General features: G+C 44.1%; 2 long non-coding RNA genes across 3 annotated transcripts; both read right to left on the bottom strand.

Annotated features, from left to right (window-relative positions):
• Positions 1-24,478: 24,478 nt before the first annotated feature.
• LOC105495013 (uncharacterized) lies at positions 24,479-53,338 on the bottom strand. Of its 2 annotated transcripts, none has more exons than XR_011608779.1 (3): positions 52,289-53,338; positions 50,757-50,860; positions 24,479-24,870 (listed from the first exon to the last, which is right to left on the bottom strand). It is a non-coding gene; the product is annotated as an uncharacterized lncRNA (long non-coding RNA). The 2 variants fall into 2 exon arrangements; XR_003021139.2 differs by having other exon boundaries at positions 50,757-50,856.
• A 4,211-nt stretch (positions 53,339-57,549) lies between these two features.
• Positions 57,550-64,091, bottom strand: LOC105495018 (uncharacterized). Its single transcript, XR_011608778.1, has 3 exons — positions 63,979-64,091; positions 61,341-61,425; positions 57,550-58,987 (listed from the first exon to the last, which is right to left on the bottom strand). It is a non-coding gene; the product is annotated as an uncharacterized lncRNA (long non-coding RNA).
• Positions 64,092-72,089: the final 7,998 nt, after the last annotated feature.

The raw sequence follows: 72,089 nt of genomic DNA, 5'->3' as shown, positions 1-72,089 counted from the left end.
TGGCACTCTTTAAACCCCCATGTTAAGTAGAACAGTCCTTGGAAATGGTTATTTGTCAGTACCAGGCCTTAGGGGCCTTTACTGGGGTCTAAATCAAATGCAGAAGCTGAAGAGTCAGCCCTGAGTTTAGTGTGGATTTTACAAGTCAGTGAGGCTGAACAGTGGCTCCCAGGCTGGTGATAAATGTGTTGGAATCTCTCGCTGGATCTTCCAAGGCCACTGTCAACTCAGTGTCTTCATTTCCCTAGACTGTTAAGGAGAGGATGGAAATAGTCATCCAGATTGGAATCCCACCCTCTAGCAGGGGTCTTCAGGAGAACTTTCTTGGGGGGATTAAGCACCTGCACTTGGTCTGTGTCCTGGGTGATCTGGAGCATCCTCCACCCTAGAAGGTGGATAAAGATGGAAGGAGATGAGGGCGAGCTCCTAAAAGCGGGGACCACGTATCACCATCCCCATATCCCTGTGCCAAGAATTGTGCCTGGCACAAATAAAAACTTGTGGAGTGATTGAGTTAGCAAAAGAAAGGCACCTTACATAAGAAGCAGTCAGAATTTATGAATGTATTCCTATCTGCGACATTTTGCCTACTTCTCATTCTCTTGCGATGATTTCTGGCATTGGCCATTTAGCGTCATTTCTATTCTTGCTTACCCCAGGCTCAAATGCAGAAAATGCTAATCAGTGGATGAGGAACCAGGGAAGGGAAGGTGGGATTTTCTTCTGAAACATCATAGACTGGCTTGTCAGGGAGAAAAAGAGAGAGAGAGATTGTGTGAGACACTCATGAGTAGGGGGATTTGGAGGTTTGGAGGGAGAGTTGGGAGTGAGGAATGTGCTGAAGAGGTGTGGGGGGAGTTTGTGAAAGAAAGGGGTCCTTGAAATAAGTGTTTCTGTAGATCATGAATTTGATCCCCTTTTAATGCTGACCAAGCGATGCAAAAGACTGGACTAGCATACTTTTGGCTGCTGGGTTGAGTTTCTTTAAACCCTATTTAATGTTCATGACAATATTTTAAGGTATATATTATTATTATTTCCATTTTACAGAGGAAGAAACTCATGAAAGAGAAGTCAAGCAACTTGCCCAAGGTCGTACAGCTAGCAGTTGGTAGAAGTGGGATGCGCACTCATATTTTTTTAATCATAGAAAAGGTTCAAAAGTATGTCAATGGTGATTATTTCTGGACTTTTTTACTTGCCCATTAAAATTTTTAAAAAATGGGCATTTATTGTCAAGAAGAAAGAATAAGAAATCACTTCTATATTGGCTTGGATTGCTTTTGGCTGCAAATAAGAGAAAATCTAACAGTGACTTAGACAAAAAATGGAAATGGGGGTTGTTTTTATCTCTTAGCAAGATGTCTAGAAGTGCATGGCTGCTGTCATTAGTTCAGTCATCAGGGACCCAGGGACATTTGCCATTCTAGATTCTACATTGATTCTAGAACCTGTGCTCTCAACCTCTTTTCTAAGCAGCTGTCCAGGCTTTCAATTCTCACAGTGCCATGGTAGGTCAGTATTGTGTTGTGAAGTGGGAAAATACGTTGTCCGTCCTTATTACATTTAATTTGAGGAGGTCTCATCTCAATATTTATTAGAACCCCTTTTCTCCCCAGGACACAAATACTCACACACACATAGCCCATCGTTTGGCTTATGTCAAGATCCAGCTGTTGCATCTTACCTAGACCTCCCACTTCCCTCTTCCACGCAGATTCTGTAGTTGGGTCTCCCCAGTGCCCGTCTCCTTTTCATTTTATGATGAAATTTCCCTTAGGACCTGAGCCATCCCTCCATGCAACTGGGTTTCCACTGCCTGCTCCATCTCCTCTTAGAAGATGTTCAAATGTGTATACATCCCAACTGTGGCTAGGATTCAAGGTTTTTCCTCTGTCTTATGTTTCACTGGGATGTACATAAATACTTGGAGGAAGAACCATTACTCATCTCCACAGGTGGAAGTCTGTCAATCCCAGTTCTGACCCTGCTGGTTCCCCATGAGATTTCAAATAGGTGATCTTGTCAGACTGAAAACAGTTTATAAGTGGAGTTATTAATAAGGCCTAACTTGTTGTAGATAATAACTGGAATAAATGGTAGATGCTTGGGATGGAGATTTAGGCTCCATAATTGGAAGCTGTGTGTACCCAGTATCTAAACCCCCTTGTTGCTTGACGGCAGAACCCTGTTTTTGGTTATGGGCAGTGGTTTACCCAATCCTAGGCTATGAGTCCTGACTAGTCAAAGTCAGTGATGACAAACCTGTTCCTCACATTGCCAGCCTCTCTTGCAGCTAGAAATGACCCAAATCAGGTCAATGGGAACTAAATGAAGTCTGCTGTGAGTGCTTCTGAGAAAATGGTGTTTCCCAAGAAAAGGGAAAAGACAGCTGACATTATCTTTCCTCTCTTTTTCTGCTCGAAAAGTGTGTCTGCAGATGAAGTGATCATCTTGAAGCCATGAAGTGACAAGGATGAGGAAGAACATCCATATGCTAAGAATGACAAATGTCCCTGGGTTCCTGATGACTGAACTAATGACCACAGCCACCTACTTCTGGACATCTTTCTAAGAAATATAAACAACCCCCTCAACTTTCCTTTTTTTTTTGTCTAGACCATTGCTAGTTAGGTTTTTCTGTGATTTGCAGCCAAATGCAATCCAAGCTAATATAGAAGTGATTTCTTATTCTTTCTGCTTGAAAATTAATGCTAAATTTAGAAAAAAAGTTAAATTTAAAATTTATGCAAGTAAAAAATCCATAATAACCATTGACATCTTTTTGAAACTTTTCTACAATTAAAAAAATTTAGTTAACATTTATTGAGCATTTAGTGTAACATGAGAAGTCCATGTTAAATATTTTACTTGCTTTATTTCATCTCACCCTTGCAACGACTTAGGAGGTATGTATCACTACAATTTAGAAAAATATGCACTTAATTCCTCTGAATTTCCCTCTTCCTAGTAAAGTTGACCATTGCTATTGATTCATGATTGCAGATTTTTTCCTATGCAATTACATATGCATTTAGAAGGTTTGCATACTAATTAGATCATACTAGGCATGTAGTCCATCAACTTGCTTTTTGCCCTTAAGAATGCATCTTGGAGATTTTTCTGTGTCAGTTCAAATAGATCTATCTCAAAATTCTCAACAGCCATGTAGTAAGGAAGAAAACCCTTTTAAAGAGTCAGGGCAGTTCAAAGATGTCATGGGCTGCTTAAGAGCTAATGTTTTCCTTGTCCCTGGAGGAACCAAGTAGAAGGAAGATAACAATTTGGAGTGGGAGGTTAGCATCAGATGATAGGTTGGACTGTGGTGGCCTTGAAGGACCATATTTACCCTGGGATCCTATCATTATCTGGCTTGACAAGAAGTTATCTACTTTTCTTATCCTTGGAATACGGTTGCTTGAGTACCTGACGGTGGTCGACTAAGTTGTGTTAAACATCATGACTTGGCCAATAATGCCACATGGATGATGAAATATGGAAAATTAGGTCCATGGCTGAGCACGATGGCTCACACCTGTAATCCCAGCACTTTGGGAGGTCAAGGTGGGCGGATCACCTAAGGTCAGGAGTTTGAGACCAGCCTGGCCAACACGGTGAAACCCCGTCTCTACTAAAAATACAAAAATTAGCCGGGCATGGTGGCACATGCCTGTAATCCCAGCTACTCGGGAGGCTGAGGAGGAGAATTGTTTAAACTCAGGAGGTGGAGTTTGTAGTGACCGAAACTGTGCCACTGCACTTCAGCCTGGGTGACAGCCAGACTCCGTTTCAAAAAAAAAAAAAGAGAGCGAGAGGAAGAAAATTAGATCCATGTGATGCCAAACAATTTTGTAAATTGTCACCCTACTTAATGGGCTAATGGGCTGTTCCCTTGAATGCTTACAGTCAAAGCAAGACACATTGCTCCTGTGGACTGGGGTTGCCTGATTCCTCGGCTGTGAGTGAAAGAGCCGTGTGGCAGGCAGAATAATGGCCTCCCAAAGATTTCCACATCCTAATTTCCAGAACCCATGAATGTGTTATTTTACAAGGCAAAGAGGAATTAAGGTAGCAGTTAGAATTACGTTTGCTAATTAGCTGACATTAAGACTGGAATTGCCAGGTGGGCCCAGTATAATCACAGGGTCCTTAAATGTGGAAGAAAGAGGAAGAAGGGCCAGTGTCAGAGTGATGCAGCATGAGAAACACTTGACTCCATTGCTGGCTTTGAAGACAGAGGACGGGGCCATGAGCCAAGGAAAACAGACAGCCTCTGGAAGCAGGAAAAGGCAAGAAAATGGATTCTCCCCTAGAGTCTCCAGAATGGAATGCAGCTCTGCAAGACACCTTGAGTTTAACCCACTGAGACCATTTAGCACAAACGACCTTCACAACGGTAAGATAATAAACGTGTGTTTTTAAGCCACTAAGTTTGTAATTGTTACAGCAGCAACAGAACCTCCATCAGGTAAAGAACTTGGAGGATCTAGCAGCAACCTGCATTTAGTGGAAGAGAAAGCCGTTTTCCAGTTTTCATATCTTAAAATAGTGGTTAAAGGCACAGTTTACTAGATATGTGACCCTCTATTTCTCATAGAGCCATAGAACTGACACTCTATGAGCCTCAGTTACCTCATAAGCAAAATAGGACATTGCTTATACCTGGCTCAGTGGTTTGCAAACTTGGCTGCATATTAGAATCGCTGGGGAGGCTTTTAAATCTGCATCAATGAATAGGCCCCTTCCTACACCAGCTGAAAATAAATCTTTTGGGTAGGGTCTGGGCATCTGTAACCAGAAAAAAAATGCCTCCAGGTGCTTCCAGCACATTGTTGGAGTCGAGAACCATTGACCTGGCCCAGGTAGTTGAAGGTGTAGGGAGAGAGAGGTATTAGGCCAGTGATTAGAATCACCTGGAGGAACTTTTACAACTCCTGGTACTTAGGTCATATCTCAGACCAAGCAAATGAGACTTTCTGGGAGTGAACCCAGGCATCAAGATGGTCTAATCACCCAGGTGATCCTAATGAGTAATCAAGGTTGACAATCTCTGGTGCAGACACAGTAAAAAAAGCACTTGTTATAGAAGAGGTTTGCTCACTATTATTATTGCTTTTTTTTTTTTTTCTCTTGAAGGGCAATATAGCAATTGTGGTTGATCATATGAGTGTTGGGATCAGCCAGACCTGGCCGGGATGACTGAGGTCACTCTGGCACTTTCTGGCTGCAAGACCTGAGCAAGTGCTTCTCTCTGAGCTTCACCTTCATATCTAGGAAGTGGGGAGAAAAATATGTGCCTCAAAACATGGTGATTGTAAATGATTGGACAAGAGAATTTTTGTAATGTACTGTGCATCGGGCCAGGCCAACCATGGGCACTAAAATGTGTTTTGGGGGGCAGTAATTACTGTGATTAATAATAAGACGCTAGAGTTGGTTGACAACCTTGGCTTCACTTGCTAAGCTAAGTGGCTTCACCTTTCCAAGCCTCAGTTTTCCCATCTGTGACACTGACGCTACTTATCTTAAAGCAGGATAAGGGGTATATGCACGTCCTATGAAAGCAGGATAATGGGTATAAACTCCACAATGTACTGTATACACTTAATAAATGGCAACTTGAATGATCACACACACACTAAAGAGAGGTTGCACACCTTCCCTAGTTGCTCTGTCAAACACACCTAGTTTTAGAGCTGACATCACAGTCTGGCTACATCTATCCAAAATATGTAATTATTTGGTCAGAATCATGTTAGATATATTTTGAAACTAGTCTCCATTTCTTTAAAAATCAAAAGCTTTTATATACATATATGGATGCTCGGTTTCTCTTGAAATGTGGAGAGTTTTGGCAGCTGTTCCCAAGTTCACGGGTCATACTTTACTTTTTAGAGCTCAATAGTAGCATTTAGATGACATCAGTCCTTAGTCAGACTCAATGCCTCTTTTTATAATAGAAAAACTTTGCAATACCCTCTTTACTATCCGGAAATGAATTTCACAGATAATATAATCTCTATATACATATAACTTTTAAAAATCAGTATTACGTCCTTTCAGTATTATAACAGAGAATAAAGTGAAAACATTTACAATAAGATAGTACTTATATACAGTATTTCAATATGTCAGTGTTGCATAGGACTCTACCATAAAGCATAATGATAAAGCCAGATAATTGCTTCTATATATAATCACGGAGACAGCGACAACTACAAACACAAACTTGTACAGATGTGTTATGTCACCTACAAAAAAGTACCATGCACAGGACTGCTATCCGTGACCTGATTTTCTGAAGCAGCGTGCAGCTTTTATTAAAGCTCTTAACAAAACAAAGATTAACCCTTGATCAATTGACCTCATAGTTGTATCCTTTTAAAACTCAATGTCTACTTAAACCATGCAGAAATTTTTAAGAGGGTTTATATGTACAAGGGAGTTAGAGTTAGGCTCAGACGATTAGGATGAATTTGTTTTATACAGATGTACATGTTTGGGAGGATAGTTATGTGAATGCATTGCATATCCCCAGACCTGGTGACAAAGGAAACAAGCTCCACAATGTTCCAGATCTCCCCCAGCGGGCAACGCCATTCCCATTGAGAGTTTTTGCTTTAGGACAAGAAACTTGTGGACACTGTTGGGCTCAAGGGCTTTTATGGAACTTGATTGTGGAAACGATTTAGCCACATCTCATATTTCCACTTATCAAGTGCTTGCAGCAGGAGGGTTGTTTTTGTTTTGCTTTCGCTTTTGTTTTTCGTGGTGAAAGGCATTTCTCTGGGTGAGAAGAATCTCTTATTGTCATTATTGAGTCAAGCGAGGAACTACAGATTTATTATCCCAAGCCAGGAAAGCCATAAAAATATGAGATCTGTCAAAAAGAGCAATTATTTCCTCAAAATGTAATAATTATGATAACAGCAATGACTGTCTTTACTGAGCACCTACCAGAAACTATGCTGAGTGCTTTCTAAGGGCATTCTTATTTATAATCAAGACGCACTTTTATTTAGATCAGATACATGTTATCAAGATCAAGATTAGTCTCTCTCTCTCCCTCCTTCCCTCCCTCCCTCCCTCTCTCTCTTTCTGTTTCTCTCTCACGCACAGATGTGGTCCCTGGATATAGCCACACAGGGAGACCCATGTGGAGGACCAAGGGAGAACAATGCAACATTTGTTGAGCACTTACTATGTGCTGGCTCTCAGGTATTTTGTATTTTATCTCCCTTTAAATTGCTCAAGTCAAAAACCTTGGAGCTACCCTTGATGTTTCTCCTTTTTCAGACCTCTGCATCTAATCTGTGGGCAGTTCTGTTGGTGCTACCTGCAGAACATTTCCAGGGCTGGGTCGCATCCTCATACCCCCACTGCCAGCACCTTGGTCCTGCCGCCTGTTACTATGAACCCCGATTATTCCACCCATTTCCTAACTGCTTCTACCCTTCCTTGTCTTCCCTCTCCTCTCATTACAGTTGCCTAGTTCTATGCCAAGCTATATGGAAGCCTGAGGCAAAAGGAAAAATCAGAACACTCATCTTATATGTCATTTTAAAATATTGATATTTTGTTCATGATGGATTTTTTTGCATAAATTTTGAGATTTTAAAAAAGATTGTATTAAAATATTATTTATCTTGACGACTGGGGGGATTTTGAGCTCAAAGCAAGTGTCTCACTTGCCACACCCTAGTTTTTAAAACACAAGCCTGGTAGCATCACACCGTGGCTCAAAAGCAACAGCTGACTCAGGAAAATCCCAGGTCCTTACTGCAGGGCCACACAGCCACGCGTGGTCTGTTGCAGCCTTTCCTCTAATCTGCTTCCCTGCAACTCTCTGGCTTGATCACTTTATTCCAGCCACCCTGGCTTCCTTGCTGTTCCCTGGACACTGCAGATCAACTCCTGCCCAGGGCTTTGCTTCAGTTTTCTAGAATGTTCCTTCCCTACATATCTGCTTGGCACATTCCCTCACCTCCTTCAAGCCTTTGCTCAGAGCTCACCATTGCAAGAATAGACCATCCCAACCACCTTCATCACCCAACCTGCTGTAACCTCAGCCCACACCCCTCCCCCGCTCTGCCCTGGCACCCCTGGCCCTCTAGAACCTGATCTATGTTATTGGTTTTTGATAACATTTATCACTTTGTAAATCCTAGATAGTCTGCTCATTTATTAGAATTGTTATTTGTCTCCTTCCTAGTGTGTAAGCAACTCAGGAGGAGGAATCTTGAACTCTTGCTTGTTGATATATCCCACATGCCTAAAACAGTGCCTAGCACATGGTGGATGCTCCATAAATACTTATTGCATGAATAAATAAATTTCACATAGTTCTGATATTCTTCTCCTGGGACACTATTATTATTCCCATTATACACTTGAGCAAACTGAGGCTTAGACATAAATGGGTTTGCCTGAGTTACACAGTGACTGAGCAGGGTTTCAACCTGGCTTCTTGACTCCCAAGTCCTCTTTGTTTAATTGTGGCAGCATTGGGGGGTGAGGGGTTAAGAGCGTAAACACTCAGGTCAGACCACTAGAGTTCAAAGTCTGGGTCAGACTGGTCCTAGCTGTGTGATAATTTACTCTGCATGACTTACATGAGCTCTCTAGGTATCCTTCCACACTTGTAAAAATAAAGCAAAACAAAAAGACTAATGCAGTAAGGTCATAAATCCAGCAGTCACATGAAATAAATCCTTTCTTTCTCTCAGCTCAACATAAAATACAAGGTCAAGTCTTGATTGTTTTTTCTTCAGAGTATGTCTCTTAAATCTGTCCCCTTCTCTCCATCTTCACTCTACCACCCTAATCCAAACTGTGAGCATTTTTTGCTTGGAGCATTGCAGTAGCCTGCTAGCTGGTCTCCCTGCTTCCTCCCTTGCCTATACATCATCTTTTATATGCCAGCCAGAGTCATCTTTTATATAAATCAGATCATGTTCTCACATGCTTAAAACCCTTCATTACATTCTCATCAACCTTAGAACAAACCTGGCCTCCTTACCTACCCTGTCCAGCGCTGCATGACCTGGCCCCTGCCTCTCTCCTTTGCTATGCACCAGTCCCTCTGGCTTTCTGTCACTGCCTAGGACCCACCAGACTTTCTGCCACAGGAGCTTTAAACTTGCTGCTCCTTCTGCTTGGAAGGCTCTTTCCTTGTCATGCAAAGCTTAGCTCAAATGCAACCTCCTCAGAAGGTTAATGCAGAGCTCGGGGATGGTGATGGTGATGGTGATGGCGATGGTGATGGTGATGGCGATGGTGGTGGTGATGGCGATGGCGGTGGTGGCAGTGATGGTGGCAGCGGTGGCGGTGGCGGCGGTGGTGGTGGCGGTGGTGGTGGTGGCGGTGGTGATGGCGGTGGTGATGGCGGTGGTGGTGGTGATGGCGATGGCGGTGATGGCGATGGCGGTGGTGGTGGTGGTGGCGGTGATGGCGATGGCGGTGGTGGCGGCGATGGTGGCGGCGGTGGCGGCGGCGGTGGTGGTGGCGGTGGTGGTGGCGGTGGTGGTGATGGTGATAGTGGTGGTGGTGGTGGTGGCGGTGGTGATGGCGGTGGTGGTGGTGATGGCGATGGCGGTGATGGTGGTGGCGGTGGTGGCGGCGGTGATGGTGGTGGCGGCGGTGGCGGTGATGGTGGTGGTGGTGGTGGCGGTGGTGGTGGTGGCGGTGGTGGTGGCGGTGGCGATGGCGGTGGTGGTGGTGATGGCGGTGGTGGTGGCGATGGCGATGGCGGTGATGGCGGTGGCGGTGGCGGTGGCGGTGGCGGTGATGGTGATGGTGGTGGCGGTGGCGGTGGTGATGGCGGTGATGGCGGTGGCGGTGGCGGTGGCGGTGGCGGTGGTGGCGGTGGTGGTGGCGGTGGTGGTGGTGATGGCGATGGCGATGGCGGTGATGGCGATGGTGGTGGTGGTGGTGGTGGTGGTGATGGCGGCGATGGCGGTGGCGGTGGTGGTGGTGGTGGCGATGGCGGTGATGGCGATGGCGGTGGTGGTGGTGGTGGTGATGGTGGTGGTGATGGTGGTGGTGGTGGTGGTGGTGATGGTGGTGGTGGTGGTGGTGATGGTGATGGTGGTGGTGGTGATGGCGATGGCGATGGCGGCGGTGATGGTGATGGTGGTGGTGGTGGTGGTGGTGGTACTGGTGATGGTGGTGGTGGTACTGGTGATGGTGATGGTGGTGGTGGTGATGGTGATGGTGATGGTGATGGTGATGGTGGTGGTGATGGTGATGGTGGTGGTGGTGGTGGTGGTGGTGGTGGTGGTGATGGTGGTGGTGATGGTGGTGGTGGTGGTGATGGTGGTGGTGGTGGTGATGGTGATGGTGGTGGTGGTGGTGGTGGTGGTGGTGGTGATGGTGATGGTGATGGTGATGGTGATGGTGATGGTGGTACGCATTGCAGCAGGAGATAGGACTCACCTTCCTTTGCTCCTTTTTTCCTATGTCAGGTTTGTCCTGTTCTCCTCACCATGTGTACAGCCCCATTCATCTGGAGCCCCAACCTTGGGCAGGTGACGGTTTTAGCTCTACATGTGTCTACAGCTGGAACTTCTCCCCTCTTCCCCCAGAGACTTTATCTTGTTTTGCTGATGTTCTGCTATGCAGTTGTCATTTAGTACCTGTTTAAATGGAAGGCAACTGAGCATGGCACTTCCCTTCTCAGTGAGTCCAGTGTAGGGCAGGCAAGAAGAGCTTGGTGCTCCTTATAGTGGGGTCTGGTGCAGATTCAAGGGATGGGGGTCACCTGGAGTAAGGGATCACCAAGGAACTTATGAAGCCCCAATGAACCCCCTGGGACTCTCTGCCGTGGATCACATCTTCTAGACCACAGGAGCCTGCCGTGCTGCTTCATTTCCAGCTGCTCCCCTAGGTGTGTCCTGGGCCTTGGCTGTTTATTGTTCAATGCTGTTTATTTTGCCTAGAGGCTTCTCTTTCACCTGCCCACCTGAAAATTGTCATTGCAGCCTCCAAGACTCAACTTGAAAGTCAATTCCTCCTGGAAGCCTTCCCAGGTCTGCGATCACATTCCTACATGCACTTCTGTAGTTCTTTCCATGTGCCTTGGTAGGATGGCATTTAATCTCATTACATTATAGGTTGTTTCTTGTCAGAGACTCAGTCCATTCTATTTACTCATCAACTTTATACAAAGCTCTTGCATGCTTAGCAGTATTCTAGAACAGTGTTTCTTTTCTTTCTTTCTCTTCTTCTTCTTCTTCTTTTTTTTTTTTTTAATGAGATGGAATCTTACTCTGTCGCCCAGGCTGGAGTGCAGTGGTGCAGTCTCAGCTCACTGCAACCTCCACTTCCTGGGTCAAGTGATTCTCCTGCCTCAGCCTCCCGAGTAGCTGAAATTACAGGTGTGCACCACCATGCCCAGCTAATTTTTGTATTTTTAGTAGAGAAGGGGTTTCACCATGTTGGCCAGGCTGGTCTTGAATTCCTGACCTCAGGTGATCCACCTGACTCGACCTCCTACAGTGCTGGGATTACAGGCATGAGCCACTGCACCCGGCTAAAAACAGTGTTTCTTAAGAGTGTTTTTGGAGACCTTTCTGCTTCAGAATCAACATGAGCCCTTGTTAAAATGCAGTCCCAGGCCCCACACATGCGCTAGCAAGTTAAATTGTCTGAGACTAGGGCCCAGGGATCTGCACAATAAAGATGGAGAAGATCTTGCTATACTTGCCTTTAGGTCAAAAGATCTAAAGGTATACTTGCTCTTATAGAGCGTGCAGAGTTGACAAAGACATGGTCCCTATCACCGTTCTCTTAGTCTGGTGGGCTGTCCGTCTTCCTCACTAGCTGTGAATTACTCAAGGGCAGGGACCATCAGGACCTAGACCAGGGTTTTATATGAAGCAGTGCATGTTTGTGAATGAATAAATAACATGCTCATTCAAAAATGTTTGTAGAGTACCTACCGTGTTCTGTATTCCATTCTAGAGAGGATACAACAATATCTGTTTCTGCTTCCATATTTGATACTGCAAGAGCAGTATCATGTCTAAACCAAATAGACAACATCTCTGCTGTCTTAGTTCATTTATGTGTTGCTACAAAAGAATACCTGAGGCTGAGTAATTTATAAGGAAAAGAGATTTATTTGGCTCACAGTTCTGCAGGCTGTACAAGAAGCATGGTGCCAGCATTTGCTTGTGGTGAGGGCTTCAGGCTGCTTCCATTCATAGCAGAAGGCAAAGTGGAACCAGCACGTGAGAATTTCACATGGCAATAGAGGAGGGAGAGAGAGAGAGAGAGAGAGAGAGAGAGAGAGAGAGAGAGAGAGACAGTGAGCAAGAGAGAGAGAGAGAGCACCAGGCTCTTTTTAACAACCAGCTCTTGGAGAAAACTAACAGAGCAAGAACTCACTAATTACTTCAAGGATAGCACCAAGCCATTAGTGAAGGATCTGCCCCTATAAACCAAACACCTGCCATTAAGCCCCACCTCCAACACTGGGGATCAAACTTCAACATGAGGTTTTGGAGGACAAATATCCAACCTATAGCACCTGCCCTCACGGAACTCACAAAAATGAAGAAGTAAATAAAGGAAATCCTAGTTTTGCTTTGTGACATTGATCTGAGCTTTTTGCTCAAGTCCCAAGTCCCCTATGGTCTGATTCCTGGTGGTGTCTCCAGTTTCACCCCATAACATGCTCCTTTCTCTCTCTGCTGTACCCACTCAAGTCTCCTTTCAATCTCTCCTACTTCCATGCTCCTTCCTGCCACTGGCTTTGCCTATGCAGTTTCTTCTACTTGAAATGGCTTTCTCTCCCTTCTTCATGTGGATAATGACTTTAATCAGTCACACCCTATGTTGGCCATTGTCTTGGCAGAGAAGCCTTCTCCAACCCTCTTCTTGGGTCATTTCCTCCATTGTAGATCCTCTGAGCACCAACACCACTCTTTCTAGGCACAGCCACAATTACATGTTTGCATGATTTTTAGATGATTGTCTGCATCCCCTGCAAAACGGAGCTCCATGAGGTTCAGAGGCCAAATCTGTCTGGCCCATCACTTTGTTCCCCGCATCTATTTTAGTGCATGGCACCATAAATACGTAATGAGTGAAAAAATGCAGGTGGAAACCTTGAATCTTGACTTTTGTGTCAACAGCATGCAGTTATGTGTGCCTGTAACAAAAACAAGTCATTGGAAGAGCAACAGAGGGTATGCAGAGGACAGAAGGCTTGATCTTTTCTCCTTCCCAGGGTGAAGGCACAATGAAGAAGTACCCTATGATAATGGGATACTACAAATGGTAAAGGGCACAGCACTGGGATGTGAACAGCTGAGGTTCCAATCTTGTCTCTGCACTCATTAGCCATGTGGTATTGGGCAACTCACTGCACACATAAGGGCCTCAGTATTCTCATCTGCAAAATGGGTTGATGACCTACTTCACAGGGTCATTGGGAGAATCAACACTTGCTAACATTTATGGAACACTAACCATGTGCTCATCTCATGCTCACAATAACCCAATGGAGGCGGCAGCATTAGTAACATCATCCCATTTTAGAGATGGAAACATAGATGCCCAAGGTCACGTAGTGAGTGGTGGATCCAGGGTTTAAGGCAGTCTGATTCTAGAGCCTGTGTGTCTAATTGCTGTGCTATATTGTCAGATGACCTCCACTGTCTCAACGTGGTTCAGGAGAGCACCTAGCATGGTGCCTGGCACATACAAGCACTCACTAAACATGGTCTGACCTTCTTATTGTCCCCTTGGCTTGAGTTGGGGGTCAGAGAGGACTTCTCTGGCATCTATTTATGGCTTGGCACAGTCAGGGAGAGAAGGAAAAGGACTGAGGAGGGAACCTCACTCTTTGAGATGCTAAACATACTTCTGGAAGTCACTCAGCCCCACATGAAAAGGCTTTTTGACAAACATCTTTATTATCAACATGAAAGAGATCCTTTTGTGCTAGGGGAATGGTGGTGCTCAGACCCTGGCTTTCCAGCTATTTCCAAAGGTGACCTGAAGCAGGGAAATTTAACCCTTTTTCTTTTGGCACTTCTGAAATCCTTTCCATATTGTTCATCATCTCAGCAGATACTTATTCAGCAACTACTGCACACATAGCAAGTGCCAGGCATCATGGAGCATACGAAAGAAATAGGAGATGCAGCCCCTGCCCTCCAGGAGAGTGTAGTCTTACAGGGTAGGCTTGGAATTCAGACAAACTTGATTTGAATCCCAGTTCTACACGCAAAGTGACTTCAGATGAGTGACTTAACTTTGCAAAACCTGTTTCCTCACCTGTAAAATAGAGATGGTAACACCCCTTTCTTCAAAGGTGTGTTATGAGCTAATGAGCATAAAATACTCAATACGAAGACTATTTGAATAGAATTGTTAAGTAGATGTTATCCATTAGGATGGTGATGGTGATGATGGTGGTGGTGATTCTGGTGATGAGTAATGATTATGGGAATAACAGTGATGGAGGTGATGACAATGACACTGAGTTAAGCCCCAGTTTGTGATGGCCAGATTTATGAGATATACTTACATGGATTCAGATGGATCTGGGTTCAGATCTGAGCTCTGCCATATCTTCAGTTGTGTGACCTTGGGCCAGTTCCTCAACCTCTCTGAGTTTTAAGTTCACCGTGTTTAAAATGGTGATGAGTGTCCCAGTCTTGTACAGTTGTCTCACATTCAGGAGTGCACTCACAGGGGAGCTGCTACCCAATAAGGGCCCATTAAGTGGTATTTTTCCTCCCTTTCCTTTCCTCCCTCATAGAATCCCTTATTAAATCCCAAGGAATTGCATATTCTGAAGAAAAGGGCCTGGGCCCTGAAGTCTCTGCTTTGGTCTTAGCACTCTTCTTCAAGTAAGAGGAATATCCTTAGACTAGCTTAAGGAAAAAGTGGGGCTGGTTAAAAGCCCCTGGGTCTGTATCAGGAAGTGTATGGGGAACAGGTGCATCCAGGCCTTCCATGACCCTGGAACTGTGAGCTGGAAAAGGTCTACAACTAGGACAAATACCTAAATTCTTTCTTTCTCTCTCTCTCAGTGACCACAGACTCTTTCTCTTCTTTTATGGTTACATGGTGGGAAATGTCATCCTCCTGAGTCCTGAATTTCCAAGTCTTCAGTTTAAACAGCCAGCAGAGCCTGAATAGCCCCTTTAATTCCATCCCAGGATTCTTGGGAGGGAGAATCTGATTGGTCCAGTTCTAGGGAGGTGTCCTCCACTGTCCAACCACCATTGACTGGGAAGGTGAGATAAGGGGGTGGGGCTCAGAGAGCATAAATATAATTGCCAAGGGTTTTAGTGGAGTGTGGAGTGAGGGATATTCTTAGAGGAGGATGAACACCAAACTGCTTATTGTAGCTTGGCTAAGATTTGCTGCACATTTCCCATGAGCAAGGCACTGTGCTAAGACCTCTGTATGTATTATTATTGAATCCTCCCAATAGCCCTCTGAATGAGGTTCTGCTTTTATCCTCATTTCAAAACTGGGTAAACTGAGGCTCAGAGGAAGATAGCAATGTGCCCAAAGTCACACAGTTGGAAGTGGCAGAGCCTTCACCCAGCCTTCCCTCATGTTGCTGTCTCCTTGGGAAGCTGCTGCCAGATTGATGTGCTCTTGCTCTTTGAATCTTGGAGAACAAGAAGCTCCACGCTTTGGTGAAACTCCAGCTGCCTGATGACAATTGTTATAAAGTTAGAGCACCTCAGGTTTGATCACTTAGCATTAGCTATGCTGGTCATACCCTGTATTCCAGAACTGTGTTGAGAAATGCAATTTGTAGCATCCCAGGTGGAAAATTTCTGATTCTTTCTGACGGAGGATGCCAAGGAGAATTGGTCTCTATCCTGGTGGAAACATAAACATCAATTCTGAGAATGAAGGGAGGAAAATAAGGTCCTGGAAATTGATGGAAAGCTGTCTGTTTGGCATCTTGAAATTAACCAGGACTCCCCCTTTTGCTGCCTTCTTGGGCTCTGTCTATGGATTTCTGAGATACATTTTTAATCCTCCTGTTATTTCCCTTGACCTGGAAAATAATATAGATTGTTAGGTGCTTGGGCCATAGAATTTACACATAGGGAGAATTGACCTGATGGGGGATGATGAGGCTGTTCACTCACAAGCCACACAATTTCATGTGCAGATGATGGACGTGTCTAGGACATTGCCTGGCACACAGCGGGTGCTCAGCACATGTCTCTTTTCTTCCTTTCTGTTCTTTCAGAGCAAATGTCATGCTGAGTTTGGGCGGTTATTTGTTGTTATTGACAAATATCTGTTGGTAGCCAGCAGAGGGCGCTATGAATGCAACTGGTGGAAATTGAAGAGAGGGCATTCTAGGAAGGAGGAAGTAGTACATTACAATGCGATATCACACTGTGTAGCAAGTCTATTGATAGTTAATGCCTCCAGGGACACACTCTTACAGATATTCAGCAACAAGATATGAAACACTCATTATGTGCTTGATCCTGGGTTAATGCTGGTAGGGATGTAATAAACCACATTATTCTCTACCTACATCAGATATAGTAAAGCAGAGCCCTCAATTTACAAGGTTAAGGGGGACAAGGGTAACAAAAGATATAAAGTGATAGCTACCATTTATCAATCACTCACCAAGTGCCAATCGTTGTGCCAAATGCATTTCATATGTTATCTCACTTCAGCTGCCCAATATCCCCTGCAAACAGGTAGACGTTTTACAGAAGAGGAAAGTAGGCTTATGAAAACAGGTTAAGTAAACACAGTTTTGAAGGGTAGAATGGGGATTTAAACACAGGACTGTATGGCTTCAAAGTCCACAGATTTAACTTCAAAGCATAGTGGCTTCGACAAGTAGTTTAGGCAATAGACAACTGTGACTGTGGGGGATGATGAGAGTAACTATTCTTTCATCTTGCCACTTTAGGTATCCCTGGGCATTTGGTATTACAGTTAAACTGTGTGCCTTTTGGCAAGCAAATTTAGGATGCTATATTGTGATCTCATGTCTGTAACAGCATATATGAAGCAGAGAAGCAGGTATGCCCTCCCCCTTCCATACACCTTTCTTAGGGTCTTCAGAGTAAGTGGAAAAAGAATAAATGCTTAAAGTGAGAGAAATATGGTCTTACGCATTCCCCCTCTGAATAAATAAAGTCTGGTGCACCCTCACCCTTAACATTTTCACATGAATTTGATATTAAAGAGCTTGAATAATGTTTCACATTCATTAGGATATTAGTTAGCTGTTTATACCAAGGTTATTTTCCAAAATATTCAAGGTAGCTTACAAGGATGCATGAAAAACAGCAGAATAAAACAAATAAAATTAAGATAAGACAAAGAAGGGAAACTATCTGGAAAAATAAGATGAACTCAGGAAAAGATTAATGCATGAATTACATGGCAAATAGTATGATCCTGGACTGTAAGCATCCTGAACCCAGTGCAGAGATGGAAACATGTCAGTCAAAGAATGCGTAGAGCTCATAAGGCAAAAAGTCTGGTGGCTCAGGAGAGACACATCTATTCCTGATTCTAAGACCAGAAAGGCATTGATATTTTCTCCTGCAGCCTAATAGAGAAGACACTATGTAAAGTAATGAGCAGTGTCCTCAGTGATGCCCTCATGGAAAACATGGGTTTCATTTGACTATCTTGTAATATATCCCACCAAAGTGCAATTTAGAAAAGTAAAAGAGTTCTCATGAAAGGAAGCAATATCAAGCAGTCTGCTCCACGATGACACAGGATGCTATTAAGATCACATTGTTAGAGACATAAAGAGAAATTAGCTAAGGAGATTGTTAGAATCATGAAGATTACACAGGTAGTGTGAACATCTAGGTCAAGTTTGGAAAGTGAGTTTAATATCGCATAGCATCCCCAATAAATTACAATGGAGAAGCATTTGAGGCTGTGTCTGTGGTGAAAGTGTGCTGCAATTGATTAGTGATGTCTGCCATAGGTGAGTGGTATCATTTATGGTTAAGAATTTGCCATCTCAGGTTTGGACTGCTGTTGATGCTTGTTAAGGACCCTAGCTCTGAATGAGGTCATGGGTCACCTCAGTCACTCTAGCCCTTTGCTTCATGACAGTTTTGTTCCTAATCAATCTCATGTCAATGGGTATCTCTTATTATGATATGCTCCCTAAATTAGCCAAATGTAATGTTTCACGAAGCACTAAAGGAGGGTCAATAAATCATCTTTGTGTCTACATCCCACTTTGCCTCCAACTGTCTGCGGCCACCGGAGGAATCCCAGGTCACTGTACTTCATCCTCTCATAACGCACAGTTGGAAGATGGGTGGCCAGTAGAGTGCTTTGGGCAAGGGAAGTGGCTTGAGGAGAGCTGGTTTTCTTGTGTGTTTCTGGAGGTCAAATGTTTCCCAACCAGGAGGAGCTCTTCATTCTCCAGGGTGCTCATCCCATCCACAGCAGCTTCCTGTTGTAGAAACTGCCTCTGGAGTTCTTCACCATCCCAGATAATCAGAATTGTGTAGTGAGTATGACTGATAGGAAGGACCCTTGGTTTTCTCAAGTCATTTTCCACAGCAACAGCCAGGAGGGAAACCAGGGTAGCCACCAAAAGCTGGCAGAGTGGAATGCAGAATCTTGATTATACACTCATTCATTCATTTACTCATTCAACAAACACTTCCTGAGCATTTCCCATGTGCCAGGATATTTACGTTTGTTGAAGATAAGAACATAATTTTTTTTTTCTATCCCCAGTCACTTAGAGCCCATCTGAATAGACAGTCATGTATATGATTGCAATGCAGAATGACAGGACATATATAGTAAGAATATGTTCAGAGTACAAATTTGGAGGAATAGTGAAAAAGAATAATGGCAGCCATTTACTGAAAGCCACTTGGTATGTGTCAGGCACTGTGTGGAGTGCTTATATACATTATTTCACTGAGTGCTCACAACAATCTATTCAATAGAAAGCCACTATTATTGTCCCCATTTCACAAAGAAATTGAGGCTTATGGTAAGAGGTACCCAAGGTACCAAGTAGCAGAGCCAAGATTTGAAGACAAACTGTCTTTAGATACGGTGAGGGGACAGGCATAGGATACCTGCTATAGACATTCCTATTCACAAAGGGGAAATTGTGAGGTGTACAGAAATCACTGGTCCATAGCAATCCTAAACTCTAGCTGGGCTCAGATTTGCAGTTTTTTGGTTCAGGATCAAGGCCTAGAAATAATTCTCCATGGCATTGGCTCCACTTTCTGGGCTCTTGGTTCCACCATTTAAGTTATCTTTTTTTTTTTTTTTTTTGAACAGGAGTCTCGCTCTGTCACCCAGGCTAGAGTGCAGAGGCATGATTTCAGCTCACTGCAACCTCTGTTTCCTGGGTTCAAGTGATTCTCCTATGTCAGCCTCCTGAGTAGCTGGGATTACAGGCATATGCCACCACACCAAGCTAATTTTTTGTGTTTTTAGTGAGACGGGGTTTCACCATGTCGGCCAGGCTGGTCTTGAACTAAGTTATCCTTCCTTTAAAAAAAAAAAAGTTGTGTGTGTCATCGCTGAGTAATTTTTGCAGCCTGCCTCCCACTTATAGAAATTTTATGGTCTGAAGGTCTCTTTTAGTTTTGTCCTCTCTGTCCCTATCAGTTTAAGATCGTAGTTTTTTTCCAAATATAATTCTCTTAAAAACATTGTGTGTTCCCAGTGAATAGTGTCTAATTTCCTAGTCCATGTGCATAAACCACTATTCTATACACTGCAAAGTGAGCAACTTTGGAAGGGTGAAAGTGTCAGAGAAGAAGTCACAGAAAACGATGAGACCGTTATGCTCTCCTTCTGTGATGTCTGGAGCAGCTGCAGTCATATTACATCCATGAAGGGAGGGACAAAATAATTGCAGAGAAGCTGATACAGGACTCTTCTGTAGCTGAGCCACTGAAACAGCTCTAGAGCCATCTACCCCTAAAGTTTTTTTTTAATGAGAAAAAAAATAGGTTTTTTAAAAGCCCAAACAATGTGCAGCTGAAAGCATCCTGACTACCTACATTCTCCTTTTATTTTGGCTTGGCATGCCTTGCCTACCCGACCTTTTTTTGTCTAGCTAATTTGTATCTGCCCTATAAGACTCAGATCCATTCCTTTCCTGACACCTCCTCCCCTTTCTCACCCCAGGCTAGGGGCCCTTTCTCTGGGCTCCAGCAATTCCTGTGCTTACCTTTCTTATAATACCTATCACAATACATTAGTACCTCAGATTCTTTCTGTAGAAAGCCAGTGTTGAAATGAATAGTAGTCACTGCATGGTATTACAATTGAGAGATTACTTGTCTGTATAAGTTAATCTGACCCACAGACTAAGTGGTGTCTTTTTCTTCTTTATCCCAAAGCCCATCGTTTGGTATATGAGAGACATTTGGTACATGCCTTTCAAATGAAAGTGTGAATGAAAAAGTGCTCATACCAACTTCTCTCAGAACTGAGGCATGCATGTCCTCCATTCAGGACACCTAAAAAGAAAGAAAAGACCTGGGTCCATGGTAGCTGAACTAGTATCCCTAACCTCTGGACTTCTTGTAACAAACACTCATTTGTCGGCTGTTACTTGCAGCCAGATGCATCCTGAGCTGAAACAGGACTGTCTTCAGGAATGCAAAAGAGTACCTAGACTAAAACTGATTTCAGTCAAGACCTGCCCTCATTAAGACTGGCCTCCCAGCCAGAACTTATGGCAAAACAAAGGCCTCTGGACCCAGGCTTAGAGGTCAAGTGAGGTGGCTAAAAAGGAGGACCCTGGAGTCAGACTGAAGCTGTTCAAGTCTTGACTCTACACACATATTTGGGCAAATGGCTTAACCTCTGTAAGCTTGCATTTTCTCCCCTAAAATGGGGATCCCAATAGTGCTTACCTTATAGGGTTGAGTGGAATAATTAAATAAGATGATGCATGTAACTCATTGGCCGATAGTAAGGGTGCAATAAATATTTACTCTGTTGTATGTCTATGAATGAGATCCATACTGTAGGTCAGTGCCCAAATGAAAGCTTTCTATTTGGAGATGCTGCACACCACAGCTCTCCCTCTCGTGGAGATTCACAAAATCATGAAATGGTCTGAGAAGTCCTGGAGTAAACTTGTTTCTCTACCTTTTAAAAATATGTAGCACATTAAAAGCTTGAGAGAAAACATTGTTTTATAGAATGCCCTAGATTCTTGCTGCTCAAAGTAGCATCAAAATCACCTGGAAGCTTGTTAAAAATACAGAATCTCAGGCTCTCCCCAATACATACAGAATCAGAATCTGTACATTCTAACAAGAATCTCCAGTGGAATCATGTGCACATTATGGTGTGAGAAGTGCTGAACTAGAAAAGATTGCTAAGGGGGATATTGAGGCATGTGAGTCAGTCTCAGTGTTCAAGGGGGCTCCAAGATATCACATACCTGAAACCAGTAAAGCATAATGTAAAAAAATAAAAGTGGTAGGGGAGGAATTAAAATGTTTGATGCAGACTGTGCCACAGGGATAAAGAGATGGGAAACAGAGTATGTAGCTTGCAAAAGCCTAGGAAGGCTGCCTGGATGAGGTGAGCCTAAAACTGAGACTCAGGAGACAGGGATGTGGGAAGGGATGGGGAGTTTGAAAGCTGTGAGTTTGAAGAGGAAGACATGAATAGGCTCTTCTGGGCCAGTTAGACTCACAGGCTTTGAGATGTTCACCCTGATGTGAGCTCCCTGCTCCAGTTTCTCAGCCAGTCGGCTATCTTAGGACTATCTTAAGTCAGCCCTTTTAGTCTTAGAAGACCTTAAAAGCAAAACTGGAGCTGTGAAACTCATAGCTTCAAAGTCTCCACTTTAGTTGTGTGCAGAAAGTCTGTTGGTGCCAACATACCAAAGTCCTGGGTTGAGAAGCCTTTCTCTCCAGGCCCCTGCCTGTTCTAGGTACTAATGTGTGATTTGCATCATAACAATATTTACCACTTAGTGAGCACCTACTGTTTACTGGCTGATATGGTTTGGATCTGCATCTCTACCTAAATCTCATGCTGAAATGTAATCCCCAGTGTTGGAGGCGGGGCCTGGTGAGAGGCGATTGGATCATGAGGGTGGATTTCTCATGAATGGTTTAGCACCATCCCTCTTGCTATATGTCCTCCCGATAGTGAGTTCCCATGAGATCTGGTTGTTTAAAAGTGTGTAGCATTGCTCCTCCCTCTTGCTCCTACTTTTACTATGTGACATGCCTGCTCCAGCTGTGCCTTCTGCCATGATTGTAAGTTTCCTGAGGCCTCCCCAGAAGCTGAGCAGATGCCAACATTGTGCTTCCTGTTCAACCTGAAGAACAGGAGCCGATTAAACCTCTTTTCTTTATAAATTACCTGGTCTCAGGTATTTCATTATAGCAATGCAAAAAACAGATCAATACACTGGCTCTTGTCACGTGTTATCTCTGATCTTTACAAGACCCTGCAGGTGTTATTTATTCACAAGTATAGCTCATCCTAGGTTCATACTTTAAGTATCCCAGACTCTCTGACCAATGCTTAAGAAGATAATACAAAGCCTGCCTTTCTCTCTTTCTCTTTCTCTTTCTTTCTTTCTTTCTCTTTCTTTCTTTCTTTTTTTTTCTTTCTTTCTTTCTTTCTCTTTCTTTCTTTCTTTCTTTCTCTTTCTTTCTTTCTCTTTCTTTCTTTCTTTCTTTCTCTTTCTTTCTTTCTTTCTTTCTTTCTTTCTTTCTTTCTTTCTTTCTTTCTTTCTTTCTTTCTCTCCTTTCCTTCCTTCCTCTTCCTTCCTTCCCCTTCCTTCCTTCTTTCTTTCTTTCTTTTCCTTTCTTTCTTTCTTTCTTTCTTTCTTTCTTTCTTTCTTTCTTTCTTTCTTTCTTTCTTTCTTTCTTTCTTTCTTTCTTTCTTTCTTTCTTTTTTCTTTCTTTCTTTCTTTCTTTCTTTTTCCCTTCCCTTCCCTTCCCTTCCCTTCCTTTCCTTTCCCTTCCCTTTTTGACAGGGTCTCTGTTGCTCAGGCTGGAGTGTAGTGGCACCATCTTGGCTCACTGCAGCCTCCGCCTCCCAGGCTCAAACAATCCTCTCAACTCAGCCTCTGCAGTAGCTAGGATAACAGATGCACACCACCACACCTGCCTAATTTTTTGTAGAGGTAAGGTTTTGCCATATTGCCCAGGTTGGTCTTGAACTCCTGGACTCAAGTGATCCTCCTGCCTGTGCCTCCCAAAGTGCTGGAATTACAGGCATAAGCCACCACGTCTGGCCAATAAAGTCCTTTCATTTGGGGCTTCCCTATCTATCTCTCTTGGCAATGCTGGTATCTTTGTTCTTCAAAGCTCTCCAGGGCACTGTTGCCTTCTAACACTGTGTCAAACTTAGCAGTGATGAAACTTGACTTTCCTGGAGGGGCCGATTTGTCTTGGTGCTTCCAATAGTCCGTGGCCTCATCCCTACCCCATTCTGGGTAAAAATATTGGGAGGCCAGGGATATTGTGATGTTTAGAAGCCTCCAAAATGTTGTTAATTTGTATCAGTTTATTAGGAGCTGGGAACTTAGAATCTCTTTAAAGGATTATTTGCAAGAGCTGTTTTTATTAGCATGCTGGGTTTAGGTTTCTGTTTAATAATGCCCTGGTGGGTGAGTTGGAGGGAGAGTTGATTGCATATGGGAAAATGCATTAATCAAGAGTACTGATGCAGACAGAGTTGGATTAAGAAGCAGATAATCAGGCAGTGGTCCCATTTCAAGAGGAGCTAAAACATTACTGGAAATAAAATCAGACAGAAAAAAAGGTATGTTGTCCAGAGTGTCTCTCAGGAAGATTCCAGGATAGGATAACTTGTGTAAGATGCTTTGATGGGGATAGGGGGACATGCTGTCACAATAACTGAAGCTCAATCAATTTCCTTCTAGGTAAGTGGGGTCCTCTTACTGTGGGGGGCTTTGCTCAGTGGGCTCTGCAGGCTTGGGGCTGGAGCTGAGTTCCCTGGGCAATGGAGGAGAAGCTCTGGTGATTTAGACAGGGCTTTCCATAAACTCATTAAGTTTGTTCATTCACTAACTTATTCACTATATCAATCAATCATTCAATCATGTGTCTAGTAACTATTTATCTGGCTTCTACCTGGAGCCATGACTATTCTAGATGCTGGGGATATGGCAGTGACCATGACAGACAGGGTTTATGTCCTTCAGGAACATTCTAGTAGGGATGGTGGCAGACAATAAACAGATACATGAACAGGATAGTTTCAGGTTGCACTAAGCTGTGGGCTGGCCAATGGTGTATGAGTTGACTTTTCATGGAAACTGCTCAAACAGGGATGAAGGTGAATCCCTGCACCAACTGGATCCTCTCCTTTGGGAATTTGAACTAGAGAAATGGCAAAGTTGGTCAGTTAATAGCTGTAGGAGAAAAAAAAATCCATCTCATTCCTACCTGATCTATCATGGTTCATTAAAATATCTACTTTGTTTTATTTTATTTTATTTTATTTATGTTCTGGGGCACATGTGCAGGTTTGTTGCATAGGTAAACGTGTGTCATGGTGGTTTGCTGCACCTAAAATACCTACTTCTGCTCTCTTGGAAATACTGGGGAAGCATCAGTCTATCCTTCCTCCTTTCTTCCTCATTCTACCCAATGGGAGTAAATAGATGATCTGTTGGTGACGCCGGGAACAACACCTGAGCATGACCAGCTCCATCTTTTCTTCAAGCTCCAGTTTCAGAGTTGCCAGGCTATAAGGAATGTCCATGCCTGGCTCTTGCTTCTGTGTCACAGGATGAGATGCTCTCCATACACCCTCAGGTCTCTTCTGGCTCAGCAGGTGTAGAGCAGACTGTGCTGGGAGCCTCTACTCTTGGCTCGGATCTCTGCTCCAAGTTCTAGTCTTGAAGAGAAAGAGTAGAGTTCTTGCCACTGGTCATAGGTCTACATTGCGTTTGTAGCCCAACTTTACCTCCTCTGAAACTGATATCTTTATTTTTATTTGACTCCTATGACTATTTCTCGGTTGGGTCAGAACCCACAAGGGGAAAAGATGTAATTGGAAACTCAGAGAACTCAATGGAACTAGAGGCTTGTACAAAGAGAGGCAAGACAGAACTAGTGAATTGTGTCAGCAATAGATCTCTAGAAGGAAAAACGTTCTGCAGCTCAGGGGGTGACAAGATAACCCAACCACTAGAGCTGTTCTTAGATTTTGAGTCTTCATATTTCCCAATTATGCTTCTGCCCTGGTATGGTCTGTGGTCTGACTGGCTGATTGTTCTACAGTTCCCTAGAGATGCCTGTCTCTATTCTTATAGTCATAGCTTCCTTGCTTGTTGTGTTAGCTTGAGTGAATTCTTGGCAACCAGAAGAACCAACCTAACATGTAATGAAAAGGCTTAATAGAAAGCTTTTCTCCATCCCCAGAGATTCAATATGATTTAATCGGCAAACTTTTTTTGAAGTTGCAGCATATGTTCATTTCTAGACCCTGAGAATAATAATGGCTACTATTTAGAATGTTTCCTATAAATCAGGCACTTTCCAATCTCACATTAGTTCATCTCATCCTCATAACACAATTCTGTAGGTAAAACTATTTCCACTTACAGATGAGAAAACTGAGACATGGAGCATTTGAGTAAAGCACTCAAGATTTCATACCTGGTAGGAGTTATGGTCATAGCTAGTGGTGTGGTCAAGTTTGGTTTCCTCTAGAAGTAGCTACTGATTCAAGGATTTGAGAGCAAGTGGGGAGTGAAGGGGAGGGAGGGAGGGAGACAAGAAAAGGAAGAGAGATACTCAAGGGAGAATTTTCCAGCTAGCTACCACTGGGCATCTGGAACTTAATTCTGCTGGAGAAATACTGGGAGCCAGGTAGACAATGTGCCTTAGATATATCCCACCTGAGGGATGAGGGAACTGTGGATCTGTACAGTTGAACTTTGAACAACACAGGCTTGAACTTTGCAAGTCTACTTATACGCAGATTTTCTTCCACCTCTCTCACCTCTGAGACAACAAGATGAACCCCTCCTCTTCCTCATCCTCCTCAGCCCACTCAACATGACGACAAGGATCAAGACCATTACAATGATCCACTTCCACTTAATGAGTAGTAAATATGTTTTATATTTGTTTTTTATTATTGTACTTTAAGTTCTGGGGTACAATTCTTTGTTATTTTCTTAATAACATGTTCTTTTCTCTAGCTTACTTTATTGTAAGAATGCATATAAATGTATACACATTAATGTATATAATGCATATAAACATATGAGTTAATAGACTATATTATTGGTAAGGCTTCCAGTCAACACTAGACTATAAGTAATTAAGTTTGGGGGAAGTAAAAAATTATATGCAGATTTTCAATTGTGTGAGGATAGGTGCCCCTAACTTCCTCATTGTTGGAGGGTCAGCTGTATGCAGTACTCTCTTCTATCAGGCATTGGCTGCGCACTGCTCCTGGATTGGAGGGCAGGTATTAATTCTCTGGCCATACAGGCAGCAAAGTGGACTCCATCATCAGGCAAAGGCCTTCAGGTAAAGAAATGCAGTTGCTGGCTGTTGAAAGAACATGAGCTCAAAAGTCAGACTGCCTGGGTTCAAATTGTGGCACTGCCACTTGTAGCTATGTGACCTCAGAAAATCACTCAGTCTCCTACTGAGCCTCACCTTCCTCATCTGCAAAGTGGGAATTAAAGGATGACTGGCAGCTGGGGATTGCTGAAAGCAGTAAATGAGATTACATATTGGAAATCCTAGCACGGAATAAGTCATCAGTCAAAATACCCAGTACTGCTGCCGCTGTCGATGTTGCTCTGGTGCTAACCTGTAATTAACATCGCTTCTCTGTTCTTCCCAAGTTCAGCCGTACGCGGCTCCTCAGATATCCCCATGCTCCTTCATAGGTCTCTGCTGTGGCTGGGATATTTTTCCCTACATCTCACCCTCTTCCCAGCCTGTCCTGTTCGTTCTGCTAGGCCCAGCCCCATAGTCACCTCCTTAGAGGAGCCGCTTAGAGCTCCTACCCCAGTCCCGCAGAATCGAGGGGTGGGGGTTGAGGCACGGGAAGGATGGCAGCTGCTTACAGGTGGATCTGGAATTGGAACCCAGGTGGCCAGGCACCAGATCCGCATCCTCGGTCACGTTGGTGTATGAATAAGGCCCTGCACTTCCCTTGAGGAGTTCACCATCGGGAACTCAGGTAGGGACCTCGCTTCTTTCTTACGAGACAGCATGCCAGATTTTGACAGAGTGAGAGTGAGCACTGGGCGGACAGCGCTGGATTCTGCTGGGTTGGGGGGTAGGGGCTTTGGGCGGCTTCTCTAAGGAGGTGACTATGGAGCTGGGCCTAGCAGAATGAACAGGACAAGCTGGGAAGTGGGTGAGGTGTACACAAAAATATCCCAGCCATAGCAGAGACATATGGAGAAGCATGGGGGTGTCTGGTGAGCTGAGTGGGGCTGGAATCAGGAAGAACAGAGAAGTGAGGTTAATTACAGGTTAACATCAGAGTAACATCAACAGCAGCAGCAGTATTGGGTACTTTGAATGATGACTTATGCTGTGTTAGGATTTCCAACATATAGTCTCATTTACTGCTTTTGGCAATCCCCAGCTTCTGGTCATATTTTAATTCCCACTTTGCAGATGAGAAAGGTGAGGCTCAGTAGGAGATTGAGTGATTTTCTGAGGTCCTGTAGCTAGCGAGTGGCAGTGTCACAATTTGAACCCAGGCAGTCTGACTTGCGCTCATGTTCTGACACTTAACCATAATGATCTCTCAAAAGGCCTTGTAGTTCATGAGAGAGATCTGAACTTGACTTTTTAGAGCAGGAGACTGATTTAAGAGACTTTCTAGAGATTGAGTCAACAGGAGATGGTGACCAAGTGAATATGGCCTGAGGATGGTTGACCCCCAGGACTGTAGACATTTGCAGCACAGAGGAAGAAAAAGGGGATGTAGGATTTGGAATTAGACCTGCCTGTAACATATATTTTAAAATGCTGTCTTGTCTGGGCATGGTGTCTCATGCCTGTAATCCCAGCACTTTGGGAGGCCAAAGCAGGTGGATCACTTGAGGTCAGGAGTTAGAGACCAGCCTGGCCAACATGGTGAAACCCCATCTCTACTAAAAATACAAAAATTAGCTGGGCATGCTGATGGGCTCCTGTAACCCCAGCTACTTGAGAGGCTGAGGCACGAGAATCACTTGGATCTGGGAGGCAGAGGCTGCAGTGAGCCAAGATTGCACTACTGCACTCCAGCCTGGGCAACAGAGCGAGACTCCATCTTTAAAAAAAAAAAATGCTGTCTTAACCCCATTTTGAGCCCCTGGCTAGTGGTCAGTCAGCTACTCTTCGTGAACACCTGATTAAGTTGCACTCCAAGCAATTCCCCCTTCTGGGCTCTCATACTTGGGGCCACTCTGTACCACCCAAATTGCCCCAGTGCCAGGTACCAGACAACTAGGGTTAGCCCCTTGTGCTGGAACCCACACAATTATTCAATTTAGCAAATCCACAAGAATTCAGTGAAACCTAACTAATTCCACCCTGCTTGTCATATATAAGCTGTCCCTTATGGTCTTAGCTTGCTGCCACCCTGTCCCCAGGTACAGTCCCTTGTATGGCCCTGCATGGCAATCTTCTCTGTTTCAGAGCTGGAAGTAACAACGTGTTCTGCCTTCCATCTATCTAAGTGTCACTGGATTGTATCCCACCATCCAAAGAATCCTTGAATCTCACACACCACCACCTGGGCTTGAGTTCCTGGCTCCGCCACTTAGTCACCGAGTGATCCTGGGAAACTCATTCATGTCTCTGAGTCTAAGGTTTTTTTTTTTTTTTTTTTTTTTGAGCATTTTTGAGACAGAGCATTTTTTTGAGACAGAGTCTCACTGTCACCCAGGCTGGAGTGCAATGGTGCTATCTTGGCTCACTGCAACCTCCGCCTCCTGGGTTCAAGTGATTCTCATGCCTCAGCCTCCCGAGTAGCTGGGATGACAGGCATGCACCACCACACCTGGCTAATTTTTGAATTTTTAGTAGAGACGGGGTTTTACCATGTGGGCCAGGCTGGTCTCAAACTCCTGACCTCAGGTGATCTGCCCACCTCGACCTCCCAACATGCTGGGACTACAGGCATGAGACACTGCGCCCAGCCTTGAGTCTCAGTTTTTTCATCCATAAAGCAGAGTCAATAATCAATGCCTTGAATGGACCAAGGAGAGGAGACAATTAAATAATGGAGATGGAGTCTCTGGCACAACACCCCCTCTTCCTCTCATTTTCACAAAGAGCCAGTTTGAGCATTAGAGAGCGGGGTTGAGGCTTTCCAATGGTACCTGGAAATCCCAGAATAAAAGTATCATCTGTTTAGTCTGCTAGGAAGACCCTGGTCAAGTCCTGCCTTGTAAACATTGGCAAGAGATATTTGAGGGGCAGTATTGAGAGGCTCAGGGGAAACCCTTAGATGAACAAATAAGCTATTTGTGCTGTGTGTGTACCTTGCTTTCTTGGCACCTGTACACCTATTTCCTCTTGGCCTACAAATGCCAGAACACCACTGAGCGTGCCTGTTCAACTTCGGAGATGTTTATGCTACAGGGCAGGAAACACAATTCCTCCAAAGAACTGAGGAGCGGGAGGAAGGTCTGCAAATCACAGCACGGAGCGCCCCCCACCCCAGCTTCCATCACAGTGTTTCTTCCTACCACGCATGCAGTAGAGGGAGAGCCCCCTGAGACCACGAAAATGAAAAACAGCAGCCTGTTTTCCACGCATGGGGGAATGTCGATGCATCCAGAATCAGCTTTTTCACAACCTGTTTGTCCGGAATCTTATATCTAAATTATGTTCCTAGAAATTTAATAAATGAGGTTTAATCGAATGCACTTGAGCGGCACTGATGAAATCTGTCGTGGAAAATATTACGATTTCATTGTTTTTCTATAACCTCCTTGGGACCTGCTTCTTCTCATTTCCACACCTCCTCCTTTCCCTCCCATTTTCAGGTTTTTAAGTTTTTAGCTTAGCTTTGGAGTCTGGCGAGGCCGCTGGAGAGTGATTCGCGCTCTCTCTCTCCTCCATTACCCACAGCAGGGAGGGGCTGGATGCCTTGGTCTCACCCTTGCTGGGAGTAAACAAAGTTATAAACAGTTGTTTTAAAAAATAGTTGGTTTCAGATGAAAAATTTCTGTATTCAATTTGTCTTATGTACCTAGAATGCCACAGTAGCACTTCTCCCCCAGGGAAATATGTTGGACATTTTAGCTTTGGTGTACTGCCTGTCACTAATGCCATGGAAACCCAGAGCTGCACGGAACAGATAAGATCATCGCAGCCGCAGAGAACTGCCTGGTCCATGCTGGGCACCGCACTTAATAGCTTTACATGATGTTTAATCCCTAGGACAACGCTATGAAGTAGGTGGTTTATCATCACCAGTTATTACAAAGGAAATTGGGACTCAGAAATGTTTAATAACTTGCTCAAGTCACGCAGCACCAAGTGGTGAAAGCAGAATTTGAACTGAAGTCCATCCGGATTGAAGGCTCATAGCTTCAGCTTCTTTACAACACTGCTTTCTGCTGTCTCACTTTGCAGATAGGAAAACTGAGGCATAGGGATGTGAAGAATGAGTCGTGGTTAAGAGACTGGGTTCTAGAGGACAAATTCTTTTTGACGGGGTCTCGCTGTGTCACCCAGGCTGGAGTGCAGCGGTGCAATCTCGGCTCAGTGCAACCTCCACCTCCCAGTCTCAAGTGAACCTCCCACCTCAGCCTCCTGAGTAGCTGGGACCACAACTCTACACCTTCACACCTAGCTTTTTTTTTTGTATTTTTTTGTAGAGACAGGGTTTGGCAGTCTTTACAGCCTGTTGCTCAGGCTGGTCTCAAACTCCTGAGCTCAAACAACCCACTTGCTTTGGCCTCTCAAGGTGCTGGGATTACAGGTGTGAGCCACCATGCCCAGCCGCTAGACATCAAATTCATTTGTGGTATCACGTTGGGCAAATTGCTTACCCTCTCTGAGCTTTGGTTTGTACATTTGTAAAATGGATTAGTGTGAGGATTAGGAGAGAATAGATGTGATGTGCTTAGCACATGCTTGTCATGGAGTAAATGCTCAATGAATTTTAATTGAAAAAGAAAAGACTGCTTCAAGGTTAGTTAGAATTGTGTGAGGCTGTGAGTAACTGAAGACGTGGCAAACTTGTCAGGAATTGTATTTGGTTCACAAAACAAGAGGCTTGCGATCAGATGCTCAGGATTACATCTGCAAGAACATCCTCAGGGACCCAGGCCCCTTCTATTTGCCTGCTGTACCATTCTCCATTCTCATAGTGTGACTCTCTTCCTCATGGTGTCAGAATGGCTGCTGTTGCACCTTCAAGCATTCTGTCCATGATCCAGGCAATAGAAAGTGGGTGTGGCAAATCCCATTTTCCGCAGAAGCTTTGTCTTTCTGTCCTGGAAGATACTCTCCCTAGGTTTGTGTCTCCTCATTGGTCATAACCACCCCCAGCTGCAAAAGCCTCTGGGAAAGTGAAGGTGTTGGCCACATGGGCTGGGTGTGTCTGAGTTGATATTTGAACTTGGATCTTATTAAGGCCAAAGCCTCAGGCCTTACTACAGTGTAACCTTTCCCCTTATTGTCTCTGGTGTGGCCCAGTTGTACACGGGAAAACCGAGGCCCCAAGAGGAGAGATGAGTGACCATTGCCACCAGAACACAAGTTAGAGCGGGAGCCGGTTTCCTGATTTCCAGTCCAGCCTTTCCACGGTGCCAAGCAATCTTAGCAATGACAGTTTTATGTTTACATAAATAGAAGGCCTCTGGTTTTAAACCCTAGACCTTATCTTCAAAGAAATAGGCCAGAGGATGTGACAGGGGCTGGAGGACAAAGTCAGCTCAGGGGCAGTGCTGGCCTTGGGCAAAAATCACTCAATAACCCTTCTCTAGCTTCCAGTGTTTCATAGCGAGAACCATTTGATGTTTCCTTAATGGCTCAGACCATTCCTCATCCCCGACCCTCACGTTAGGGATCCGAGTGTCATCTACTCCCATCCTGTGCCCTTACTCCATGGAACTCTGTCTGGTGCTCTGTAAGGGGACACTCTTGTCACACAGGTGCATCCACAGTCAGATAACCCGATAGGCATCAGTGATATTGAATGAATCAGTAAATGAGCTCATTCGCTGGGTGGACTTTGCACATCCTGACGGCTGCTCCTCTGAGAGAGCGTTCTATTTTATTTTTGTTTTTTTTGAGACAGGGTCTCACTCTGTCACCCAGGCTGGAGTGTGGTGGTGTGATCACAGTTCACTGCAGCTTTGACCTCCCCAGGCTCAAGTGATCCTCCCACCTCAGCCTCCCTAATATCTGGGACTACAGGCATGCGCCACCACACCCAGATAATTTTTATATTTTTTGTAGAGGCAGGGTCTCTCTATGTTGCTCAGGCTGGCCTTGAACTCCTGGCACCTTCGGATCACCTGTAATCCCAAAGTGCTGGGATTACAGGTGTGAGCCACCGCACCTGGCCTGAAAGAACATTTTAACAGGGGCCTTCTGGAGACAATTTCCTCATCCGAGGATGACTCCACTAGGGAAGGTCCTAATTCAGCAAGTGCTTGGGTGGGTGATATTTTGAGAAGCTTCTAAGGGCCTCTCGAATTCTCCTATCTCCTAGTTATCTGTTGACTTGCTACAGTCTGGATGAAAGATTGGAACAGGATGCATGTGGGGTGACCCCAAGGGACACTCGATGTAAAATGAGATCTGGGGACAGAGTTGAGCTGGAGTTATCACCTTGAATGGTCTCCAGGGCTGTGTGGTGAGAAGCCAGGAGACAGGAATGCAAGCAGCCAGGCTGAGTGCCCAGGTGGGATGAGGGACTGAGAGGTGGATTGATGAGATGGTACATCCCTGGACACTAGTACACCTTTCCTTAATAGTGTCCCTGCCACTAGCACATAGGAGGCATCCTGCAGCTGGCTCAGACACTTCTGGTGGGAGTCCTACTTGGAGGAGCTGGGATGTTTTGTGGAGTAGAATCTTAAAAAATGACAACTTTGACCATACATTTGTTAGGGTAGGAATTAACAGCCAGTCCTCTAGAATCTCCTGCCTTGGCTAAAATCTCACTTTCACTATTTACTGTGAGGCCTTTGGAACAATTATAAAAATGACCTTGGACAACTGTTAAGAGTATGGAATGAGATAACATATATTTTGAAACATTTCATGCATCCTAGGTGTTTGTATTAGACAGGGTTCACTAGAGAACCAATAGGATATCCATTTATTTATTGAATTGGCTCGTGCTGTTATGGAACCTGACAAGTCCCAAAACCAGCAGTTGGACAGTTGGAGACTCAGGCTGTCTGATGGTGTAGTTCCAGTCCTATCGCAGGTTGTCTTGAGACCCAGGAAGAGATGATGTTTCAAGTTCAAGTACAAAGGCAGGGAAAAAAAACCTGATGTTCTAGCATGAAGGCAGTTAAGCAGGAGGAATTCCTTCTTTCTCAGCCTTCCTGTTCTATTTGGGCCTTCAACTGATTTGACGTGGCCCATCCATGTCAAATAGGAGAGGCGAGCCTCAGCTTTACACAATCTTCTGATTCAAATGTTAATCTCATCCCCCCCAAAACCCTCACAGATACAACCGGAATAATGCTTGACCAAATGTCTGGGCACCCTGTGACCCAATCCAGTTGATGCCTAAAATTAACCATCACAGTGTTCAGCAATTGTTAATCCATATTGTTATTTTTATTGTCTAGACTGTCCTTCAGTTTCTTTATCTCCTACAGGGGAATAACAATTCCAATCCTGTCTGCCCTCTTGGGGATGTTATGAGGCATAAATGAGATAATGCTTATGAATATGTTTGGTATCTTTTAAGGCAATATGTGGGTCCAGACATATTCAGGAATTGAAGACAGATAATTGACCCAAATTACCTCTGGAGATGTCCTTGGTTTCTAGAAGTCTGTGGCCATGTGGACATTCAGTGTATACTAAACCAGCAGTCCCCAGTCTCCAGACCATGGACTGGTACCAGTCTGTGGCCTGTTAGGAACTGGATGCACAGCAGGAGGTGAGCATTGGGTGAGTGAGCATTACCACTTGGGCTCTGCCTCCTGTCAGATCAGAAATGGCATTAGATTCTCATAGGAGTGTGAATCCTATTGTGAACTATGCATGCGAGTGATCCAGGTTGCGCGCTCCTTATGAGAATCTAATGCCTGATGATCTGAGGTGTAACAGTTTCATTCCCAGACCACCACTTCCACCATCCACAGAAAAGTTATCTTCCATGAAACCTGTCCCTGGTGCCAAAAAGGTCGGAGACCACTGTACTTAAGCACTGCTTGTGGGTTTGGGGATACTCAAGAGAATAATAATTTCTACTCTTAGGAAATGTATAATCTCATTAGGAGAACAAAATCTTTAAGAATCCACATACGCTTGGATTCTTGGTTGAGTTTAAATGGAGATTGGTATGTGGCAGAGACAACCTACATGCTCAATAATCTCATGCCCTCCTCTTAGCCATGCAGGAAAATCAAATTTCCCACGTTTGTTTGCAATTAGGTTGGAACCACATGACGGGGTTTTAGCCAGTGGAATGTGGGTGTCTCTTTGAAGGTCCCTTAATGCTCCCTTTGTTACAGTGGGTAGCTAGTCTGGCATAAGCAGGGCAGGAGAGGGCTCCCCCTACACCATACACACACAAACACACACACACAAACACACATGCCAGGAGTGTCGGGAGATCATCAGGTGATGGTCAGGCTGTTGTTAACTGTCTCTGTAAAGTAATAATTGGTCACAGCTGGTGCCAGGGGAAGGCAAGCTCTCAATAGATGAAAACATCTGAAACTGGTGATTAGCAGCTTCCCAGTAAGATCTCAGGAGTTGGGAAAGTGGACTTAAGCATGCACATGTAGACAGCCCACCCCAAAGGAAAAATCAGGGGCGATGTAACTCAAGACCTTGGAACTGGTCAGGCGCGGTGGCTCATACCTGTAATCCCAGCACTTTGGAAGGCTGAGGTGGGCGGATCACGAGGTTAGGAGATCAAGACCATCCTGGCTAACACGGTGAAACCCCGTCTCTACTAAAATACAAAAAATTAGCTGGGTGTGGTGGTGGGTGCCTGTAGTCCCAGGTACTCGGGAGGTGGAGGCAGGAGAATGGCGTGAACCTGGGAGGCAGAGCTTATAGTAAGCAGAGATCACGCCACTGCACTCCAGCCTGGGCAACAGAGTGAGACTGTCTCGAAAAAACAAACAAACAAACAAACAAACAAAAAACCTTGGAATTATGCCAACGTATAAAACTCTAAGTCAAAAGGTCAAACTGTACACTTGATCTCTCAAGTGGTCTGTTCTTGGCCCTCTTCCAAGTGTACCTTCCTTCCTTTCCTTCCTGTTCTAAAGTTGTTTAATAAACTTTCACTCCTGCTCTAAAACTTGCTTTGGCCTCTCTCTCTGCCTTCTGCCCCCTATCGAGCTCTTTCTTCTGAGGAGGCAATAATCGAGGTTGCAGTAGACCTGTAGGGATTCACCACTGGTACCACACTGGTGCCATGTCTCAGATATCTTCCACCGCTAACCCCTTTCTCTCCTCTTCTGCAGTGACAGTGGAGGTCATGCATTGCAGATTGCAGCAACACAAAACTAATGGAGCCTGGATCCTTGAGTCACTGCTTGGAGGAGAGCCATCAGGAAGGCCTCCTGAGCTGCCAATGACTGTAAAGTTAGTGAGAAATAAACCTTGATTGTCTTAGGCCATTGAGATGTTAAGTTGGTTTGTTGTGGCAGCCAGCAATGTCTTCTTATATCACACAGGGTCTGTCATGCCAGAAATTGCTATCTATTTGCAGCTACTGATTTGCACTGGAGCCTTCTGGGGGAAAAATGCCACCAGTCTCAGTGGCTTGGTGTTCAGACAACACCGTGGATGATAGCTTGGGTAGGGGGAGATGGGGCTGAATAATGAAAAGTTGTAAAGTGACCAAATGATCCATTCAAGTGAATCCACTGGGAGGAGAAAATTTCAATGGGCGTTGTGACTCAGTTTCAGTAACAAGTCCTGGGGGTTCAAGGAAAAGAGCAGTTCTGAAAAAAAAAAAAACCTGATTCTTACTTTTATTATCATAGATTTAGCACTGTTGGAGAAAAGGATTGTATGGGTAAAAATACAAAGTGCTGCAACACTGTGGTCCCTAGCACCAGTGCAGTGGGGTCCTCCTGTGGGGCAGGTGGTGGATAAACTGTGTACACCGCTAGAAAAGTCAGCGCCAGTTCGAGGGAGCTCCGCGTGCCACAGGTGGAAAACAGTGCTGTGGCAGTGGTGGTATAAAAACAGCAGCTTCCAGGAGTACCAAACACTAATGTGACATCACCCCCTAGGGACTTCTAGATTGGAATGAGAAACTTGAGGGGATAAGTGATTTTGCCAGTTATGCTGGTGGGAAGGGGCTATGGAGCTAGTGAACTCGAGTCTGTCCCTGCATGTGACTGCATTTGTGTACATACCAGCTGTAGAGTCCTGGCAATGCCCAGGTACTGTCCACACCAGGCAGCATATCCATAAATGCAAAGTGAACACAGAGAAATACCGAGGGGATTTATAGCAAAGGAAACAGTAGGACAGACACTAGCAGACTCATCCTTGTTGCCTGAGCACACCAGAAGATAGATTGTGGCTCTGAAATGTCACAACAACGCCCAGCTGGTGGGGGCCCCTAACTCCCTTTCCTTTCTTGCTTCAAACTGTTTGTCTTTTCAGACTTAGCTGTCAACTCCCTTCCCCTGCCATCTTTCTACAGGAAATCACAGCCCTTATCCAGCACGGGTGTTTTCTTTCTCGCCAATTTTTAGCTGCTTAGAATGTGAACACAAAGGGGGAAATGCAATTTTTAAAAAATACGTGACTGTAACTGATTTATTAATAGCCTATAATGTTGGTAATGGGCAATCTATGAGTCTGTTCTTAAGAATTTATAGGACAAATATTCCAGAGCCATATTAAAGACACCACTCATAAATGCCTGCAAGCCTCAATCTATTAACTTAGGTGGTGGGAGAATATCATTACCTGTAGGAAAACAAACAGAGATCCAGCCCCCAGCTCTGATTTCCTTAGATGCTCCAAAAGGCATACAGTAAGTAAGCAAATTGTATGATATGCCATAGGCAAAAGTGTCCTGTGCATAGATATCAGCCATTGGCTTTTTAACATGTGTGCATGCATTTCAGAAAGGCTTGAGCTTGGGGAAGCAGGGTGGTGGGGTCAAGAAGTCTTAGTCGGACTGGGCTTGGTGGCTCGCACCCGTAATCCCAGCACTGGGAGGCCAAGGTGGGTGGATCATGTGCGATCAGGAGTTCGAGACCAGCTTGGCTAACATGGTGAAACCCTGTCTCTACTGAAAATACAAAAAATTAGGTGGGCGTGGTGGTGGGCACCTGTAATCCCAGCTACTCGGGAGGATGAGGCAGGAGAATCGCTTGAACTCAGGAGGTGGACGCTGCAGTGAGCCGAGATGGCGCCATTGCACTCCAGCCTGGGTGACAAAGCCAGTCTCCGTCTAAGAAGTCTTAGTCAGTGAGGGTAGGGCTGGGAAGAGGCAGAATCAGGCCAGGCATTAGAATCCTTTCCCTTTTTTTTTTATTTGTTAATATTCAAAATAATTCTGAATACAAAAGTAAACCATGCTCCCAATGGAATATTTAACAAATATTGGCAAATGTTAAAGAACAGGAAAAAAATGTCCCAGCATGCAAGCCACCATGGATAACCTCCTTTTAAATCACTGTTTCTTACAGAGTGGTGGGTAGACCACTTGCATCAGAATTGCGTCAGGGATGAGGGGCGGGGGCCTCATTATGAATGAAGATTCCCAGGTCCCACCCAGATCTGCTAAATCAGGGTATCTTCGGGAAGTGGCTCTAGCAAACTCTTCAGGTTGTTCTGAGGGAATCATGCTGAAGTTCAAGAAGTTTGATTTTTTTTTTTTAAAAGCGATTGTAACCCCAATACTGGTTCCCAAATACCAACTCTCAGCTTGGTAAAATCAAAATCACTTGGGGACGGTATTATGCACAATTGCCAAAAGGTATAAACAACCCAAATATCCATTAGCTGATGAATAAATAAACAAATTGTGGTACATCCAGGCTGGGTGCTGTGGCTCACACCTGTAATTCCAGATCTTTGGGAGGCTGAGGCAGGCAGATCACTTGAGCCCAGGAGTTTGAGACCAACCTGGGCAGCATGGCGAAAACCTGTCTCTACAAAAAGTACAAAAATTAGCTGGCATGGTGGCATGGGCATGGTGGCATGCGCCTGTGGTCCCAGCTACTCAGGAAGATGAGGTGGGAGGATCGCTTGAGCCTAGGTGGTGGAGGTTGCAGTGAGCTGTGATTGTGCCACTGCACTCTAGCCTGGGCAACAGAGTGAGATAAAAATTAATAATAAAAAATAAATGAAGTGATACATGCTTCAATATGGATGAATCTTGGAAACATTATGCTAAGTGAGAAAAGCCAGTCACAAAGAACAAATATTCTATGATTCCACTTATATAAAATGTCCCAAATGGGCAAATCTATAGAAACAGAAAGAGGTTAGTGGTTGCCAGTTGCTGGGAGGACACAGTGAGATATGGGCTTTCCTTTTGGGATATACGTTTTGGGATTGGATAGAAGTGATGGTTACACAACATTGTGAACATACTAAACACCACTGAATCGCACATTTTAAAATGCTTAATTTTACCCTGCAAATTTCACCTCAACAAAAATTAATTTAAAAAAATTAAATTACTCGAGGAAAGAAAAAAAAAGCCAGATTCCCGGACTCTATACTTGGAGATTTTGCTTTAGTGTGTCTGGGGCAGAGCCCAGGACTCTGAATTGTAGAAGGAAACCTTAGTAGCTACTTCTCATGCAAGGCCAGGTTTGAGAGCCCCCAGTCTGAGCTAGAACTAAAGCCATAAAGATCCAGAAGGCGGTTGGGCATGGTGGCTCATGCTTGTAATCCCAGCACTTTGGAAGGCCGAGGCAGGAGGATCGCTTGAGTTCAGGAGTTTGAGACCAGCCTGGGCAATGAAGCAAGACTTTGTTTCTACTAAAAGAAAAAAACAAACGAGTTGGGCATGGTGGTGTGTACCTATAGTCCCAGCTACTCTGAAGGCTGAGGCAGGAGAATCGCTTGAGCCCAGGAGGTTGAGGGTACAGTGAGCTATGATTGCGCCACTGCCCTCCAGCCTGAGCAACAAAGTGAGACCCTGTCTGGGAAAAAAAAAAAAAAAAAAAAAAGATTCAGAGACACAGGATCTGTCAAAAATTTAAGCCATGTGCGAAATGATAGTTTCCCTTTTTGCTTCCCTTAAGTCCCTGTATGCACCAAATGTTTGTGGCCCCCACCCTGCCCCAAATTCATATGTTGAAGCCCTAACCCTAATGTAATTTATGTAGAGGTGGTAGCCTTGGGAGGTAATTGGGTGTAGATGGGTCATGAGGGTGGGGCCCCCATAATGAGATTAGTGTCCTCATGAGAAGAGGAAGAGTCCAGAGCTCTCTACCATGTGAAGGTACAGCAAGAAGGTAGCCATCTGCAACCCTGCAACAGGGTCCTTACCAGGAACTGAATCTGCCCTCACCTTGATCTTGAACTTCTCAGTCTCCAAAAGTGTGAGAAGTGTTTCTTGTTTAATCCACCCAGTCTATGGTATTTTGTTACAGCACCCTGGGCTAAGATAGCCTTCTAAGACTTCCATGCCTTTGCTTGTGCAGTGCCTCTGCCCAGAATTCTCTCCTTCTTGACCTCTGCAAGCTTATCCTAAACACCAGCTCAAGTTCTGACTTTGGAAGGCTTGATGAGTGAGTCCTCTCCCCTTCTGAGGGCTTAGGCATTTCATCATTAATCAAGGCATTTAGTGAGTTGACTTAATTCAGTCTTTGACTGCATTTGATTTGCCTTCATCTTGCATCTGGTTCTACCACCTGCATAATTTTTTCTTCTACTTTCATTTGCATTTATTTTCTGTTGAATTTACTCCCGTGCCATCAGTTTTGGTTTCTTCAGTTTCTTCTGGGATATCTTTTTCTTCTGTACAACCTCCTCTTCTGGTTTAGTAACAATCTGTTCCTGTTCCATAATGATCAACTTGATGTGGCAGGGAGAGGTCATGTATGGCTTAATCCAATCATGAGCTCTTTAAATCTAGCAGTGCATTTTTAGGTGCTTTGTTTACCTGCATAAGCTCAGTGACCAGACAGTCTACATCTAAATCCCTCAGTTCAGCATGACTCTGCATTTTTATGCACATGCAACAAAAATTTAGCACTCTTTTTGGGTTACTGTCCCTGTGTCCAACCTCACCGTTTGGCCTGGGCATACCCACAACGCTACCCTTGTAACGTTGCAATGGTGTACACTGTTTATGTAAAGTGACATCTTTCAGATGCCTGGTGGCTCCGGGTGCGGTGGCTCACGCCTGTAATCCCAGCACTTTGGGAGGCTGAGACGGGCGGATCACGAGGTCAGGAGATCGAGACCATCCTGGCTAACACGGTGAAACCCCGTCTCTACTAGAAAAAATACAAAAAACTAGCCGGGTGAGGTGGGGGGCGCCTATAGTCCCAGCTACTCGGGAGACTGAGGCAGGAGAATGGCGTGAACCCGGGGGGCGGAGCTTGCAGTGAGCCGAGATCACGCCACTGCGCTCCAGCCTGGGCGACAGAGCGAGACTCCATCTCAAAAAAAAAAAAAAAAAAAAAAAAAAAAACACACCAGATACATGGTGGCTTTTCGTATTTGAATGCCCGTGATGGCCCAGGCAGTTCCATGCTGTTCTTAAAGTGAACATGAAGATTTGAATCCCTTGATTTGTATAGTTTTCTGCAGTTTTCTGGGTCAGGTAAATTGAGAACCATTTTCACGGGTCACCTCAGGATGCTTGGGCTGCATAATTTTTTCATCATGTGTTTGTTTCATCTTTCTTCAATGTTTTAAAAATATGAGGTTCACACTTTTTCTTGGGTGAGAATTCACCTGTCTCCCTCACTCAACTCTGAGCTTCAATAGGGCAGGGTTCCCACCTTGCTCATCACAATGACTCCTTCTGCATCAGCCTCCGCATCCTCAAGTCAGCCAATTCCCTTCTCTCTCCACACTTCCCATAGTAATAACAACACTGATCAAAACAATAGAATATTAACAGTGTGTCTTATTGAGCACTTATGACCCAGGCATTGCAGAAATTCGTTACATAAATCTTTTCCTTTGATACTTACAACAACCTTACAAAGATACTGTTATAATTATCACCCCTTTACAAATAAGCAAACTGAAGTCCAGAGAGCAATTTGGCCCATGTCGAAGATAGCAGAGTCAAAGGTGAAAGCGAAGCTGGAGTTGAATTCACCTGTGTCTTGACTCCTAAGTCTATGCTTTTAAACAAGCCTCCCACTTGCCTCCCATTCTTTGTGCCTCAGTTGGTGCTCTTAGCACTGTTTGCCTTGTAAACTGTGGTTTACCCATCATTTATTCATTCAGCAAACTTTTTGAGACACTGCATGAAGTGGTGGAGACTCAGATGAGTGAATGAAATGAAATCCCTGCTTATATTTGAGATTTCTGTTGTTTGTTCACTGACTAGCACCCACTTTCTTTTCACAGATCGTTGCCTTTATTGAAGTAACCTCTCCCCACTGGAGACAGTATGATGGGGCCATATTGGGGGCTCTACTCTACTCTGGCCAAGGAGTGGGCCTTTGCTCTTAACAAGGCCAGTCCACCATCCCCTCCCCGGGACTTGATGCTGAGCAGAGGGACAAGGGGCTGGAGAGGTCTGAGGTTCTATTTCCATCCCAGCTTCCTGGAGCATTCTTGGTTCATTCCTAAGGCCCAGTCTCCAAACTCACATTGATTTCTTGAGCCCTGATATTCTTCCATTAAACTGCCTTGCTGTTTTAAGTTAGCCAGGGCAGTCTCTGTCACTTACAACCAAGGAGCCCTAAATTATACAGGTAAGCAGTACGTGCAGTAGGGATGCACTGCAAGGGCACCCAGTTGAGCCTGAAGAGGTCAGGGAAGGCATCCTGGTGGAAGTAACATCTGAACTGAATCTTGGAGGAGTAATAAGATATAGAAATGGATGGGGGAAGGGTACACAGGCTGAGGGAGAAGGATGCTCATAAAAAAAATTAGTAGCTTCTATTGGGTACTTTTCTCACTTAGCTCCTATGACAACCCCTTAAAGTTGGTGCTGTCACTGCTCCTATTTTATAGACGAGGCTCAGAGAGGCAGTGTGATTTGCCCAAGGCCACACAGCTAATGAATGGTAAAGATGGGGTTTGCACCTAGTTCCATCAGCCTCCAGAGGCCTTGATTTCACATTAAGGGGATTAATATTTAGTCTCCAGTCCAGGGGCCATTGTGGTCAGTTGACTACATCCTTCCTGGGGCAGTGGTGACTTTTTTGGTAATGTGATTCCCATTTCTGTGTATTCCTCAAGGAGGCCTCTCTGCAGGCATGTGGGGCTAATGGCTGAGTCATTTCTATTTTTTCAGAGCCATTGTTTATTTCTTTTTAGGGGTTTGGGCAATTAGAGGAGCCAGGTGGCCGGCCCTTGTGAATTGCTTTTGTTTGTGGATCTGATGCAGCCTCCACTGTGGCTAGGGTAGCAGGGAGCTGCTGTGCATCTAGCTTCAGGGAGGACATGAGGGACTGTCAAGAGCAGAGAGAGCCTGGAAGGCAGCCAAGGGCAAGGCCAAGTCCGGGAGGGGGAGCTTCCAGATGTGTGTGTGTGTGTGTGTGTTTATGTATGAAAGAGATAGAGGATGGAGGTTGGGGGACATAAGCTGAATTTCCACAGCCTGAATTAGTTTCTCCTTTTCTTAGCCTCCTCCTTTCTTCCTTCCCATTCCTTCATTCAATTTATGCATTTATTTTTCTCCTTTCAAATATTACAGCTTATTTTAAAGAAAAATTCAGTTATAAAAACGGAAAACAAGTGGAACCCAAGTTCATGACCCCAAGTCAATCACTGTTAACAGTCTGTCACTTTGGGAGGCTGAGGGGGGCAGAAAACTTGAGGTCAGGAGTTCCAGACGAGCCTGGCCAACATGGTGAAACCCCATCTCTACTGAAAATACAAAAATTAGCTGGGTGTGGTGGTGGGCAGCTGTAGTCCCAGCTACTCAGGAGGCTAAGGCATGAGAATTGCTTGAACCTGGGAGGTGGAGGTTGCAGTGAGCGGAGACTGTGCCACTGCACTCCAGCCAGGGTGACAGAGTGAGAGACTCTATCTGGAAAAAAAAAAAAGTCTGTAATTACCCACTTTTATCCTCTTCTGTAATCTGTTTTTAATGAAAAAGCAACTAAGTGGGTAGGGGGTACACCAAAATCTCAGAAATCACCACTAAAAAACTTATTCATGTAATCAAACACTGACTGTTCCCCCAAACCCTACTGAAATAAAAAAAAAAATTAAACAAAACCCAACCAAGTGGTATATTATATATATTTTTATAGCACAAATTTTTGTTGACTGCATAATTGGTTTAACTACTAGTTATTGGGTGCCTACTGTGTGTCAGGCACTATTGTAGGTATTGACGATACATCAGTGAACAAAAAGACAAACATCGCTGTCCTCCAAGTACAAGCAAAGTCCTCACTGTGATTTACAAGACTCCGTGTGATCTGCCCTCCATGTTGTTTCCCTGACATCATCTCCTGGCACATTTCTTTGTCTGCTCTGATGCAGCCACAATAGTCTCTTCTTTGTTCTTTGAACAAGGCAAAGAGGGAAATTCCTGTGTCAGACTCTTAGCACTTGGTCTCTTTGTCTCAAAGCCTTCCCTTAGATATTACATGGATCACTCTGATTTCCTTCAAGTCTTTACTTCTTAGCAATGCCTTCTCTGGCCACCCTCTTTAAAATGTCTAATTCTACCCAACTAATTCATACCCTTATCTGCTTTAAAATTTCACCTTAGTAGGTATCACTAACAGACTATCTTATTTCTTTTTCTTTGTTATTACTGTGTTCAGTACAGTATACACTCCCTAAGGGCAGGGATTTTTGTCTGTTTTGCTCACTGCTGTATCTCCAGGGCCCAGAATTGGCACATACCAGTTGTTTAATAATGTTTGCTAAACTGATTGAATGAATGAATGCAAACAAGTCAACTTATATATGGCTCCCCAAATGATGGGCATAAATATTATCTTGTTTTAGTTTTTATTTTCTTGACTATAGATGCGGCTATGCATCTTTCCATATATTTATTGGCCATTTGTGTTTCCTCTCCTGTGAACTGCCAATTTTTCTCCTGAGTTGCTTATTTAATTCTTACAGTTTACAGGAACTCTCTATATACCGTTGCTTTTAACTCTTTGCTGGTTACGTGCATTGCAAATATTTTCTCTGGTCTGTGGCTTTTAAAAAAATATGGTTTGCTTTTACTTATGATTTGTTTTGTTGTGTATAATTTTTTTAAAAATCTCTGTTGTAGAGCTTACATTTTAGTGGAATGAGACAAACAGAATAAAAAATAGTTACATAGTGCACACATATATTTTAATGTATATACAAATATTAGAAGGACATAAGTACAAGGAAGAAAAATAAAGAGGGAAGGGGATAAAGAGTATGTGTAATTTCACCAACATGGCACAAGTATACATATGTAACAAACCTGCACATTATGCACATGTACCCTAGAACTTAAAGTATAATAATAATAATAATAATAATAATAATAATAAAGAGTATGTGTAATTTTAAATGGAATGATCAGGAAAGGACTCATGGAGAGAGACATTTGAGCAAGGTGTGCACATTTGTTAGTACTGCTTCAGTTGTAAGTTGCAGAAACTTCCTTGATCTGTTAATCTAAAAGGACATTTATTAGAAGGATGATGCTGGACAGACCCATGGACTCCTACGGCGGGTGTGTGCCTGGGACACGAAAAGGTTGACACAGAAAACTGGAGATCAAAGTAGAACACGGCAGTCCATCTCTACTTTTTTCTGCACACTTGTTTCAGCTTTCTTAGCAGACGGAATTTCTCTGCCGCTTAGTCCACATAGGGTGCAAAAGATGGCTCCCGACCAAGTTCATGCATTACAGGTCCAATTACCCAGGGAGACTGATTTTCTTAGTTCCAATTCTGTATTCCCAGGGAATGGAATCTGATTGGCTGAGCTTGGATGAGGTGTTCATCCCTGGTCCAATCAGCAGCAGGAATAGTCCCATTGTACAAACATGGCTGCTGTGGTGGTTAAGGGTATGGCGATTGTAAGATCCCGTTTAAACACTGATTATGCATGCATGTGCATGGGCAAGGCACACACACATATGTACACACACACACACACACACACACACATATAATGAGGCTTCTCATCTGCTATCTAAGTGTTCGGTGTGGGATTTCCATCTTGACTTCCTAATCAGAAAAATATTTGTTTTCAATTAAAGAGATAATTGGACTTTTTTTTTTTTTTTTTTTAGTGAAATAGAGAACAGGGAGGTATCTCCCCTCTGAAAACACAATGTCCTTTGGTAACAAATTCCTGCTTGTTATGACTATTCATGATGCCAACCAATGGTGCCAATTACAGTAGTCAATCTTTGATTTTTCAGCAGCTTGACATTTACCTAGTGGTCTAGTTTGCCTGTCAGTTTTGCTGATAGCAATTGGAGGAAGGATTACAGTTCTTATTTGGAAAGGCCAATAAGCAAAGGCCTGGGAGCCATTTGAATCCTCTCTCCTTTCTAGTTCCGACTCATCTCTGACTCATATGATACGGTTTGGCTGTGTCCCCACCCAAATCTCACCTTGAATTGTAATAATCCCCATGTGTCAAGGGCAGGGCTAGGTGGAGATAATTGAGTCATGGGGGTGGTTTCCCCCACACTGTTCTCGTGGTAGTGAATAAATCTCACAAGATCTCAAGGTTTTATAAATGGGAGTTCCCCTGCACAAGCTCTCTTGCCTGCTGCCATGTGTGACGTGACTTTGCTCTTCATTCGCCTTCCCCCATGATTGTGAGGGCTCCCCAGCCTTGTGGAACTGGGAGTCAACTAAACCTCTTTCCTTTATGAATTACGCAGTCTTGGGTATGTCTTTATTAGCAGCATCAAGACAGACTGATATATCATGCAAAGAAGTTAGGGATACAAAATGGGGATTACAAAATGGACCAGTTTTTGTCTTAAAAGAGCTTACAGTTTTAGTGGAGAGATAAACTAAATAATCATACCAATCAATCTGTGGTTATAAATGGAAATAATGCTGTGAAGGAAAGAAACACATCCATGAAAATGCACAGTAACACAATGAGACTAGGTTGGGGAGTTAGGAAGGAAGTGACATCTGAGTTGATATATAAAAGTAGAAAATTAACCAGGTGAGGGAGGGGCCTAGGGTGTTAGGAGACAGCAGCCTATGTAAAAGTCCTATGGTAAGACGTTTGAAGTCCCAATCTCTCTTGCCTAAGGGCCTCCTATTCCTCATTTGAAAAATCTCATTGCTTCCAAATATGGTGGGACGTCTGAAAGACCATGAGGAGGCCAGTGTGGCAGGTAGGCAGACAGTGATCAGGTGGGTGATTCGAGAAGAAGGGAGGCGGGGCACAGCCTGTATGCGTGGCCTTCTGAGCCATGATGAATATGTTGGTCTTTATCTGAAGGACAATGGGAAGCCATTTAACAGGCTTTAAGTGGGGGGACAACATGATTATATCTGTGTTTTGAAAAGATTCTCTGCCTAAAGATTAGATTAGAAGCTAGAGTGACTATAGCAAAGTCAGAAAGGCAGTACTTGCAGTTGTCCAGGCAAGAGATGGAAGTGGGTTAATTAGTGTGGCTTAGATTGAGATAGTGATAAGAAGATGGATTTGACATATTCAAAAGCTATTTAATAGAGAAAATAGGGCCCAGCAATAGGTTAGAAAAGGAGAGAGGGAGAAGAGAAAGAGGAAGGGAGGGGGTGATGGAGACAGGGAAGAGGGAAGAAGAGGAGTAGTGGGGAGGGGGAAAGAGGGGAAACCATGAATGATGCCGAGTGACTTAGGGAACTACGTGGATGGTTCTGCTGTTCATGAAGATAGGGTGTGCTGGAATAGAAGAAGATCACAAATTTGACCTTGGACATGCTGAGCATGGAATGCATTTTAGACAACAAATATGATGCATTATATTCAGCAAAAGATGTTGAATACAAAATATTTTATATGAGTCTGTAGCTGAGAAGAGAAATCTGGCCTGAAGATAGATATTTGGAAGTTGTTTGTCAATAAGTGGCAGTTTAATTTTGGGCATGGATAAAACAACCTAGGGAGAGAATAGAGTAAGCCTTGGTGTTCGTCACTAAAACTCAGTGAAAAGGCAAAGTCTAATGTGCTTCCTTTTTTTCAACACTCGCCATAAATACAACAAAATAGCGTCTCTTCTTTCTCCTTGGGGCAGAAAATAGGCTGTAGTGAAACTGAATTTTAAGCAATGAGAAGCATTCTATATATGAAGTGAGGGCAGCAGTTCCTACTTTGTAGGATAGGATCATATGGCTGGCTTTTATTGGCCTGCCTAAGTGGCTTAATGAACAGGGGCAAGTGGCTTCATTAGAAGCCCCTCCTGATCATGGCGAAAGCATGACTGCATCACTGTAGAATGATGACACTTGGGGTCCCCATCTCTCTTGCCTCCTGTAGGTCCTCCTGTTCCACATTTGGAAAAGGCTATTGCTTCTCTTAGCAGGAGCAACACATGGATCACTGCATCAGGGTATAGAAACCTCATTCCAGGATCTCTAGCTTGGCCTGAGAGCGAAGTCTCTAGTCACTTAGAGAGCAGGGGTGGCTGCATAGGCAGCAATAATGGAAGAACAATAGTAATGAGCATCAGGAAAAACAGTTTCTGGGAGATGAATGAGGGAGCCCTCTGGCCTTGGGAGATTGCATATGAATTGATACCTGACACCTAGCCTGATATTAGGACATATTAGTGTTAAGAAGACCAAAGAGGGACTGTTTTTTTTCCTGCACATTTGAACAGGTAAAGTCTCCCTGTTGAAGTGCTCCCAAGTATCATAAAAGGGTGGCATTACATGCCCCCAACCTAGTGGAAACTGAAGATACTGCTCAATTAGGTAATGTGCAAGATCTCCTGTGATTAATGAACAGCAATGAGCCCTAGAGGATCATGTTGGTGGAAAGTGGGAGAAGATATTGCTCTTGGTCTGCGGAGATGTGGGAAGAAGGACCACATGCCATTCTGGGCTAGGGAAGTAGCAGTGGAACATTATTCTAAGAGTAAAGAAAGCTGGGCTTTGCTGCTTGTTCAGCCCCTAATCTTTGAAGTCCTGGGAGATCTTGAGCAGGGAATTCTACCTTTGTGAGAGCTTCCAAAGACCTTTCAGAAAATGGGAGTGATGACATGAGGCTTCCTTATCAGAATGATTTTTTTCCAAAAGGGATGAATTTTTCTCTCTGGATGACTGCTTCTCATTTATGAAGACTTTGTGCCTTTTCCTCACCATCTGGTTGTACTAGTTACCGTTTACTGAGCACCTACTATGCACCAGGCATTGTCCCAGGCACTTTACATGTGCTTCCTCACTCAATCCTATGTGGTAGAAGTGATGATTATATGTCTCCATTTAAAGATGCGGAATCTAAACCTTAGAGAGATTAAACAAGTCACCCAAGGTCACATAGCCAGGAAGGGGCAAGGCTGCCGTACCCACACAGGTCTGCTGAGGACAAAGCAGATGTGCTTTCTCTTTTGCTAGACAGACTAGAATAACTGGCAGTTCCTTTTATTCTCTAACTATCTCAGGATGAAATACAAAACTCTTCAGAAAAAGCTTAGCATTGCAAAACCAAGCATCCTGGAATGAAACTGTAATGAAACTGTAAAAAATACATTTCAAAAGAACATAACGAGGTTTGTTTTTTTTTTTAATGTCTTTTCATTGTTTTTCTTTTTTCCTTATTATGAAAGCAATTCATGTTCACTGTGGAAATTTGGAAAACACAGAAAAATATAAAGAAGAAAATAAAAATCACTCTAATCTTATTACACAAAGAAAATAGCTGTTAACATTTATTTTATCTCTCAACAGTCTTTTTTGTATGCCTAAATGTACATACATATATATTTTTAACATAATTGGGATTGTCCTGCCAAATTGCCTTTCGGAAAGGATGAACTAATTTACATTCCCACCAGCAGTGTTGGAGCATATATCCCTCACACTGGCCAGTAGAGAAGTTTCTTGTTTTTTTTTTTTTCTTTTTGTCTTTGCAAGTGTAATATGTTTAAAAGGCAGTCTTATTGTTTCCATTTGCATTTTTTGATACTGAAAGGCTGACTTAATACAAATTTTCAAAGCTTATTAGACACGTATATTTATTCTACTGAGAATTATGTCTTTTGTTAATCTTTTATTGGAGTTTTAGTTTTCTTTTATATGTCTTATTGATTTGTAAGAGCTCTTTACATATGACAGAGGTTTTTATTTGTCTGGGCTAGATGGGGAAATGAACACTTTCTCCTTCATCCTTTATCTTTATTAAAATTTCTTCTTAAGAAGTTGGTGTTTGGCCTTCTAATTTAGCTTATGGTTTTTGGAGAAGCAAAAAAGTTTTAAGTTTTTAAAACAATCTTGATCAAATATATACATATTTTCTTCATGCTAAAAGTTAAAAATGTGGATTTAAGGCCGGGCGTGGTGGCTCATGCCTGTAATCCCAGCACTTTGGGAGGCCGAGGTGGGCGGATCAAGAGGTCAGGAGTTCGAGACCAGCCTGGTCAACATAGTGAAACTCCGTCTCTACTAAAAATACAAAAAATTAGCTGGGCATGGTGGTGGGTGCATGTAATCCCAGCTACTTGGGAGGCAGAGGTTGCAGTGAGTCCAGCCCAGGCAACAGTGTGAGACTCCGTCTCAAAAAAAAAAAAAAAAAAAAAGAAAAAAAAAGCGGATTTAAGACTTTATCACTCTAGATAATTAATTAGCTAGTCAATGCCTCCTAGTTTCCCTAGCATCGGGGGAAGGTAGGTATACTCTACAGAAAGGGAGAGGGGGTGGGCACTGATCTAAGTCATTTGGAGAAGAAAAAGGAAATGCGGAGGAAAGAGAAAGCAGAGGAGAAGCCTACCTTTTTTGTGTCCATTTTTACTCACGAAGAAACTGAGGCCTAGAGAAGTAGAGCCAGTTGCCCAAAGTCACTCAGCAATCCATAGACTGAGTCACATGTTCAGATTTTTAAGGAGTGGGGAGAAACATTCACTGGGCCTTCTGCCATCCATCTATCCATCCATCCATCCATCCATCCATCCATCCATCCATCCTAGTGAGTGCTTGATAGAGGTCCTTCCTTCGGGGTTTTGTCTGCCTTTTGAACAACTGAGAATGATAGAGAAGTGAGTGATATCTTTCTCATTCTCCAGGGATGGTGGAAGTTCATGAAAACAGTTAAAATCAATTACAATTGACCCTTGAAGAACATGGAGGTTAGAGGCACTTGACTTGACCCCCTGCTCAGTCAAAAATCTGCATATAACTTTTGGTTCCCCCAAAAGTTAACTACTAATAACCTAGTGTTGATGGGAAGCCTTACCAATAATATAAAAGTCGATTAACACGTATCTTGTATGTTATATGTATTTTATACTTATAATAAAGTTAGCTAAATAAAATGTTTAAGAGAATCATAAGAAATAGAAAATATACTTACTATTCATTAAGTGGGAGTGGATCATCATAAAGGTCTTCATTCTCATCGTCTCCATGTTGATAAAGCAGAGGAGGAGAAGAAAGAGGAGGGGTGAGTCTTGCTGTCTTAGAGGTGGTAGAGGCAGAAGAAAATCCAAGTATAAATGGACTTGTGCAATCTAACCCAGTTGTTAACAGGTCAACTGTACATTCAAGGGTCAAGAGTAATTTTTGGTTAGTTGTATCTAGGATTGCCCAAGCCACAATTCCTTTATTAAGGATGTGGGTCTACAGTCCTCTTGGCAGAGACCAGGTAGATTTCCTAAGGTCTTGTAGTGTGTTAAGCACAATATCCTGTCAATTGGGGGCCAAACTGGAGTTGTTTGGATGCAGGTACTCTAATAAGACTCTATTCAATCTTCACAACAGCTCTGAAAAGCAGGCATTGTTACAGGAAAGGGGTCCTGATCCAGACCCCAAGAGAGGGTTCTTGGATCTTGGGCAAGAAAGAATTCAGAGCGAGTTCATAGAGTAAAGTGAAAGTAAGTTTATTAGGAAAGTAAAGGAACAAAAGAATGGATACTCCATAGATAGCAGCCCTGAGGGCTGCTGGTTGCCCATTTTTATGGCTATTTCTTGGTTATATGCTAAACAAGGGGTGGATTATTCATGCATCACCTTTTTAGACCACATAGGATAACTTCCTGATGTTGCCACGGCATTTGTAAACTGTCATGGCGCTGATGGGAATGTAGCAGTGAGGACGACCAGAGGTCACTCTCATGGCCATCTTGGTTTTGGTGGGTTTTGGCCAGCTTCTTTACTGCAAACTGTTTTATCAGCAAGGTCTTTATAACCTGTATTTTGTGCCAACCTCCCATCTCATCCTGTGACTTAGAATGCCTAACCATCTGGGTTTCAGCCTTATTTTACCCAGCTTCTGTTCAAGATGGAGTTGCTCTGGTTCACATGCCTCTGACAGTACCAGCTTTATTCCCGTTTTACAGATAAAGAAACTGAGGCACAGAGTTTAAGCCACAAAGCTCAAGGTCACTCATGCTGATAAATGGAGAAGTGGTAATGCTGGTGAAGGATGCAATAATCTGCCTACCTCTACCCCAACCCGACTAGCAGCAGGTCCCCCAGCTGTATTTCCATTACCACCTTCCTCTCCTCCTCATCACCTTCCTACCCCAACCTCCACCTAGAAGAACTGCCTTATCAAATTTCTTCCTCATCAGAGGGAGACAGTGTTTCTCTCCAGAGCAGCTCTTGGCGTGTAATTACTAATCAGATGTAGGCAATCAAGAAGCATTTCCATCCCCCCATTTTCCTTCTCTCCTCCCCTCAAGGGACACCTTTCTGGGGGAAGGTGACTCCTTCAGGAGTTCAGATTAACATCAACAACAGGGGTGGGGAGGCGGAGAGAGGATGAAGAAAGGCATCAAATTCGTTTGCAAATTGCAAATGACAAGGCATCTTTTGCTGCTGGTTTGCTCTCCGCTATTTTAAGGGGCCTCATTTAGCATAATATTTGCATCATTTGTGTCTTACCGGAGAATTAGGGGTAGAGACAAATTCTTCTTGTTCCCAGACTAAGGGCATTGGGGTGGCGAAGAAAGGAATCTCTGGAGATGTGTCTCAGGCTTGAAAGCTGTTAAAAGTTACTCCCTCCAGCCACCCTCTCTTGCTAAAATTCTCAGAATGTCAGACATTCTGAACTGGGGTCATTGCTCATTGTTTGGCTTCAGGGACCCCTCCGAAACTCTAAGCAGAATTCTGTGTTTATAAAATTGCTTGCAAATTTTTTTCCCTTGGAGAGAAGATCCATAGCTTTCATCAGCCTCCGAAGTCTGCAACTCTCAAATTAAATGATGTACAGTGGGCATCTGTTTTGCTTCACCAATATCCATTTGCCCTTTTTCAGGTCCCAGCATCTTGATTTTCCTTTGGGGAAACCTCTTCCATCCTCATTCCATTTTAGGGTTGTCCTATAGGACTTTCTGTGATGATAGAAATGAGCTCTAGAATCCACTTCTCCAAAGAGGGCCAGAGAGCTGCCTGTGCTTTATGCAGTAGCCATGAGGTTCCATGGCAGTGGTCTACATTTTAGTCTGGTTTCTCCTGAAGCCGACAAATTCTTCCTTCCCTCTCATTTGCTTGTGTTTCCAGTGGAGACTGCAGTAATGAGTCAATGGCTGAATATATTTAAATGCAAAATACCATTACCCTTCATTAAAAGGCATGTCACCACTGGCCTCTGTAGAAGAGAGTGATTATGCTATTAAAGGCCCCTTGACACATGGCCCAGGAGTGACCAGGCCTATTCCCAGGGTTTCTGCCACTCTTCCTAGGACAGTCTTCTTCTGACTCAGCTGTTTATGCTGATAAGGACAAGTCAAATCCCTGGGAAGCCAAATTCGTAGTTGGGGGAGGGTGCCAAGGGCTTAGAACAATGCTGCCTTTTTTGCAACATCCTCCCAGGTGTCTGAGCAGAGCCCTATTCCCTACTAGAGATCCACTTCCCATTTCTCTGACCACCGGATCCTCAAGCTTGACTTGAAATCCTTCTTCTCTTTCAATATCCTTTAGAAAACAGTCCACCATTCGACTTTTAAAATCTAATCATTGTCTTGGACAGGATTTGACAGTAGTTAATAGCAGCATGGGCTGTGGAGCTGGGCATAACCATGTTTATAATTCTGCCACTTATTCCCTGTGCGACCTTGAATAAGGGCAGGCAATTTTCTTTAAGACTGTTTTCTTCATTTCAAATAGAGATAAATACTGTGGCAGACATTGTTGGTCCCTACTCCATAGCCATGCCACTTTTCTTCCTCTCATGCCTATCTCTCACTATAGAGGTTGAAAAAGCCAGATACAGTCCCAGCCTTTTTTGTAGCCAAGGGTAACCATGTGACTAAGTCTTGGCCAATGAGATAAAAGGGAAGTTGGCTTAGAGGATTCTGGAATAATTTTTCTCCAATAAAAAACAGAGCAGTGCTTAAGAAGAGATCTTTTGCTCCCTTTTCTCCTTTCTGCTTTGAATGCTGTTGTGTGAGGTTGTGATGTCCGGAGCCATAGTAGCCATCTTGTAACCATGAGGCAACACACTTGTGAATTTACAATTAGTACTCTGAGGATGATGGAAGAGCAGGATACAAGAACCTGGATCTTTGATGATGTCACTGAGATGCTGAACCAATAGTGGGGCATTCTATTTCTTTGTTCAGGATGTGTTTATTGCTTAAGCCATTCGCAGTCATGTTTCCTGTTATGGGCAGAGAAATATCTGTTCTAAATAATATATCAATCCCAGGCTCACAGGTTGTTATGAGAAATAAATAACATAACATATGAAGAATTTCCCACATAGTCCCACAAGCATGATAGCATACAATAAAGAGCAGCATTTATTATTGGTAGGAATAGCTGTACCAAGAGATTCACAGGTGAGATTTGAGGAAGCATTGGGAAATTTGTAATGTGTAAAATTTGACCCTCTTCTGCCCTCCCCTCTTACCTGGATAGATATCTGAATCTGAACATGTTAGCATCAGAAGGGAATCTTTGATGTTAGATTAGCTTAACCCTTGTCTTTCTATGACAAGGAAACTGGCCTCAGAGTAGGAAAGAGACTATCTGAAAGTCACATAACTTCATGACACATGGTGGCAAAACCAGGACTGAAGATTAACATCTCTTGGATTTAGATGCCAAAGTTATTCCTCCGACACTCAGTTGCTTCCATTCCCATTCCAACAAGCTCAAAGGCTGTTGGCAGGGAGAGGTTAACGAGACATTATATGGGGAATCATTTTGAAAATTTTGGGAAGCAGTTCACATGAAGAGGGTTATGATTCTTAGTGCATGTGGTTTAGCATGTTGCTCCTCTGTCCAATGGGCAGGGGATGTCCCGGAAGGGGAAGGGTCTTAGCTGGAGGCTCTGTGCCTAGCTGGATGGTACATCTATATTCACTGACTCATTAATCCATTCACCGATTGATTCATTTATTCAAGAACTATTTACAACGTGCCTACTCTAAGCTAAACACTAGGTAGATTTTATTTAAAATTTGTGGGAATGGGCCGGGTGCAGTGGCTCATGCCTGTAGTCCCAGCACTTTGGGAGGCCAAGGTGGGCATATCACTTGAGGCCAGGAGTTTGAGACCAGCCTGGCCAACATAGCAAAACCCTGTCTCTACTAAAAATGCAAAAAACTAGCCGGGCGTGGTGGCATGCACGTGAGGTCTCAGCTACTTGGGAGCCTGAGGCATGAGAATTGCTTGAACCCAGGAGGTTGAAGTGAGCTGAGATGGCACCACTGCACTCCAGTCTGGGTGACAGAGCGAGACTCTGTCTCAAAAATAAAAAATAAAATAAAATAAAATAAAATAGGCAGGGTGTGGTGGCTTATGCCTATAATCCCAGCACTTTTTGGGGCCGCGGTGGGCACATCACCTGAGGTCAGGAGTTCAAAACCAGCCTGGCCAACATAGTGAAACCCCGTGCCTACTAAAAATACAAAAATTAGCCGGGCGTGGTGGTGTGCACCTGTCATCCCAGCTACTCGGGAGGCTGAGGCCTGGGAATCACTTGAACCTGAGAGGCAGAGGTTGCAGTGAGCCGAGATCATGCCGCTGCACTCCAGCAGAGAAAGACTCTGTCTCAAAAAATAAAAATAAAAATAAAGATAAATATATATAAAAAATGAAAGAAATGAAATTTGTGGGAATCAGTTGGGGCAGAGAGTGGTAAGTGAAACTCCTACTCCCCGCCCCCACCCCCTGGAAAAACCCTATTGTTTGTCAAGTTCAATTGTCACATGTAAGGATGGATTTATAATCCACTTGTCATAGTGGATTCTGTTCTGTTTGGATTCTCCAGTAATGTGCCATAAAACCTGATGCTATTCCCTATTTCTGGGATTACTTTCTTGGGACATGTGTTAAGAAGGTCTTAGTTACTTAGTGAAGGTTTTGGGAATGGTCGAACTCATTTACTGGCCTCTTCCCTTGCAGGGTGAGGGATTACAGTGAGATGGGGCCTGGAGCATGGAAGATTTCACACGGGGAGTGAAAGGACCTGACTATGGAGGTGGGTAGCTTTGTGATGAAGGCAGATGGCAATGGGTAGAGGGTGAATAGAAGTAGAAGAACCTAATGTTTCAGGTCAGAAGGGCTTGTGTTCTAATTTTTCCCTGCTAATTCCCAGCTGGGTGACCTTGGGTAAGTTGCTCACCCTCTCTGTGCCTCAAGGGTCTATAAAATGTTGTAGAGATAAAATGAGATGCTATACTTAGAGCTCTTTGCATAGTGATTGGCACACACTATCCCAAGATAAGGATCTGGGTGTCAGTAGTGTATTTGGAAGGTGAAGCCAAGAAGTACCCATGGGAGTGAGTGAAGTTACAAAGGAAAGGGAAAAAAGTCAACACGGGGTTATTATTGGATAAACTAACACTATGGGCAACTGAAGCTCAATCTCTTTGCAGACTTCTGGGAAATGTGGTAGAACGTCTCTCAGAGTTATCTCACTTATGAGGTAAAGAGGCTGGGCTATTTATCCTCCAACTCCCTCCTACTATGGGGTAAGTGCTGCCACGGAGGCATGAACTCCCAGAACTTCCAGCAGGGAGGAAGCCCTCAGGTAGAGACCTGCAGTGCAACACTTCACTCTTGGAACAGCGAGCACCAAGGGTATATGGATTGACTGATCTGAGTTCAAAGTCATGTTCTACCACTTACCACTAGCTGTGTCTTCTTGAGAAAATCATCTAATCTTCTGGCTACTCCAAGTGTAGTACATGGAGGCATGAGTATCACCAGGGAGCTGTTGGAAATGCAGGTTTTGGGTCCCCATTCAGATGTATTAGTTATCTATTGCTGCAAAACAAATTATCCCAAACCTTAGCAGCTTAATCAACACACAGTTACTCTCTTGGCCATAGTGTGTTCCTTTCATTGACATGCCTGGGGACTGCTGCTTTGTGGTTAAGGACAAGGGAGATTTAAGGCCAGAGACTTTGGGGAGGAATGAGACAGAAATAAAGTCAGCTGAGTATCTGTCCCTCTTTTTACCAACTCTCCGCATCTAGCCTAGTGGCCTAATTCTGAGGTCCAATAAAGTCAGCAGCTGTGATGAAAAGTCAAAGCTGTCTGGTTCAAGGAATATGTCAGACCGTGGATCCAAACAAGGCTTCTTGGGGATAAAGTGAGAGCTTGACTTAAGGAAAATTTCATCTCATCATCTCTGCTTGAGGCCTCAGTGCTGAAGGTTCATGTTGGCCTTTAGAGGATACGGTTGGGGATGGGGGGCAAAAGTGAAACAGAAAGCACTGAGCGACTATAAGATCCAGCTTTCTGCACTCTACCCTCCTCCAGCCAGTGGCTCAGGACCTGTGCCAGCACATGGGGGTGTCATGGAGTAACTGCTTACTATGCTTATGGTGCTATTATAAACTCCTTAGGTGTATTAAGTAATTTAATTTTTACAACAACCCCATGTAGTAGGTATCTGTTATTATCCACATAATACATATGAGGAAACCAAAGTTCGGAATGGTTAAGTAACTTGCCTTGCCCACAGTCACACAGCCAGGAAGTTAATATGACCTCAATCAGGTATACTCTCAGGATGCCAGTTCTGACACATCAGGTTGCACACCTTTAGGCCATCAAAAAGTTGATGATTGCACTCCAGGGACTATCTTATGTTGGTTTTCATGTCTTTTCCACATGTCTTAGTCAGTTTGTGTTGCTATAAATAAATACCTGAGGCTGGGTAATTTATGAAGAAAAGAGGTTTATTTGGCTCACAGTTCTGCAGACTGTACAAGAAGCATGGCACCAGCGTCTGCTTCTGGTGAGGGCTTAAGTCTGCTTCCATTCATGGTGGAAGGGAGCCAGCATGTGCAGATCACATGATGAGGGAGGAAGCAAGAGAGAAAGGGAAGGTGCCAGGCTGTTTGTAACAACTAACTTTTGGAGAAACTCTCAAGGGAATTAACAGAGTGAGAACTCATTACTGGGAGGACAGCACCAAGCTATTCATGAGGGATCTGCCCCCATGACTCAAACACCTCCCACCAGGCCAATTTCTAACACTGAGGACCAAATTTTAATATGAGGTTTGGGGGGTCAAATATCCAAACTCTGGTACCACAGTTACTTTGCTCCTTCCAACCATCTTTAGTGAAACACATTTTTATATTCCTACTGATTCATTCACTTATTCAACAAATGTTTATTGAGTGTTTACTATGTGTTGGTCCCATTCAAGGGGCTGGAGATGTGCCAGGGAATGCAACAGACAAGATCTCTGTGTTTGGGGCACTTACATTGTTGAGGGTGGTGGGAGACAGAAAATAGACAAATTAGCCACTATAGCAAATGACAAATGTTATAGAAAAAAATGATCAAGGTAAGGGTCATTGGCAGTGTGTGTTGCAATTTTAAATAAGGTGATCAGGAGGTGAGGGAATGAGCCATGTTGCTACCTGGGGGAAGAGCAATCCAGTCAGAGGGAGCAGTCAGTGCAAAGCAGATGGCCAAAGCATGCTGTGTGTCCAAGAAGCAGCAAGGAAATTAGTGTGATCAGAACAGAGTAAGCAAGAAGAGGGTAGTGAGAGAGATGATCACAGAGGTAGCTGGGGCTAAACAGGTAGGGCTGTTGCAAAGACTTTGGCTATTCCTCTGAGTGATATGGAAAATCACTGGAAGGTTTTGAGAAGAGGTGTGTCTTAACTTGAGTTATATTTCAAAAGGAACACATAATACAACAAAGTTGTTGTATTGAGAATAGGCTATAGAAGGGCAAGGATAGAATCAGGAATACCAATGCTGAGGCTACTGCAAGAATCCAGGTAAGAGATGATAGGGGATTGGACCACATGGAGTTAGTGAGAAGTGACCAGATTCCGAATACAGAGATGAAGAGTTTCCAACAAGCATGAGTTTGAGATTTGTCTTCTCCACTTTTCACAGCTGTCCAGGCCATGGGGGCTTGTGTAACTGAGATCCTTTGGCACCAAAGGCAGCTACTAAGACCCTTGGCTCCTTCACTGGGCTGCGCAAATCAACCACGTCGCACCCAGGAGTTATTGCTGGCAACATCTTTAGTCTCTCTCGCAGGGAGATCAGTGGAAGCTTTTATCTTAATTAAGTTACATGGGGCGCCATCATCCATCCGTCTTCTCCAATTAACTTGGGGGAGAGTATGAAGATGATGGTGGCAGGGAAGACAGCCCCAAGCTGATAAACATGGATCAAAACAGACTGGTTAGCGTCCCTGAGGACTCATCAGAAAGGAAGATAGAGGAAAAGAGGATTTGTCAAAGATGTTTTGGTGGAGAAAAGAGTTCAGAAGGCTGTCTTCTGGTGGAGGATTGATTTAGGAATCACTCCAGTGGACTGAGCTGAGCTTCCTAAGCTTGCCTTAATGAGAAAACACCATCGGCACTCCCCAGACTTGTGGTCAGAATGCCAGGACCCTGGAATCTACTGACGTCTGCAGCTGGGGTGGCTTGTGTGGGCTGCCACATCTGGATATGATGTGGTGGTATGTCATTCTGGATATACATTAAACTCATCAGTGGAGAGCTAGAAAAATTAAGGAAGGAGAGAAGGAAGGAGGGAGGAAAAGAGGGATGGAAAAAGGAGGGAGGGAGGAAAGGCAGGAAAGAGGGAAGGAGGGATGGGGTAGGGAGGGAAGGAAAGAAGGAAGGAGGAAGTGAGGGAGAAAGGAGGGAAGGAAGGAAAGAAGGGAGACACGGATTGGGCGCAGTGGCTCATGCTTGTAACCTCAGCACTTTGGGAGGCCGAGGTGGGTGGATCGCTTGAGCTCAGGAGCTCGAGACCAGCCTGACCAACATGGCGAAACCCTGTCTCTGCTAAAACTACAAAAATTAGCCAGGTGTGGTGGTACACACCTGTAATCCCAGCAACTCGGGAGGCTGAGGTGGGAGGATTGCTTGAACCCGGGATGTTAAGGCTGTAGTGAGCCAAGATTGTATGTCTCAAAAAAAAAAAAAAAAAAAAAAAAAAGAAGGAAAGGAGGGAAGGAATGAGGGAAGAAATTTAGGGTCCTATATGAGATTGCAATCTTGGGCAGCCTGGGATAAAACTGCCTGGAATAAAGGCAGTGGATTTCTGTCCAAGGTGCTCTCTCTCTCTCCCTCCCTCTCTCTCTCTCTCTCTCTCTCTCTCTCTCTCTCTCTCGCCCCTTCTTGCTTCCTACATTATTTTTGGGGGTGGGTGGGAGCAAGGTCTCACTCTGTCACCCAGGCTGGAATGCATGGTACCATCTCAGCTCGCTGCAACCTCTGCCTCCCAGGTTCAAGCAATCCTCCCACCTCAGCCTCCTCAGTTGCTGGAACCACAGGCATGCACCACCACACCCTGCTAATTTTTGTGTTTTTTTGTAGAGACAAGGTTTCGCCGTGTTGCCTAAGCTGGTCTCAAACTCCTGACCTCAATTGAACTGCCCGCCTTGGCCTCCCAAAGTGCTGGGATTACAGGCATTTAGCCACCATACCTGGCTCTACATTCAAATTTTGATAAATGTTTATTGAGCACCTATCACCCCTCAACACACTCCAGATCCTGTGATACACCCTGGCAATTCAACAATGAGTGAAGCTGACAAAAATTCCTGCCTTCTTAAAGCTTATGTTCTAGTGAATGGAGATTTTTAAGAATTGAGGGGTGGGGCGGGGGGTGCGGGCAGGGAAGGTACCTTGTCCATTAGAGGTGAAAAGTGCTGGCCAAGCGCGGTGGCTCACGCCTGTAATCCCAGCACTTTGGGAGGCCGAGACGGGAGGATCACGAGGTCAGGAGATTGAGACCATCCTGGCTAACACGGTGAAACCCCGTCTCTACTAAAAATACAAAAAATTAGCCGGGCGCGGTGGCAGACGCCTGTAGTCCGAGCTACTCGGGAGGCTGAGGCAGGAGAATGGCGTGAACCCGGGAGGCGGAGGTTGCAGTGAGCCGAGATCCGGCCACTGCACTCCAGCCTGGGCGACAGAGCGAGACTCTGTCTCAAAGAAAAAAAAAAAAAGAAAAGAAAAGAAAAGAAAAGTGCTTTGGAGAAAAATAGAGCAGAAAAGAGGAACAAGGAGGGCAAATTTTGATGCATCTGTAAGTGGGATTGTCAGCTGAGGCATCACTGAGATGGTGGTTTCTGAATAAATATTTGAGAGGAAGTGAGCTACTGGGGTTTGCCTATATTTCACACCAAGCAGTGATACCGTTCACATTTCCCGCTAAATCCCTGTTCTTTCCCACACCAGTGCTTTTGCTTATGATATATCCTCTTCCTGGTTGCTCTTCTTCCCAATTGCAATCACTACTGTGTTCAGAGCTGACCCCTTCTTTTTAAAAAACCCTGTATATTAATAAATACCACTTCCCTGAGGTTGTCCTTTGACAGGAAGTGATATTAACCTTCACAGCACAGTATGGGCATCACTCCCTGGCTCTTTGTGTTTTTGACTGTGTTGCCACATTGTTTAGGTCCTGAGGTTGTCCCCTCTATTTGGAAATTCCTAAAAGGTAGAAACTCTGCCTCGATGGTTAAGATCATGGTGTCTGGAATCAGACAGACCTGCATCCAAATCCCAGTTTCTCTACTTGATAGCTGTGAGGTCTTGGACAAGTCACTTTACTTCTGTGAACTTCGGTTTTCTTATCTGTAATGAAGAGTTCATAATATCACCTGCCTTATGGGGTTGTGGTGATAATTAAACATTAATGAATGCAAGACATTTAGCAAGGTTCCTGGGACATGATTAGCATTCAGGAAATTACAGCTGGCATTCTAATTACTTTTCCTCATATCCCCTATGCCTGTCCCGGGTCCTGACATACAGTTCTTACCCTATGAAATATGTGAATGAACACATTTCTTTGTAAGTCTTTCTCGAAGAGTGGTCTATCAACCATATGTACAAGAGCCAAGCAAGGGAACTTATTAAAATGCATATCCCTGAGCTCTCTAGCCCATCCCTCCTGAATTTAGAGGGCAGGAGCTCAAGAATCTGAATTTTAAACAGTGTCAGTGTAATTCTTATACACACTACATTTTTAGAATCACTCAAGTCAATATAGTGCAGAGATAAAGGACACTGAATCTGGAACTCGGCTTTCTGGGCTTTAATTCTGGCTCCACCAAAACGAAGCTGTGTAACCTTTGGCACGGTATTTAGCCTGACTCTGCCCCAGCTTTCCCCTCTGAAACATGGGGATGATCATAATAGTAGCCATGATGTAGAGTTTTATTGACATATATGTGTATATATATACACACACACACACGTATATGTATATATATTATATAATCTATAGTAGATATCTATATTGTATATATAGTAGATATATATATAGTAAGTATACACATACACATGTGATAGCTGTTCTAAGTTATACATCTGGCATACACAGTGAGTCTTAGTTATTATATTCTGTTTGTAAGCAACCTCTGTGAATAGTCAGTTCACATGAATTTGACCAGGGGGCTTTTGAGATTGCTTCAGAGGTCTCCTTGCCTGACAGCCTTACTCCACTCCGTGTGAACAGCTGTTCTGAAGACATGAACCTTAGTCAGAGAGAGAATGAACCCAAAATGAGCCTCGAGCGCTTGCCCTGCTGCTGCTACTGCTGGTAGGAAATAGCATCCTCTCTGCTCTTTAAAGAGTTCCTCTGGCAGATGTGTGCACAGCTGTTCCACCTCCTTCCTGCAGGCAGACAGCAGGCAGATGCTGCCAAGAGTTTGAGAAACAGTGCCGTCGCCAACTCACACAAGCATTGCCTGCAATGGCTTCCCTCCCCTTCTCTTTCTGTATTTTTTCTCAAGGAGGTCATGGGGTGAAAGACATCTCTTAGTCTGAACTACCTCTAGAGGGAGAACTTGAAGTGGGAAATCACCAAGAGGGGAGAATTTCTAGGAATGGAGAAGGAGGTAAAGAGGAGACAATGTGGAACGGTGGGAGTGGCTAGGCTACACAGGTATGTTGGTTGAGTTTCATTCTGGTAACTATGTCTTGCTGTGTGACCTTGGGAAAGTCACGTTACCTCTCAGATTCTTATTTCGAGATGACAAGCACAGGGTAGTAGAGTGACCAAAGATTTGGAACACAGTCTGTGTAGGTTGAAATCCTGGCTTTACCTATACCAGCTGTGTGACCTTGGATAAGGTCTCTTCGCTTAATTTTCTCTAAAGAAAGATGGGCTGTGGAAATATTTGTCCTATGTGCTCAACAGGTTTACTGCAAGGATGAAGTGACCCAATAGATGTTCAAACACATCCAAAAATATGAAATGCTGCAGATGACTGAGGTTTCATCCATTCCATCCATGGAAACTTGACTCTCATGCCCCTGAGCCTCTGGCAATATTGTGTGGGAGCAAAGAAGTGAAGACAAGCTGCCAGGAGAGGGGTTGCCTTGTTATGGGTGCTGCCTGTAGAATAATTAGGTTTCAACATGCAGCTCACTCCATTTGCAAACATAGCTCCAGGCATTGGCAGAGGAGAAGGACATGGCTTTCATCCATCATGACAATGCTTCCTCTTAGGAGGAGGTTTCGTGCAATGGTTGAGCACAGGAGGCATAAGATGGACTTATTTCAAATCCCGAGTCTATCATTTATATCTTTGTGACTTTGGGAAAATCACTTCACCTCTCTGAGCCTCAGTTTCCTTTTCATTAAAATGGGGTAATTGTAACTACCTCACAGCATTATTGAGGATTAAAAGGGATAAAGTGTATACAAAGTACTTTGCCCAATGTGTTGTACTTAATAGATTTTCAATGAACAAATGCTAGTTTTTATTCATTTATTTATTTTTTGAGTCTGAGGGAAGGACAGCCTTCTTAGGGTTGACAAGTGATCCTGCGGCTACTGAAGCAGACATTTCATCAGCCAGCTATAAATGTGAGGTGTGTTCAAAAGAGCCCCAGACTCAAGATCACCATGGCTGGAGGTTGAGACCCGTTGGTGTTATGTGATTTTTAGATGTGTCCCTTCCCTTCTCTCATTTTTAATTTTCACATCTGTAAAATGGGAGTAAGTAGCCTTAATCTGTCTCAGAGGATTGTTATGAGGCTCAACGTACAAATTCATGAGAAAATGCCTTGTAAATTTGAAAGGTGCCCTATAGTGGAAAAGAGGGAGCTATTGTGTGTGAGAGCTACATATCATCTTGCCACCATAGACTTTCTATTCTTCACCACTCTAAAGCTTACTGTGAGCCAGGCAGACTAAGCCAGATGGAATTTGTCTTCTGAAATCCTGAAGCTTGAAAGTTCTCTATTTCTGAAGCCTGGATCTCTGGAAGTGGAGGACTGCCCTAACCACAAATCTCCGCCCTCCTCTGATGACATCACAAAGAGTAGAACCAATCACTGCAATTTTCTTAAAGCTCCTCCCACTGGCAAATTTATTAATACCTGATTAACTGAGCAGTGAGAGTCCAACTCCTTAAGGACATATTACAAACTGCCACCCACTCTCTATCCCATCTCCTCATACTCAGGGCCCTACAAGGAAAGAGAAAGATGGGAGTTTAGAGAAAATTTAATGAATGTGCTACTCACAGAGGAGCAGGCAAGGTTGGAAGAACCAATGAGAGATGTTGAGGCACCAAGATACTAGCAATAGTTGGGAACTGTTACCACCCCTAGGCTTAAATATGCAGAGAGGAGTGGGCCTACCAAAACTTGGTGACAGGTAGAACCAGGGAGGGAGCCAGCAGGAGCTGTAGTCAAGAAGGACTTAGCCACAGCTGGCTGGGAGCAGTGACTCACACCTGTAATCCCAGCACTTTGGGAGGCTGAGACAGGCAGATCACTTGAGGTCACAAGTTTGAGACCAGCCTGGCCAACACGGTGAAACCCCGTCTCTACTAAAAATATAAAAATTAGCTGAGCGTGGTGATCCACAGCTGTAACCCCAGCTACTTGAGAGACTGAGGCAGGAGAATCTCGAACACAGGAGGCGGAGGCTACAGTGAGCTGAGATCACACCACTGCACTCCAGCCTGGGTGACAGACCAAACTCTGTTTAAAAAAAAAAAAAAGGACTTTGCCACAGCTGGAATTGCAGCACTGAGGCTAGGGGGAATCATGGTAGGGTTGGAGGGAGAAATACTTAGAACTCCCTTTCAGCTTTTTAATCTTTTCTTGTGACATCCTTTTGGTCAAATCCACTGGGAAGCCACAGGACAAGGGAGCCTGTTGATACCATCCATACAGGCCAGCCTCCTGGGACCTGGGGCAGTGCAGAGCACGGCAGAGAGTGGATCTGGTTGGGGGAGTGTCACAGAGAATAACCAGTCCAATCCCAAATGCTCCCCCTTCACTTGCTCTGTTGGGCCCCCAGACCCTACGTGAAAGATACATTCTCCACTTTTCTGTAGCCGTTTTCAGAGCAGCGTTGTCTCCCTTGGGGACTCTTAGGAGAGCTGACACAAGAAAATTAAAGTTTTGAGAGAGGCCAGGATGTTAAAAGCAAAAGGCAGGAAGAGTTGGAGTCTCAATGCTTCAGTCATAGGCTGGGCAGTGAGCTCCAGGAAGGCAAGGAGGTCGGTAAACACAGTGCTCCACTCTTTCCAGGGCTGCTCTTGCTTTCTTCTTTCCTTGCTGCTTGAGGGGCATTTAATATTCTTGGCTACAGCATAGTGATTAAGAGCATGGCTTTGGAGTCAGACAGACCTGGCTCTTCCACGCCTGACTGTGTAAACTTGGACGTGTTTGTTAACCTCTCTGAACGTTGGGTCTCTCATCCATAAAATAGGAATAAAGCTACTTCTATTCATAGAGTTATTGCCAGGGTTGAAGGAGATGCTAAAAACAAAGAATCTGGACACCTAGTAGGCTGTCGGGAAGTGATAGTTGAACTATTACACAGTTACTAGTGCATGACCTTCCCTGGTGGACTTACATGGCTGGGGTGCAGCCCTCTCTCTGCCCCCGCCTCAGCATCCTTGCCTCTATCAGATGCATGCTGCTGGCCCTGTGCCCCCAAGAAAGGCTGTTTGTCTGGCTCAGTCTGCAGAGCTCTGGGCAGGGAGGCTGGGAGAATGCAAATGTGCTCTTATCTGAGCAGCTGCAGCTGCTCTCTTCCTAGAGTCCATCCCCAGGAACAAGAGCAGGCTCTGAGCCCCCCAGGATGCCTCAGGCTTCTTCTGGTCCTGCTGAATCTATAACATCAACAATAATATCCAGCAATACCTCGGGCTTTTCCATTTGCAAAGTGCTTTGATTTTCATCCTCCTATTGTAGCCTCCCACTGGTCCTGAATTTTTATCACCTACCATATTCTACAGAAGAGGGAAACCAAGGTCAGAATGGTCAAGAGACTTGCCCAAGGTCACATGGCTAATGGTTGGTGGAATGAAGGTTAGAACCCATGCAGTCTAACACCAGAATTAAAGTTCATTGTATTAGGGTGGGGGCTTCTGGTTGCAAGTAATAGAAAACCATGATTCAATATATTTAAGAAAGACTTTCATAAAGTTCATAACAGGTAGTCTGGAGGTCATTTAGTTCTGTGGTTAGTCAGCATTTCAATGATGTCATCTGACTTGGATTCCTTCCATCTCTGAGTTCATGGAATTTACCCTCATGTCAGCTCCTCTCAAGGTCACAAAGTGGCTGCTGTGGTTCCGGGTGGCATATGCAGATACAACATCCAGGGAAGTTGAGAAGCCTGCTCTTAATTATGTTGCTTTAAGTGCAAGGAAACACTTCCCAGAAGCCACTGGTCAGAAGCTAGGTCCCATGTCTTTTTCCCAGACCAGTCTCTGGCAAGGGAGTGGGACTTCTTTAGACTATTAGACTTTACATCTGAATCAAGAGAGAGAGGGAGAAATGAGCCTGATGGGCAATGAATTGTCCTCTGCCTCCATGTTTGTAACTAATATACTGTTAATTCTGGGCCTGTGACTCATCCTCTATTTGTGTCTATTATTAGTTGCAAAGTAGACTTCATGATATGTAAGATAAATCTGGAGTTAGAATGCTGGAAGGTCTTAGATGTCATTGCTTGGAGTATAACTGGGACAAGAAACTTTCCTTCTCTAGAGGGTGTAAACCCTACCTATTTGCACTCTACCTTTGGAGTCAGAAAGTGCTGGTTCCCAATTCCAGCTGTGTGGCCATAAGCAAGTCTTCTCAACCTTCATTCTTCTTCAGTAAAGGGGGCCTAATAATGGTCCATGTCTCTAGACTAGTGAGGATTATACAGAAAACAATGCAGAAGCACCTAGCATACTGCCTAGTGCTTAGTAGGTGCGTAATAAAGACTGGTCAGTGTTACTCTAGGTGGTAAGTTTCTTATCTTAAGAATTAGGGACTTCGTAAAATATTCCTCTGAGTCCACATGGTCTATGAATCCTGTTTGGTCTCGGGGACCCTGGCTTTGCATTCAGCCGTGCGGTCAGCTCACTGCTCCTCTGGAAGACGGGACTGTTGATATCCCTTTGGCTCCAGGGAGAATCTTCCCAGGCAGCCACAATGTTCAGCTCCATCTCTCTGTTAAGCTCTTCCACAGTCAACGTGCCATGCAAAAAGTCCACCTGACATTTCCTTCCAGGTGGTCAGTGCTATCTGAAGCTGGTGTGGAGGGGCCTAGAGACCACAGCCTTCCTCAGAGAGCACCAGGTGTCTGGTGGCATTTTCTTTCCCCTAAAGGGCTGGGGACAGAGAGTGACACCTGGGAGTCCACTCAGCCTCCCCGGTAAGTGGCTCATGCAGCTGTTGTCCTGGGGCTGTCACAACAGTGGCGGACTGGGAGGAGCCTGTCATCAGGAGAAGGTTCCAGCGCCACGGATCCAGGCTGGAAGTGCCCACGGCATGTTAGCTCAGACATGATGGACCACGCAGTCAGGAGGCAGAGGTTCAGGCCAAAGCCCAGCTCTGCCCTTTGGCCTCGGTGATCACAGATAAGCACTTTGTCTCATAGAACCTCGGTTTCCTCACCTGGAAGAGTGCTCAAAATGTAGATTTTAGATACTGCCTGGGTTTAAATCCCAGCCTCATCACTGGTGTGTGACAACTGGCCTTAGACTTAACCAATCTGGGCCCCATCTTTAAAACATGGGTCCAAATCCAGGATAGTCTCCCCATCTCCCAGTCCTCAATCATATCTCCAAAGTCCCTTTTGCCAGGCAAGGTGACATGTTCAGAGATTCTGGGGATTGGGATGTGGACATCTTTGAGGGGTCATTATTCTGTCTATTGCAATTCTGTGTGATCCCAGTTATATAAAGTTCAATACAGGCTAGATCAATCTCGTCGGGAGAGTCATTAGGCCTTTGGGGGAACGTGTGGGGACCCCCGATGTGGGTGCTGGTTATACAGGTTATGTTCACCTTGTGAAAAGTCACCAACCTGTAAATTTATGATGTGCACTTTTCTGAGTAATATGTTATAGTTCAATAAAATAGTTAAACAGAATAAAGCTGGGACCCAAATGGTACCTACTTTGTCAGGAGGTGATGGGGGTTAAATGTGGTGTGACATGGTAAACACTTATTATTATAACAAGGAAAGGAGGATTACATCGCCTGTGTAGCTTGTTCCTTCAGCAAACACTTTTCTGGTGAAAAATATTCCACAAAAAATTAAATAGAATTCATTTTCATCATTTACATACATTTCATCATCAGAAAAATTTTTAAGGAAAAAAATTCTCTTTTCATTAAAATTGTTTTATTTTATGTGAATATGTTTATTTGGGAACAGAACGAAGCTGATGAGAAACAGCTGAATGAACATGTGGTTTTTAAAATGTTACATAACGAAAGAGAAGGAAACAGGAACAAAAATTAAATAGGATAATGCATGTGACAGAGAAGTCTAGGTCCCCCAGATACTTAACAACAAAAACATCTATAAATGTTGACACTCACGTAGGGAGGAATTAGGGCCAGTTATCAAGTACTTACTATGTGACAAGCATAATGACCTATTTCATTTTTTAAATCTTCAACATAACCCTACAAGGGAAATATTTTATTATGCTTCTTTTACGAGGAAGTACTGGAGGTTTGAAGAAGTGAAATGACTTACCCAAAGCGTTTCAACTAAAACCTGGTAGTGCTGGTATTTGAACCTAGGTCTGGCTGACCCCACAACTTCTTATCTGCCCTGCTGATCTGGTTTCCAGGATTCCAACTCTGTGTGTGCTACACCAGCCATCCAACCTGGCTTCCGTTGCAAAGTAGAAACATGGTCACTGGAGTAGAAGGTGATTAAGACCCTTAATTCCTCCCTCTCCAGACCAGGCAGAGGTACCGGCTGCTGCTCTGATTGATCAAAGCTCTGGGCATTCCTGCTTGTCCAGCTTGCGAATTCTCAGGGTCTTTCGAGAGTCTTTTGTGAGGAGCATCCATATTCCTGTCCGGACTCAGCTGGCTGCTCTCCATCCATGAAAAATTTGATGTTTGACTTCCTGTTTGTGCTTGAAAAACAGGGCTGACTCTGGAGCTATATTTTATTTAAGCCAATAAATAAAATTTTAGAGGAGTGAGTTTTGGAGGGGTGGAGGTAGGGTGCTGGAAAAGCCTGCAGAGAAGAAACCTCTTCTTCCTCTACAGCTTTTGGAAAGAAGACAAGAGAGTATGTTCCTGTGGTAATCAAGGAAGATAACAATGAGTATGTATTGAGTCTTTCCCAAGTGCCAGCTACTGTTATCTGGAGTGTGGTTTGAGCATCAGGATTTTTTTAAAGCAATGAGGAGAAGCCAAGAAGCATACAGAGCCAGCTAAAGGTGCTCAGAGGAAGCAAACCTGAAGATCGAGGGTTGTTGGGGCAGGAGGTAAAGACAGTCTGTGAACAGGCAGTCTCTCTGACCCCTCAAAGAAAAAAAAAATCCGCCTTCCTTGGCCTCCCAAAGTGCTGTAATTACAGGCATGAGCCACCACACCAGGCCTCAGGCCAAGTAATTTTTGCGGAAGAAACTAGGCTTATCAGATTGCTCAAGCTTCGTTACACAAATGGGCAGAAGACCTGAAGTTGAACTGGAAAGGTTACACCTGTCCCCATGTGTTCCTTTGTGTGTGGGAATATGTAGGCATGAGTGAAGGCAGGTAGCATGAACACATGAGGGGCATGTGGATGAATGTGTGTGTGGTTGTAGGGACATTGCATGTGTGACTTTGTGTGGAAATGTCTTAGGTATGTGTTTACGTATGTTTGTGTGTGTTGATCCATGTGTATACAGACCATAAAAGTATATCTCTATGGGCCTGGTGCAGTGGCTCATGCCTGTAATCCCGGCACTTTGGGTGGCTGGGGTGGGCAGATTATGAGGTCAGGAGATGGAGATCATCTTGGCCAACATGGTGGAACCCCATCTCTGCTAAAATACAAAAAATTAGCGGGGCTTGGTGGTGCGCGCCTGTAGTCCCAGCTACTCAGGAGTATGAGGCAGAAGAATTGCTTGAACCTGGGAGGCGGAGGTTGCAGTGAGCTGAGATCATGCCACTGCACTCCAGCCTGGCAACAGAGCAAGACTCCACGTCAAAAAAAACAAAAAAAACAAAAAAAAAAACACTGTATCTCTATGTGTCTGTTGAGGATATCTATGGGTGAGTTTATGAGATGAAGCTTGTGCAACTGTAGGTACATGGAAACAAAAACATATGCATATGAGAAAGTATCTGAAGTGTTTGTATTTGTACATATGAATTAGCCACTGCTACAATCATGCTGTGTAACAAACCACCCCAAAGCTTAATGTCTTACAACAACTAGTACCAATCCTCTGATTGGAAAACTTTTTCTATAAAGGGTCAGATGATACAATTTTAGGTTTTGTTGACCATGTGGTGTCTATTGCGACTATTCAACCCTACCCTTGTAAAGTGGAAGTAGCCATAGACAATATATAAATGATGGGCATGGCTGTGATCTATTAAACCATTGTTTGCAAAAATGGGAATAGTTTGGTTTTGGCCCATAGGCTATAGTTTTCTGATCCCTGGTCTAGTCTCACACCTCCGGGTTTGTAGTTTGTGGTTAATCTAGGTTGGGCTCATCTGGGTGGTTCTACTTTGGACTGTGAGTCCAGCTGAGCTGTTGTACACACTGCACATGAAGTTTAGATCTGCTCTGTGTCCATCCTGGGGTCCCAGCTGAAGAGGCATGCTCTATTTCTGGCAGACCATTGGAGACCAAGAGAACAACCCAAAGCTTACAAACATATTTAAACCCTCCTTAGATAACCATCTGCTAATGTTTCATTGGCCGAAGCAATTTATGTGATCAAGTCCACCATCAGTAGGTGGGGAAGTAAAGTAGGGCCACAGTGAGAGGCAATTATGTGATGAAGGGCATGGACATATGGTTTTAATGCAAACAGGATGTGACCTCTTTCTTTCTTTCTTTCTTTCTTTCTTTCTTTCTTTCTTTCTTTCTTTCTTTCTTTCTTTCTTTCTTTCTTTCTCTCTCTCTCTCTCTCTCTCTCTCTCTCTCTCCTCTCTCTCTCTCTCTCTCTCTCTCTCTCTCTCTCTCTCTCTCTCTCTTTTTTAGACGGAGTTTTGCTCTTGTTGCCCAGGCTAGAATGCAATGGTGCAAGCTTGGCTAACTGCAACCTCTGCCTCCCGGGTTCAAGTGATTCTCCTGCCTCAGCCTCCCAAGTAGCTGGGATTACAGGTGCCCGCCACCATGCCCGGCTAATTTTGTATTTTCAGTAGAGATGGGGTTTCACCATGTTGATCAGGCTGGTCTCGAACTCCTGACCTCAGTTGATCCACCTGCCTCGGCCTCCCAAAGTGCTGGAATTACAGGTGTGAGCCACTGCGGCCAGACAGGAATTTCAAACAATGGTTTAAAATACTGCAACATGTATAAAGGCATGTGTGAGACTGTGTGTGGTGGGTTGTATGTTAGAGAATGTTTTGTATGTGTGTGGTTTTTAGGGGATGCATTTGTGGCCACATGTATGACAGAATATCTGAGGAGGATATTTAGAAGATGCCGTGTACCTGAGAGGCTGTGTATGTGTGTGCCTCTGGGTATATATGCATGACTGTAAAGCTGTCTCTTAATACATGTGTGATATACATGCTGGTGTGTGTGCGTGTGTGTGTGTTGGAGTGCATGTGGGTATATACGCATGGCTATAAAGATGTCCTTGGATGTATATATGTGCAGGGTAATGAGTATGCATGTGGGGTATATTTGTTGGGGGGGAGCGTGTGTCAGGGGTACATATGGGAGCACCTGCACACTTCTCAGGAGTGTGTGTGCATATATTTGTTGGGGGGAGAATGAGGGCAGAGAGTAGGAGTGAGAGATGAGAGATGGCACATACTCCCCTTCCCCTGGCACGGCCTCAAAAACCACTCCAG

This window comes from Macaca nemestrina, chromosome 10 (assembly GCF_043159975.1).
Source record: "Macaca nemestrina isolate mMacNem1 chromosome 10, mMacNem.hap1, whole genome shotgun sequence".
NCBI lineage: Eukaryota > Metazoa > Chordata > Mammalia > Primates > Cercopithecidae > Macaca > Macaca nemestrina.
Note: the sequence above shows the minus strand (reverse complement) of the source record. Positions and strands in the feature narration are given on the sequence as shown.